General features: G+C 29.8%; 4 protein-coding genes and 1 pseudogene across 31 annotated transcripts in view; 2 read left to right on the top strand and 3 right to left on the bottom strand.

Annotated features, from left to right (window-relative positions):
• The window catches only part of LOC111296019 (uncharacterized), a 7,000-nt gene extending 6,881 nt beyond the window's left edge, over nucleotides 1-119 (bottom strand). For both annotated transcript variants that reach the window (XM_022890014.2, XM_022890013.2), the window contains exon 1: nucleotides 69-119. The gene's annotated coding sequence lies outside the window, so the exon portion shown is untranslated. The remainder of the gene's footprint in view (nucleotides 1-68) is intronic.
• A 2,840-nt stretch (nucleotides 120-2,959) lies between these two features.
• Nucleotides 2,960-6,678, bottom strand: LOC111297265 (uncharacterized). Of its 13 annotated transcripts, none has more exons than XR_016326087.1 (6): nucleotides 6,366-6,676; nucleotides 5,968-6,214; nucleotides 4,722-4,777; nucleotides 4,364-4,554; nucleotides 3,661-3,813; nucleotides 2,960-3,452 (listed from the first exon to the last, which is right to left on the bottom strand). XR_016326087.1 is itself a non-coding variant. In XM_089741177.1 (5 exons), exons 2-5 carry the CDS (start codon nucleotides 6,004-6,006, stop codon nucleotides 3,725-3,727), a joined length of 375 nt encoding a protein of 124 aa, XP_089597303.1. In that variant the 5' UTR covers nucleotides 6,007-6,177; nucleotides 6,366-6,677; the 3' UTR covers nucleotides 3,580-3,724. The 13 variants fall into 13 exon arrangements, 4 of the variants coding, with proteins under 4 accessions (XP_089597303.1, XP_089597304.1, XP_089597302.1 ...); XR_016326088.1 differs by lacking the exon at nucleotides 2,960-3,452 and adding an exon at nucleotides 4,013-4,298 and having other exon boundaries at nucleotides 3,580-3,813; XR_016326092.1 differs by lacking the exon at nucleotides 2,960-3,452 and having other exon boundaries at nucleotides 3,580-3,813; nucleotides 4,013-4,554; nucleotides 4,727-4,793; nucleotides 6,366-6,678.
• An 8,689-nt stretch (nucleotides 6,679-15,367) lies between these two features.
• On the top strand, nucleotides 15,368-32,669 carry NRPA2 (nuclear RNA polymerase A2). Of its 4 annotated transcripts, XM_022892666.2 has the most exons (27): nucleotides 15,368-15,659; nucleotides 16,116-16,198; nucleotides 16,289-16,408; nucleotides 17,727-17,803; nucleotides 18,235-18,298; nucleotides 18,612-18,682; nucleotides 18,828-18,905; nucleotides 19,000-19,045; nucleotides 21,124-21,304; nucleotides 21,385-21,437; nucleotides 21,560-21,633; nucleotides 21,764-21,881; nucleotides 22,614-22,701; nucleotides 23,245-23,360; nucleotides 24,882-25,009; nucleotides 25,115-25,194; nucleotides 25,924-26,165; nucleotides 26,238-26,402; nucleotides 26,530-26,694; nucleotides 26,779-26,853; nucleotides 27,649-27,752; nucleotides 27,831-27,906; nucleotides 28,310-28,438; nucleotides 28,553-28,693; nucleotides 29,968-30,180; nucleotides 30,599-30,853; nucleotides 31,909-32,669. In XM_022892666.2, exons 1-27 carry the CDS (start codon nucleotides 15,473-15,475, stop codon nucleotides 32,320-32,322), a joined length of 3,543 nt encoding a protein of 1,180 aa, XP_022748401.1. In that variant the 5' UTR covers nucleotides 15,368-15,472; the 3' UTR covers nucleotides 32,323-32,669. The 4 variants fall into 4 exon arrangements, with proteins under 4 accessions (XP_022748401.1, XP_089597300.1, XP_022748402.1 ...); XM_089741174.1 differs by lacking the exon at nucleotides 18,235-18,298; XM_022892667.2 differs by lacking the exons at nucleotides 15,368-15,659; nucleotides 16,116-16,198; nucleotides 16,289-16,408 and adding an exon at nucleotides 16,839-16,880.
• A 4,760-nt stretch (nucleotides 32,670-37,429) lies between these two features.
• On the bottom strand, nucleotides 37,430-45,123 carry LOC111295936 (putative disease resistance RPP13-like protein 1). Of its 11 annotated transcripts, XM_089741173.1 has the most exons (10): nucleotides 44,591-44,729; nucleotides 40,595-44,507; nucleotides 40,081-40,388; nucleotides 39,924-39,990; nucleotides 39,364-39,532; nucleotides 38,808-39,269; nucleotides 38,555-38,718; nucleotides 38,173-38,348; nucleotides 37,958-38,081; nucleotides 37,430-37,864 (listed from the first exon to the last, which is right to left on the bottom strand). In XM_089741173.1, the coding sequence occupies exons 1-2, from the start codon at nucleotides 44,600-44,602 to the stop codon at nucleotides 40,704-40,706; spliced, it is 3,816 nt and encodes a 1,271-aa protein (XP_089597299.1). In that variant the 5' UTR covers nucleotides 44,603-44,729; the 3' UTR covers nucleotides 37,430-37,864; nucleotides 37,958-38,081; nucleotides 38,173-38,348; nucleotides 38,555-38,718; nucleotides 38,808-39,269; nucleotides 39,364-39,532; nucleotides 39,924-39,990; nucleotides 40,081-40,388; nucleotides 40,595-40,703. The 11 variants fall into 11 exon arrangements, with proteins under 11 accessions (XP_089597299.1, XP_022745523.2, XP_089597291.1 ...); XM_022889788.2 differs by having other exon boundaries at nucleotides 40,595-45,123; XM_089741165.1 differs by having other exon boundaries at nucleotides 38,822-39,269; nucleotides 40,595-45,123.
• A 24,039-nt stretch (nucleotides 45,124-69,162) lies between these two features.
• LOC149515876 (DNA-directed RNA polymerase V subunit 7 pseudogene) lies at nucleotides 69,163-70,818 on the top strand (annotated as a pseudogene). The gene is made up of 2 exons (XR_016326288.1): nucleotides 69,163-70,002; nucleotides 70,105-70,818. The product of XR_016326288.1 is annotated as a DNA-directed RNA polymerase V subunit 7 pseudogene (transcript).
• The last annotated feature ends 1,271 nt before the right edge of the window (nucleotides 70,819-72,089 follow it).

The following is a 72,089-nucleotide window of genomic DNA, read 5'->3' as shown; positions in this document are numbered from 1 at the left end:
GATTTCAAATAAAATTCAAACTGAAAAAGAAAAAAAGAGAAAGAAAAGTGTAGAGAAGAGAATGAGACCTGGTGTGATGCTAGAGACAGCAAGAGAGAAGGACAAAAGAAGTTATGTATAATAAGAAGAAGAGAAGTCGTTTTCCCTTTCTTTTTCCCTTTTTTTTTTTTCTAATATTTGTGCTTTTATTTATTTGATTAATAAAACAATATGATTTTTGGAACAATTCTTTTACATCCCAATAATTTTACAGTTTTGCAATAAGACTTTTTTTTAACTGAGAACAATTAAGTGAATTAACATTAATGTTTGAATTTAAATCATAATAGAATTATCAAGTCACTGGTGATTCAATTAATAATGTCAGCAATTGAACAACATATTTAATTTTTATTAAAATATATTTATATATACATATAATAAATATATGCAATTTTTTTAGAGCATAATATATAAATATATGACCAGACCAAAAATATATATGCAATTTAGATTAGAAATATATATATATTTATATATATATATATATTTACCCAAATCTATATTTGAATGGTCTGTTGGTATTGGATCCTAATTTTAAAAAATAAAATTAAAATTAACATAATTTCAAATGTTAAAATTTTGAGATATACGTAAACTTAAATCTATTAAATTTCAATTGTTTGCACAAAATAAGTTCGACTAAATAACTGAATTTCACTTAATCAGAGTTAATAAATATCAATTAGTATTTCTTAAAAATAATATATTTTTTATGTTTTTTTGGTTTAATATTAATATAATTAACTAATTAATGAGTTATTTTTAAAAAAATAAATACCAACTTATTTAAGGACATTTATTAGTCTAAAATATAGATAATAACAAATTAAAATCTCAAAATATTTAAGTCCATAGAAGATTATATGCTGTTATTTTTTTTTTTTTTAAATGTAAGACCATAAGGACTTAAATGTAATTTGATCATTTGTGGGATAAAATAACAAAGAAGGGAAAAACTAAAGGGTCAAGTGTCTGACAGACGCAAAGAATTGAGGTAACGTGGGTCCCACGTAACCAAGTTAAACAAAATAATATCACGTTTTAAGTAAATCTACATGTCGTTTAAGGTTGAAAGGGACACGTGTTGAATTTGGGGTGGCTGGTGGAGGCCAGTGACTTAGTGGTGGACACTGCGTGGTTTAGATATTCTTTGGAAAAAAATCAGATTTGGAGGAATCTTGGCCGTTTATTTCGTTGATTTTCATCAATCATTGTTTTCATGTTTTTTAGGAGTTTTTTTGTTTGTATTTGCTAACCTAATAAAGATATTTTGAGCACAATAATTTTGTGAAGCTGCTATAGAAATTAGATTTAATATAGAGTTTAGTTTAATTAATGAATTATGTAGCTTTTTGCACGTTACTACGGTTTAATAATAATAATTAAAAACATTAAAATATATTTCTACATATTTGTTTCATTAATCAGTAAAATATTAAATTTTTTAAACATGAATGTGAAATCTATCATAAATAACCAAAAAAAAAACAAAACAAAAAAGAATTGAAACGAATTGAGAAATTTACAGCATAAATCAATAAATTTATTATCAGATTCTTTTAATATCTTCCAAACTTGTAAATTAGATCTTTTAATTGATGAATTTTACAAAAAAGACATTATAAATTAGTGAATATATTAATCAATAAAACATAAAAGTTTGAATAAAATGATAAAAAAAAAAAAAACACTTACAATTCGACAAATTCTTTTTAGAGAAACAAAATCTAAATGAAAATTGAAAAATAAAAAATGGGTAATTTTTTTCTCAAGGTTTGCTCATAAAAGCTTTTGAAAAATTAATAACATTAACTAGATTTACAAGAAAATTAATAGATAAGGAAGAGAAAGAGTTTCATCATTTTTTTAATTTAATGAATTAAACTTTTCACTTCCTACCTATGAATGGAGTAATTGTGATAATAGGATGAAAAAATCGATAATTGTTGAAATGAAATATTTGTTGATTTAAACATTCTTTTATTCTTAAATTGTTATCTTTTTCATAAAAAATTTTAAATAAGAAACATAGTAATGTAATAAAGTAATAAATGACAAAAAATAATGTAATAAATTATATATATCTTTAATACTAAAAATTCTTCGCAAACGAAAAAATTATTATATAAATCTCCTTTAACTATAGCATATTCAATTAAGATATTACAGTTATTAATTTGATTTAAAAAAAAAAAAAAAACCAAGTATAAGAGACGTTGTAAATTAAAAGAGTAAAGATTTAATTTCTCCTATTTGTCTAATTTGAGGTTTTGTGTTGTTATTATTATTATTATTTAAATGTATTCTAACGATGAATTTAAATTGCTTATAAAATGATGTAAGTTTGGTCAGCTCTCTACTCTGAAATAAGATAAAAAAAATTTTCATAAATTTATTGTTCAACAATAATTGATGGCCTTCACTTCATCGCGCAAATCATCAAATGTCAAAAAATTGATTAAAGAACTATAAAAAATTAATTGATTAATATTAATAATATATATATATATGAACAACAATAATCAAAACTAAGGAATAGTTAGGTACGTTTTTAATTTCTTTGTTTTATATTTTTTTTGAATATTTTATTTTATTTTATTTTGTTTTATTTGAAAAACAAAAAACTTGTTAGGTTAAATAATATTATTGTATGATTTCAAAAGCTGAAAACATTAAACATGTTTAGCAACTATAATAAATTGAAATATGATATTTTTTATAAATAATAATTATATTTTAGTTTATATAATTTTATAAATAACTAGTAACCATATCGCGCTTCCGGTTGGGCAATATAAACAAGAAATAGGTTTTGTAAATTAAAGTATGCAGTCGTCACTAACTTGATTGAAGCTTTTTTTTTTTTTTTTATAAATTGAACATGTTAAATATATACTAAAAAAATTGTCAACTACAAAACATGGGAACCGATCTTAAATATATTAAAATATTATGCTATATCATAATAAATAATATAATAATCAAATATAAAAATGACTTAAAATTTGATCAGTTGCATGTCGTAATAAATCATATTTAAGATCAGTTGCGTTCTGCAAGTATAAATTATTAAATAAATAGCGTAGCAACTAATCTTAAATATATTAAAATATAATACGTGGAAAACTTTTTCTTTTTGTTAAATTTTAGTCATCTTAAGATCTGCCCTCTTTTCTCTTATGCTTAGTGCATCACTCCCAAGTGTCTGATGGGCTTTTAACGCGGCCTTTTTCCATTTCTGTTTGACTGAAGCGTCGTGATACCAGCCTCCAACAATTGTAACTTTTTAGAAAGCTTGCACAAACATACTCCAATTATTTCTTTCGTTAGCCTTTAAGATGACATTTAATGCAGCCTTTCAAAATTCAACACTTCATCTATCGCAAGCCACGTCATCATATTTTTTCAAGCTGTAAAACGAAACATGCTGTTGCAAGTTGCATGACTTGGTAATCATATATACTATAAAGAAGTCCGCATTTCCTTCCGAAAGTAAAATAAAATTATATAATATTCATTTAAATATTGAATAATTAATTAAAGAAAAATAATTATTTTCAATGACAATGAGATATCAATGTTAGTATATTTAGGAGAGAAGAATCAATGAAGACAGACCTTTTTATAAGGCCATCTTCTTCTGGTGCCACCGGTTTTCAGCCATATGTTATGCATTAAAATTTCAAAAAATTCCAATATTATAGTTGCCTCCTTTCGAGGAAGATGAAAATAATTTGATAACTCGTTGAATGTCATTTCCTTTGCTCTCCTCTGCATTATTGCACCCCCAATAAGAAAAAAATAACAAAGTTAGTGGCTAGAATAGAAACATTAAGAGTAGCAACCAGGTTCAATGAAATGCAATCGTTTTTAAGTTCAATTAATCTTTGCCCAGAGCTCTAATTGAAATAGGAAACCCAATGGCAAAATTCTAGCTTCGTTTAATAAGGCTAATGACAGTAGCTACAACCTGCTCTAGCAGGCAGCAAGGAGACTTTTCTTTGTTATTGCCGTTTGCAGATTTAAGAAAAGGCAATTGATACAATCTGTGCTGCTAGGGATAGAGGAAGCTTCTCTTAGTTATTAGTGTTGTTTACAATTTCCTCCATTTGAATGTCCCTTGCAAAAATTTAGACAAATTCCATCATACCGTTACTATGTGATAAAGCAGCGATATGAAAAAAGGGAAAATCAACCCTGCTTTTTCTTTTGCTCAAGTCATTGTATTTAGCAAATGATTTGGCTCAAAATTAAGTCTGCAATGAGAAAACAGGGTGTCAAAAACTACTCCAAACTTCACATGTTCATTGTTAGAAAATACCTGGATCTGGTGCCAATGTTTTCTCCATGTAGTCACCTTCAGACAGATTTGGATCCCCATCAAGCCCTACCCATAGGGCTTCATAGAAAGTTGAGCATAGATCCTTAATCACCATATATCCCTCTTGTTTCCTCTTGATGCAATATTGAGTCAGAAACTGCTTCACCCCCTCATCGTATTTTTTGTAGAAACTATTGAAAGAAAATCAATGTGAGTTTTGTAACATTGTAACTTATCAATTAACAATTTGATAAGGATTGGGTCTTTTATCCCTTGAACTTGCACAATAAACAAATTAAAGTTGCAATGAAAGCTTCTTTTGTCATAAATAAGTGTAAATAAAGGAGAAGCACTATACCTTACTTTGAAATGAGTGACGGTCACTGAAGTCAAACTGATGAACATATCTTGGTCCTATCTGCAGAGCAAACTGATAAGGTTTTGCTCAAAAGTGAACACAATAGTCAAACCAAAGTCCAACTCCATTTTCTCATAAAGTAGAAGCAACAATGGAGTTTCATGATAAGATGGAGCAGTATCAAAGAAAGTTTAAACCAGGCATTATCCATGGTATAAAAATGAACTAAAAAAAAAAAAAAGGGAAACAGCATTGACAGTGGTTTGACGCATTCCTAGACACTGGACTCAATCAGCAAAAAGGGTAGAATGCAAGCCTAAATCCTCGCAGTAAATTAAAACAGCTTTGGGAAATGTAACAACTAAGGGCTATTCTTTAGTCTAGTCTAGGAATGAAATGAAGCATCTAAACAAACAATTGATCCTCTGTTATGCAAATTAACACAATACAATCTGATACTTTGAATTTAGTTATTCAATCAAATGAATTTAATCATTCAATCAAATCTGACATTTGCATTAAGAATTCAAAACAATCATTGTTTTGATTTAATTCAAGCTCTTAATGACCTAAATTTCCAATCACTTTAAATATACATGGACAAATATCATATTGCCACATCTATGTATTATGTCTCCTAGGCCCAAAGATCATTCAGTTCGAACCATATTACCCCATAATATCCATTTCTAAGAGTTAAAATAGTTTCCATCACAAGCAAGTTTCTACTGTTTTTGTTCTATAGTACTACTAGTTTTGCTGATTCTAAATTTGAAACATGCAATCATGCATAGTTTTTCCTTTCGATCCTACAATACAGTCATCACATAAGTTTCCATAAGGTTAGTTCAACTAGACATAGTCTATGCTGACTGCCATATCATAAACTAAACACACAAAGCAAGAGACAACACAAAAGCTAAAAAAACCTAAGAAGACTTTTGTACTGTGTCCAAATTCCAACTTTTCCTCCAGTACGTGCACAAGAGGGAAAGAAGAATTTAACTCCTATATTTTTTGGATAATTGAAATAAATCTATCCCAATCAATCAACACTACAAATAAATATGATGAAACATATATGGCAGTTAACATAATCAAACACCAAAATCTTCCTATCAAAAGCAGCTTTCAAGCCACTTCACTCAACAACTCCACAATTTAAACTATCATCAGATCATACAATTAAGTAGCCTCAAAAGTGCGGTACGACAAAGAAAATAAGGGAAAAAAGAAAATGACATACGTATCCTAGCAATCTGGGGATCTTCCGATTGAATCTCATTGGCCGCCTGAAGGATGTCGTCGATGTTAGTCGCGCAACCAAACGAGGGTGGAAGTGGGACTGCACCTACGATTCTGACTTTGACCAGCAATTCTAAGCTGCACTCTGCCCGAGGTAGCTCGCACCAGCCTCTCCCAGTTTCTATAAACCCTAGACATAGAATTTCAAGATCTTCCAAACCAATAGAGAAATTCAAATTATAAAAACCCTGGGTTTTTACAAAGAAGAGTAGAGAATTAAGAAAGAAAACCGGAAAAGGAGAAGAAAGAAACGAAGAGCCAACTATCAAACACTTCCACAAGAAATTAAAAGAGGTTTAAAGGGACAGAAGAGAAACAGGGAGAAATTGAAATTCGAACCTTTAGAGGCAGCATGAAGGAGAGGCAAATGATTTATCCAGACATATTCTCGCTACCTTCATCTCTTTCTCTTTCTCCTTCCCTTTTCTCTCTTTTCAATTTTTTTCAGATTGTATGGTTCAGAAGCTTTGGATTGTAAAGTGTTTCTTCTTTTCTCCCTAAAGTCTTGAAGCTTCTTCTCTCACAGAGTCTCCATAATCTTCCTTTTTTTTTTTTTACCTAAATACCTTAAATTTTTCTAAGACATAGCTTAGCTGTCCACCAAATTCCAGGATGAAAGAATTTGGAACAACTTTTATATATTTTATATGTTATATTATAATATATACACACATTCGATAACATTTTTTATATAAATGTTTGTGTAAATAATTTATTTTGAATGACACGTAAAATAATTTTTTTAAAAAAAAAGATAATTTTTTTAATTATAAATTAAATAATTTTAAATTTTTTTAAATAGTAAAATTATTTAAATTATGATTGAAAATTAAATCAATTTATATATAAGTTTTTTAAAATTAAAAATCTAAAATATAGATTTTATCTTCATAATAAATAATTTTAATTGTTTATTAAATAATATTATTTAAAAATTATTTAATTATCAAAATCTTTCAACATGTTTAAAAATTACCTATTATTTTTAATCTTAATAATTTTTAAACATGTTAAAAAATTTTGATAATTAAATAAAAATATTATTTTTAATCTTACCTCTGTAAGTCTGTGACAATGTGATTTTGAGAACAGGGTGTTTTAGAGTTTATAAGATTTTTTATATTGGATTTGGAGCAAAGCCTACTTACAAAGCTAGCTTGATGCTAGAATTACAGCATACAACCAAAAAGAAAAGAGATTACTTAAGTAGTTGGTTGCAAATTTTACTGAAAAGGTAGGCAGACATGGCTTACTATATGCTCTAGTGTTAAAAGGAACGATAGATGTGGTTCCACTAGCATTCCCCTCTTCCTTTGATTGAAAGCTTAGATTTTTCAAGCATTACAACTTTTTTTGGGTTTGGTGTACGGGTTTCGAGCCAAAGTGCGAACTTTTATTTTTCAATCCTATATAAATTTTTTTTCAATTCATTTTCTTTTACTTTTCTCTCTAAAAATCCCACTTTCTCTCTAAAAAATTCTCTTAAAAAAACCATAACCGTCGGCTATCCAAATTACCTAGTTTCCGGCAATAGTCACCATCATTGTTGTCATTCTTCCTTGTTGACTACCGCTTGTCGGTGCAAAAAATAATACAAATTCACTCATCGAACCCTTTTGCCCTCCTCTACACCATCGTCAACTTAGTTTTTCGAAAAAAATCTCTTGTTTGTCTTAGATCTAAGAATAAAACATGTGCCTAACCACCCTTATTTCTACCATTTTTTGCCATCCAAATTGCCTGAATTTCTTCCGTGTTAATCCTCTCTTCATGGCCTTCTTTTCCTTTACTTTCCTGGAAAGCTCACTAGTTTCATGAGCTACCATATGCCAACCCCACTTGTCGGCAGTCGTTTCTTTGTTTTTCTATTTCCTTCTTGTCATATAGTTCTAAAACAAAAAACTTCCCAATTAATAAAAATTTTTGTTATATTACTTTTATTAAATTTACTCTTTTTTATGGCTTCTATAATAAAAAATAAGAATGGAGAGACTTATTTAGATGCAATAATAATATAAGAGTTTTATTAATTTTTTTTTAAATTTAGAAATTAAGGTAGTGTATGATTTTAGAAGAGCATTTTCCATTTTTAATTTTTTGAAATATAAAAAATAAAAGTAAAAAAATGTTTGATAATTAAAATGAAAATACGTTTTTAAAAAATAAAAGAAACTCAAATATAAAAACAAAATAAAAGATGTTTTCAATTATGAAAACAAAGAATACTTATTACTTTTTTGTTTATATTTTATAAGTTAATAAATTGACCCCATTTTTTAATAGTTTTAGAAGTTATTAATTAATAAATATCTATCATACATATATTTTTATCTCTCGTTACCTAAAATTGTGACATGTGGACTATCACATATGTAACTTTCATTTGCCACATAAGATTATTAAGTTGTCATATATTTATTTTAAATTATCAAGTCATTCATCATTAATTATTCCTATTTTATGTCTTCCATATCTTAGAGTTTAGAGCTAAGAATGCTTCATCTTTCATTCTTGATCCATTGTATCCTCAATACCTATATTTCTCTTTCATTTATTTCAAACAAATTATTTTACTTTCTTATTCAATATATAATGAATTTTTTTTATAACTCGAAAGAAAATGAGTTTACACTATTCAAATTCTCCATGTAAGTAATCGATTATCTCTCTTACTCATTATTATTTATTTATTGCTTTCAATTTTCATTTAAAAAAAATTCATTCATCTAACTTTTTATTAAAATATGAATTTTTTTTACTTAATTTTTTAAAAACTCCGTTCTTTATATTGAAAAGTTTAGTGTGTACATTTATCTATAAAAATGATAACTTAAATGGATATTGATTACCAAATTTCTAGGTTATAACTTTTTATTTTTTTCTTCTCATAAATTCTTTTATGTTTCTTACATTTGTTTTTTTTTTAATTTCTCCCTTTTTATTGAAATTTGGAAACAAAACAATCTTTCCCTGATTCGAAGAATCTACTTGAAAAAAAAATCCATTGTCTTATAAGAAATCATCAAATTTAGATGTTGTTTAATAATTATCTTATCGCTTATTTTCATTTAAACTATTTGCAATCTCTCTTACAATACAAGTATTTTTTTTTCTCAATTAAAAAAATTTTATTTTTATTATATTATTATCATTGCATTATAGTTTTGATCTAATAGTAAAGATTTTAATGATAAAACATGAAATAAATCAAAACAATTATTTAGTAACTTTATATTTTTTTAATTTTTTAATATGAAATGAGTAAGAAAATTTATTTGAAATTGTGGGTTAATTCATAATTTAACTAAGATTCATTTACCTTTTAATTTCTACCTATTATGACTTTTTCACTTTTAAAATCTATAAGCTATTTTAAATGTGTCAAAGAATGTTCATATTTATTTTACTTTTTAAAATATATATTTTACTGTTGTAGTATATATTAAATAATAAAATAATAAACTGCAACAATGCACGGTTTGTTATCTTGTATATTATATATTTATAATTAGATGCCATTAATAATAATTATTTTCACAATTGCTTTTATCTTTTTATCTTTTTTATTTTTAGAAAAACATTTTTTTTCATCCACAAAAATACATTTTCTACAAAACAAAAAATAGAAAACAAAAACTATTTTCCAAAAAATAAAATAATCATTTTCTCAAACCTGATAGAGTTCAAATAAGTAGAATCTAAAGTGTACCTTAGTTAGATAATATAGTTATTGTTAAAAAATAATATCTTATAAATTTTGAATTCGAATATTATAATTTGAAATAATTTTTCTATCCATAAACTGTGACATTTTTCACCAAAAAATTCGACTCTTAATAAAATTACTTAAATATCCACTTACCTTTTTATCTTTCATGTTCTATTTCAAAAATTAATTTTCAGAAACTTTTAAAGGTTTTTGAAAATTGATGTTCTAAGGTTTTTAAAAAGTTTTCGGATATTCATTTTCAAAAACCTTTAAGAATTTTTAAAAATCTATACTTGAAAGTTTCGAATTACACTCAAACAATTTAACATGAATTCTTATAAAACTAAATACGAAATCAAACAAAAAAATAGAAAGAATAAATGTTTTACTTTTGATTTTATGCTTTTTTAACTTTAAATAGGTAAATTTTTCTTTGAATTTGGTTTGATTGAAGTTTAAAATCCTCGACGTTTTTAGTTGGGAAAAGAAAAGATATGATGTATGAAGAGATAAGATGTATGGATTTTTGGTGAATTTGTGTTTTGAGTTTGGGGTGTGTTGAGTAAAATATTGGATATTATTAGTAGTAGGGTATGAAGAAAAGAAAATTGGGATGCAAATAGCACCACTATATATATATATATATTTATATGTCTCTATTATTAAAATTTCTCATAAAAGAAAATTGATTATATAGGTTTCCTTTAAATATAAGCTAATTAATTAAAATATCACATTTATTGATGTGATTTTCATAAAAACCAAGTATAAAAGATTTTGTAGACTAAAAAGCAAGTGGTTATAGAAAATATTTTTTATCTTCATTTTTTTTTAAAACGATTTTCATTTTCTATTATTTGAAATTAAAAACACACATTTGGTATATAAATATGAAAAGTTATTTTAAAAAATGACAATTATGAAAATGTGTTTAGAACCTAGAAATTCCTAAAGAACTCAAGTAGAAAATCATTCATAATAAAATAATGTGAGGTTTAATGTTATTATTGTTGTTATTATTTATTTCTCAAAATTTATTTTGATAATAATTTTAAATCGATCATAGAAAGGCATAAATTTTCTCATCTCTCCACTTTAAAATAAGATAAGAAATAAAATAATTATCAACTTTTTTGATATATTATTATTATTTAACATTAGTTGATGGCATAAGAGATAAAATAATTTTCGACTTTTTTTTAAGACACTATTATTATTCAATATTAGTGATGGCCTTCATTTCATTGCAAAAGTCATCAAATGTTAAAAAAATTGACTAATAAATTATAAAAAACAAATTAATTAATATTTTTATATGAACGAAATATGATATTACAAATAAACATACATTCATACAAAATTTATAAAAAAAAATTTCTTGATATGGTTTATTGTTTTATATCATTTTATTAAAAAATTAGAATTGAATATGATCAAGCAAATAGCACAAAAGACCTACTTTGAATGTTATAAAATTTTGTTTTTTACATTACACTATTGACAAAAACTTACATATAAAACAATATAACCAAATAACTTGTAGAAACATTTGAACCTACGTATTTGTATGATATAATTTTTAAAAAATCTAACCCAAATCTTCTTTCTAAAAAATAAAAGCAACAATTATCAAAACTAAACAATTGACATATTATTAGAGTTGATGCTTAGATGTTATGAGTTTAAAAGAGTTTATACATGTAATATCTTTTTCAGCTAACTAAATAATAAGATAGGAGGTTTAAAAGTAAATTAGAAACTTAAAAAATAATTATCAAAACTAATGAAACAAAAACTCTGCTTTGCACTTTTTTTTTCTCTCAATACTCGATTTTTATGATGGATTTAAATAAATTTTTAAAAAATTTGATATTATTTATGTAATAACAACACATTGTTAATTATACCTAATTTTTTAAAAATTTTATTAATTTATTGTAATTGTACTTTAATTATCTTTATTTTATTTTCTATTTCTATTTTTATTAATAAATTTTCACTTTATGTATGTTATGATCATTTCTTTTTTGTATTTTTTAAAAAACATAAATTGATTGAAAACTTAATAGTTTTTATTAAATGGTTTTTAATTATAAGTTATTTAAAAAAAAGAAGAAGAAGAGAAAAAAAAAGGCTAAGAGGACAAAAAGGCTCACAACCCACAAAAGAAAAAGCTAAAACATTACAAATCCAAAAATATCCAAGGAAGAGGATAAAAAATAACAAATATATCCTCAATAATTTTAAAAATTTCATCCAAATTCGTTAAGCCTTAGATTCTATATACATATAGAAGATTACTAATCAATTAAGACAATATAGATAAAAAAATATAATTATGATCTTATTTGTAAAAAAATTCAAATAGTAATAAAGTAATAATAATACATGAAAAAAATAATATATATATATGTATATGTAAGTCTCTAATACAAAAACAATCTTCAGAGAATAAATAAGTATTATATAGTTTTCACTTCATTATAACATAATTAATTAAGATATCACAATTATTAGTGTGGTTTTCATAAAAAGAAAGCATAAGAGACATCCTAGAGTAAAAGAGTAGAGATTTATTTTCTTTCACTTCCCTAATTTGAGGTCTTGTGTTTATTATTATTTATCAAAAAATTTTATTTATTTATTTATTTATAATTATTTTGACGATGATTTTAATCATTTATAGAATAATATAAATTTACTCTTCTCTTCAATAGGAAACAAGATTAGAAATGTAATAATTATTAATTTTTTTGGTACACTATTATTATTTTAAATTAGTTGATGGTCCCGTTTCATTGTGGGAGTCATCAAATGTCAAAAATGAACTAATAAGTTATATAAAATTACTTGATTAATATAAAAAATATTTTTATTTATGAATAAAATATGATATTTGTAAATATATTTATACAAAATTTATAAAAAAATTGATACAAATTGATTGTTTTATATCATTTTGTTTAAAAAATTAGAAATGAATATTGTTTTATGTTAGTCACTAGATTAATATCTTAATTATCAAGTTAACACTTGTTAATCGTCGTATTAACAATCATTTTAATTGATTTAATACTTGATTAATATCAAATAAATCAATTAACTGTATCATATAACTTTAATGTAAAAAATAAAATCGAACCATATGTAACTCATTCCGAGCTCTAAAAATAAAACACTCAACTTCAAATCTACATCTCAATACTCAAAATTTTTTTTATAGATTTAAATAAAATTTTTAAAATTTAATAATGTTTATGTAATAATAGCATATTACTAATTATACTTCTTTTTATTTTTTATTTTTCCTAATTTAAGTTAATTATACTAATTATATTTCTTTTATTTTCTATTTTATTAAATGTTTTTTATTCATAATTTTCTCTTTATTCTCACTATCATTGCTTTTTTTCAAAATTTAACAAATATAAATATATTGAAAAAACGAACATTGAATGTGATAATTTTTCTTAAATAGTCGTTTGTTAAAAGTCATTTTAAAAAAATAGGCAGCGAAAATAAACTGAAAACCCAATCCATCGAGGCTCAAAGCCCGCAAAAGAAAAAAAAAAAATTTCATAAATTCAAAAATGTCTAAGAAAAAAAAGATAAAATAACAAATATATCTTCAATATTTCTAAAATTCCATCCAAATCCCTTGAACCTTTGATTCAATATGCTATAAAGATATTATATGCTTGTTGATTCGAATGATAAATAGTTCAATTTTTTTTTAAATAAAATTTTGATTTTGAATTTTATGAATTGAAAAAATAAGTTTGTGAGAGTTTATCTTTCTTATGAGAGTTTATCTTTTTTATAGAATTCGATTCGACTCAATTATAAATTAATCGATATTCAAAATGATTATTGGATACCGAAAGATCTCGGACAAAAAAAAAGTTATAAAGATTTCAAATCAATTAAAACATATAAATAAAAAAATATTTACCATAAATTATCATTGTAGTGACAAGTTGTTATGCTATTAATACCGTAACTATCATAAATGTTTCTAGGGTTTTAATAGTTAACAACTTAGTCCAAATCTCTTCTATTATTTTCTTGCAATCTTTCAAAAAATTTATAACCCAATAAAAACTTTATAGAAACCAACTAGTTATGAATAATGCATTATTTAGAGTAAAGCCAAATGATAATTAGTGGGGTCACTTGATCTTATTAAAATTTAATTTCTTATAATATATGATTAATATAGTGTAATTAGTAAATTGATCTCATTAAAAATAAAATTTAAGAGAAATTGACTCCACTAAAATAAATTGAGAAACAACATAACATTAAGCTCACGAAAAATAAAATTTAAGCACAAATTAACTTCACTAAAAAAAAATTAGGAATCAATAATAAATAGTTTACTTTTATTTCCATTTGTAGTCCCAACCTATTCCAATTAAACCCGCTATCCATTCTAAAGTTTAAGCCATTTTTTAATATTTTTGCTCTCCACATAATTTTTTTCTTCTTCACATCATTCATTAAAAATAAATTAAAACATACAAAAGGCCTTCCCAATATTTTAAAAAATATAATTAAATATTTATACTATTATTTTATTTAAATAAATCTTTCAGTTTTTACTTTTCATTATCTAAACTCGTTTACACTTAAATTAGTTGAAATATTTTAGGATATTTGCTGAGAAAAATGCACACATGATAATAAATATTAAAAAAGAAAAATTGGAAAAAGATAATCTAACAAAAATTTTTATTAATTGACATTGTGTAAAAATAATTATTAAAAATAAAATAAATATATAAAATTACTAAAAATGAAATGTCTATATTTACATAAAAATTAGTAAAAAGGATTAATTATTTGATACCGTTATCGAATATAATTAGTAAAAAAAATAATATGTAAAATATTTACTTATTAATAAAAGGAAATATCTATATAAAATTAATAAAAAAATAAATTTTTTTATTTATATAAAAAATTAATAAAAAAGATTAATTATTTGATATCATGATAGAAAATAATTAGTAAAAAATAAAATATCTATATATAAAATCAATAAAAAATAAAAATATTTATATTATATATGAAAATTTAAAAAGTGGTTTTAATTTTAATTTTATTAATTTCCATATAAATATAGATATTTTTTTATTAATTTTACATGTAGAAATTTTTTATTAATTAAGATAAAATGTCTATACGTAAAATTTAAAAAATTAAAATTACTTTTATAACCTCCAATGTATAATTTGAAAGGTAATTATGCATATTGTTTGATTAAATGTACATATATTTTAATTATATGTACATATGATAATCACTTTTTAATTTTGAACTAAAGAATTATAGTCCTAGTTGAATTAGAAAGATCTAAATTCATAGTAGTATCATAGAACATAAAATTTTTGAGCTTAGGTATCATATGAGTAGGTATCTTATATATTATTATTTTTAATAATTTTTTTGAAATTTTCTCTGTTTTTAAAGCTTAATTAATAAAAAATTAAGAGCCAAGAGGCTTCTTTAGTTACAATAATAATATAAGAGTCTAATTAAAATTTTTTAATATTTTATAAAAAAAAAACAAACAATGTGCAGCCCAGCCCATTCAGGCCTATATTTTCAAATCTAAACCCTTTACCTCCCCGAAAACACACAGTTATGTGCGTCACTGTGTTTATTTTTTAAACCCTAAACCCTTTGCCGTCCGCAAACTTTTCTCCTTACTCAGATCAACCAGATACTATAAGCGATGGAAGGGCAGAGTAAAAGGAGACCGGGGCAGCTTCCAAGCGCGAAAGAGCTAGAAGAATTAAAGGAGCTATTCAGACATCATATCGAGTCTTTCGATTACATGATCGATGGAGGCTTAGAAATTATGCTTAAACGCGTCAAGCCTGTGCAAATCATTGATTCTTTCTCCAACAAAACCCTTAGAAATATCCTTTTCTTTTGGAATTTATTTTATTCGAATTTCCTTTTAAAAATATAATTTTTAGTTTTCGTTTTGGTTGCTGTTTCTGTCATTTGCTTTTTGCTACCTATATTTTCGATTATTGAAGTAAAAAAATTATTTTTTTGTGAATTATGGACTTAAATTGTAATTATAACTTTATTTTTTTGAGAAATTAGCCAAAATTTTGTGGCTAAAGAATAATTTGCTGTTTGATTGTTGCTTTTGCTAATTTTATTTTTCCAGGAAGGGCAAAAAAGTGTGATTGATGAATTAAAAACTAAAAATTTATTTATTTTTTAATGAATGGAAGGCATGGTTTTACAGTTATGTTGGAATTAGTGTTACAAGAGTGTGATAACCAAACAGAACTTTAATTTTTTTTTTTTTTGAATGTAATTGTATAACGTGGTTGATGTTTGTTCTTGACTTTGTATCTTACTCTGGCTGGACCATCCTGAGGTATATCCACCACAAAAGGAACGGTCTTCAAAGACGTCAGTAGGAGCTTTGCATCCATTTGAAGTAAAATTTTAGATCATAATTTTCAGTCTTTGGTTTATTGTATGGTTCTCACTTTATTCATTAATTGATTGGAATTTTCTTTTTAAACAGTGCAGACAAGCAAAAATTTCTTATACAGGGAGCTTGCATATAGATGTTTGCTTTCAGTGGGATGGTGGAGTTGTTATAAGGGAAAAGGTTAATTTTGGAGAATTTCCTATAATGTTAAGGGTTAGTTTTCTTCGATCTTTGTTTCCGTCTTTTACTAAATTTTATGTTTTGCGAAGACTGTTTGATGATTGTGTTCAAATAAGGGAGTTGTAATAAACATGTTTTAACTAGATTATGAGAAATTTAATTTTAGATTATAGGAATATTGTTTTACAAATGGTTGTTATGCTTGTTTATTTTCTTTAATTTCAGAACTGAGGGTATTTAGTTTGCTGGATATGGATCATTGTTTGAATCCATAGCCTTATTTTGATAATATTTAAGTGATTAATTGCAAAAGGTGGTGTTGTTACTTTGTTTTCATCTTTATTTAGTATTTAATTTGTTTAATTTCTTTAGTTTCCCAAGAATTCTAAAGCATATTCTATATGTTGTGATATCTTATAAGGTGACGGAGTTCTATTAATAAGTTTTTGGAAGTTTTATCAAAGTCCTAAGGCTGGAGTTTATAGCTATTTGCCAGAGTTTGTAGGTATATATCTACTAAAGCTCAAAAAATGCACTTGTTCTATACATGACATACCATGTAGGACATGGCTATCTAAAACCCTGGCTGCATTACTGGTTCCTCTTTGTGTTGGCTTGAAACTTTTAGTTCAAGTTGCTGTTAATATTGTCAGCTTCTTCACGTTTCTTAAATACATCAAATTGTTACTTTTGTATTCTTGCTCTAACCTGTGCCATGTTAACTTCGTTATACCTTTTTATGTCCTGATTGTATTTTTATCTTACTAATTGTTTTCAGTAAATCTTTCAAAACCAAAAGTTTTTAATATACTTATATCAAACTTTTCTATTGTTTGCCATGTTGCAAATGGGTCTTGCTTTGGTTGTGTTGTAGGACATATTTATTCTGGTGATGAATATGCTAATTACTTGTTATGCATAATTTTTAAGTAGATGTCCTATGCTTTGAGGGGCAAGGTGAGAAGAGAAAAGGAAAAACAAAAATAAAAAAGGACCCAGTGGTTGATTCATTTTTGTTTGCACCCTCTTCTGTCCTTAATTAAGGGGTAGTAGGAGGGAGGCTATGTTTCCAAAATCATTATTATAAATTAGGAGCATGACTGTCATGACCCCTGCAGGAGGAATACAAATCCTTTTGTATTGGCAGTTTGCAGAATTAACGAATATCTTCACATTTAATTTCCAACATATTTCGTCTTCATGGGTTGCCTGTGCACAAAGAGATGTGCAAAGTACTTTGTGTAGTATTTTTTGATCCAAATTTGCCCTTTCCTTGGATTTATCTATGCTATAATTTTTCTTTTGCTTTACTTTGGTAGTCATGGGCTGAGTGTATTTTATTTTTATGCAGTCAAAACGTTGTTATTTGCGCGATGCTGATGCCAAAAAACTGGTTGCTTGCAAAGAAGAGTCATCTGAAATGGGTGGGTGAGTAATTCATTGACCTTTCAACCATTGTGTTTGACATCCATAGAAGTTTAAACATTACCAGCATGCCCATTTTTTAGGTGTGTTTGAAAGTTTATTATTGTAGATCATAAGTTTCAGATTGCTTGCCTTTCATCTTGCTTTTTGCTGTTTTATAAGTCTACAAGTGCTCTACACATCTTGTGTTATCATGATCATTTGAGCCCAGCCCATATTTCTTGTATTTAGGAGCGTAGACACCCTATACTATAAATAAACAATTGATTGTTTGTTTCTGGTGTGGAACCTATATGAATCTCATATGGAAATCAATTATATGAATGATTCAAACACATGAATCATGCATAGTGCACTATTTTCTTTCCATTTTTGTCTAATTGTGATTTTTCCCCTTAAAATTAATAGCCATTTAAAAATTTCATGCTATGCAGTTACTTCATTCTGAATGGGCTTGAGAGAGTTGTCCGACTATTGATATTGCCGAAAAGGAATTATGTGAGTGAGCCCTCTGTTTGTATATTATTCTGTTAACTAACAGGGAAAACATTCTCATTTTGGTTGATGAGTTAAGCTAGATTTACAATTTAATCTCTTGCAAGTTTTAGTGTTCTACTCTATTTGCTAACAAATTATTTACTTTCTTCAGTGACCTTTTGTGTTTCAGGTCAATGAAATTAATATCATTCAAGCATCTAGAATAGAATACTAAATCTATTGACACATCACCATTTCTTAGTTGCTCTTCTTTTCCTTTATCTTTTCCTTGATTACAAAATTTTGCATTCCTGAGGCAGTATTTTATTTTCAGCCGATGAGCTTGGTACGGAATTCATTTCGTGATCGTCGGGAAGGTTATACGGATAAAGCAGTTGTGATAAGGTTCTTTATATTTTATGGATATAATTACCTTCTTTTTGTTCAAGTTTATATTTCATCATCTCATTGGACCACTTAAGATCTTATTAGATCTTTCTTACTCTACTGCTCTAATTGTTTTTGGATACTCATATAATTGTCATTATAGGTGTGTGAGAGAAGATCTATCTTCAGTGACAGTTAAGTTATATTATCTTCATAATGGGAGTGCAAGACTTGGATTCTGGTAAGAAACTCCGAGCTGGAAGTAGAACAATGATGCTTTTGGTTTTTGATTCTGAAATAAGCTATATACATTTCGTTTTAATTCACTCTTGCAGGATACAGGGGAGGGAATACATGCTTCCTGTAGGCATTGTACTAAAGGTTTTGTCACTAGTTCTTTTATATATAATCTCCTCAAGCCTTTCTTATGTAATAATGTGAAAGACCGTTTTTTGTCTTTTCGCTAGTGCATATGCTATAAAATTTTGGGAAAATGTATAGAATCATGTTCAAAACCAGTTGGAATCATGTTTGTCCTATAAAGTTTGATGTTTCTGATCAGGACTTTTTGTGTGGGAGCACATACATCATGTCAGTTAGGATATATCAAATTTCTGTTAGTGGTCTAATATGTTTCAGAGTATTTGAGTAGTATATGGATTTCATAAGGAATTTTAGAAGTTGTAAGCATTACATCATGCTGTTGGTGGAGAAGTGAGGCACAAAACACTGATCTCTGTTAATTGATATTTAAACTTCTTGCATGCTTTTGGCATTTCCATCATTTAGGGCATTTTGTAAGAATTATTCTCTTCAATTTTGGGAACATCTCCTCTTTTATGTTGATTGCCTGATTTGGGAGATTGTGGATAATGGTTTCTCTAGTGTTATAATGCATCCAATAAGATGATATGACATTCTAGTTTATAACATGTTATGGTGTTCTTGATGTTCAAAAATAAACACGGTTATTGAAAGGTAGCTTATGTATCTATCAGTATAGAGTTTTGTTTTACTTTATTTTTGTTAAATTTTAGGCTTTGTTTGGTAACCAGAAAATGGCTTCTAGAAGCAATTTTTTTGTTTTTTCTGATGTTTGGATGTTGAAAAAGATTTAGTCAACCAAAAATGAACTCTTGGTCAATGGAAAACACCTAAATATGAGGAAAATTTCTTCCCTCTTTTGAGGTCGGAAGACAATGACCTAAACTCATCCACAACAGATAGCTAACAACTCAACAACCTACAAACCCTCATAAACTGAGGCAGACCCACAACCCAACTCTGTTGACCACCTCTGAAGCAACCGATGACCATTCCAGCACTGATTTCCTTCTCCCACTCCACAATCTCCCTCTCTCCTCCACACTCTTTTCTTCCTTTCCTTGAAACACAAGACAACCACCAAAACTCCTTCCACTTCCAATCTCCTCCGACTGTAAGTTTCCCTTTGTAGCCACCAAGAAAGTTCACAAGCCCTCATAAAAGCCTACTCCTCCTCCACATCTTTTTCTCCCCTCCAATAGCTTTCTTTCCTCGACAATCCCCTTTTTAAGCCTCAATCTCCAAGCTGATCTGTTGAAAGCCAGCCTCCTTCATCCAAGGCGACCTACAAAACGCCACCAAAAAACACATGCCAACCTTGGCAAAACTCCTCCAACTGAGTCCAACAGCAAAATAAAATTATCCTTTTGTTCTCAAAATTGCTATTTGGTTCTTTTACTGTGTTTATTTTTATGAGTTTTTATGAATTTGAAATGGGTTTTCATATAATTTGAAGAATTTTGCTTGATTTGGGTTAAGATCATGATGAAATGTTGGGGATGATGGAGCCCTAGTTTGGAACAATGAAGTATTGGTTCTAAATACCCCAATTTGTACTTATTAGAATTTCTCTTCCCCAATGATAGTTGATTGGAGTTATTTCAAATAGTGTATGTACTTGTTCTTGCTTTGTCATTTGAAGCGATGTTCCACTAATCATCTGTTATCTTTTTCTCCTGTACTAGTTTGAGCCTCATCTTTCACTCAATTCAGTTAATCGCTGCTTTTCTGAAGTGCTTTTGTTTGGTTGAAAACTTATGATTTTAGAGTGGTTGTCTTTTCTTCATAATATTTTTGTTGCAGGTAAATTTTTTTTTATATTGCATCAGAATGATGTTTGTTATTGTCCCAATCTTTTCAACTCCTCCCTGTTTCAGTATATGCTTCTGCATGAGGTGCAAGCCTCAAAATATGATTTCTATGTGTAGCATACTCCTTAGTGTCCCACCTTCTTATATCTCTGTGCTTCTCTATCCAGGTTATTCAATTGTTTACTAGTGCAACTTAAAATTAAATTTCAATTGACTCACTCCTTCATCACATTTCCAGCAGCAAGTTGATGCTAGCTCCTTTTAGTTTTTTAAGCTCATGAAATTCACATCCTTTTCTTGTCTAATTCTGGTTGTTCTTACTAGGCTCTGATTGACACTAGTGATCACGAAATTTATACAAAATTGACATGCTGCTATAATGAGAAAAATGGGGAAGTAAAGGGGGCTGTTGGCACTCAACTTGTTGGTGAAAGGACCAAGATTATTCTTGATGAAGTCCGGCACTTGGCGCTTTTTACTCAGGAGCAGTGTCTACAGCATATTGGTGCTTACTATTATACTTGTTTTGTTATTATTTTATTTTATATGTTAAGCATCTATATTAATTCCGTGTTGTCAATGTAGGGGAACACTTCCAACCTGTTATGGAGGGAATGGAAAGTGAGAATTATTCTTCTGTAAGTTGTATGTTGTAAAGATAAAAGAAGCTAGTTTGTTCCCATAGGCTCTTTTAGAGTGAATTCTGAGACATTTGATGCACTATTTAATGTTTTATTTATTTTGAATGTTATATATGTAGGTTGCTGATGCTGTGCTGAGGAATTATATATTTGTTCATTTGAGTGACAACAATGATAAGTTTAATCTAATCATGTAAGTTACAGGGGTTCTCTTTATCCCTACTTTAAGCTTCATATTTTAGAATAATCTTTAAACATTCAGTTGTTTCATAAACAATAATCCTTTATTGCTTTCGGATTTCTGTTTAACTTCTTCTCTTTAGCTTTATGGTGCAGAAACTTTTCTCACTTATAGATCAAACTTCTGCACCCGATAACTCAGATTCCTTGCAAAATCAGGAAGTATTACTTCCTGGTCATCTCATTACCATTTACCTTAAGGTAGAAACACTCTTAACTATTTGAAGAAATTTTGTATTTTTTTATTTTCTTGTTTCGTGTTTTAATTTTTAAAGAATCTATGGAAGATTTGTACTAGCAGGGTACTAAATTCTTACTAAAAATATGATGAGATGCATCAACTGGCTGACCTTTCGTGGTTAATTTGTAGTTAATTGCATGCAATTTGCATGTGGATCATATTATTTGTTTATTTTAATTATTTTTATTGAAATAATACTATTTACAAGTTATTTTAATACGATAAAAATTCTATTAATGATTAACTAACTGTTATTTTCAATTAAAGTTAGTTATTTAATGACAAGATTTATGACTTTTCTAATGTTGTTTTTAGTGTAACAGGATAAGGACTGTTAATTAAATACAATTATTTAAAATAAATAATAAAATGACATAATTGGAACTTCAATCAAAAGCAAAAGGGTGATATAATCTTCACTCAAAATTTCACACCCCTTAAACCATATTTATATGTAGTATACATTATTTTTGCAGTTGACCTCTTAGCGGTTATTTGATTATCAGAATTCAGAAGTCTTATTTATTTTTGTTTTCTATCAAACCAGGATTTTTTTTTTTTTTATCGTTGACCTCTTATTTTGGCCACTAATGCATGGTACAAGTAGTGGTATCTGAACCATGTTAATTTAGCCCCATTGATGTAATTTCACATAAAGATTGAATGTTAACCAGTTGTTTATTTGGTTTCAGGAGAAACTTGAAGATTGGTTGCGCAAAGGAAAAAAGCTTATTGAAGATATGATTAACAACAAAGACAAAAATTTTGATTTCTGCAGCTGTATGTTATGTTCTTGCCTTTTCTATCTTTTTTTGGTAGTTGCCTTCTCTTTCTGTGCCATCATGCTGTGTTTTATAGAGTTTCTAATATTTCACTTCTTTTGAATCTTGTTGGTGGCTGAAAGTTTTACTAGTTCATTAGTTGCACTTATTGGTTTTGAACGACGATATACTTGTAATTCTACTACTGCAGTTAGTGTAAGTGCAGTGGTCTTTTCATGGAATGTTCAATTTGGTAAAAGCTGGATGAACCTGATTTAAGCTAACCTGAATTGACTTGACAAGTCAACAATCCAAACAATCCAATATGTTCTGAACTTGAAAAAGCCCAACATTTGCCTGATCTGACCTACCTTACTTAACATCTGTACCTAACACAGCCGTGAAACTATTTAACAAATTTCTAAGCATACAAATTTAGTCTTCATCTTGTTCGAACTTGCTGCTTAAGATTTATGATGTCAGATTCGGAATTTGCAAAGATTGTGCCACTTTTTTCTGCTTGTGGACTGATATTGCTTTTGTTGGTTGTGGGCTGATGCAGTAAAAGATGTCAAGAAGGTGATGGACAAAAATTCTGCAAAGCAGATCAGTGCAGCAATTGAGAATTTGTTGAAAACTGGAAGATTGATAACACAGACAGGTTTAGATTTACAGCAGGTTAGCTCTTTCATATGTTTTTATTGCCAACTTTAAACAAAAAATGTGTGCATCTGTTAACTTAAACTATGATATTGAATGCTGTTTTAGTTTGTATATTCTTTCCTTCCTCCCATTTGTTAAACTCATTCTACAACTGCTTGAGCTCCCATCCAAGCCCAAGCACAATTACCCCTGATAACCATAATGACCTTTATTGTTCATTTCATTTAATGGTCTTGCTTTGGTGGGATGATAACTGGGTAGTGACTTTCTTTGCCCATGACCATGTTTGCAAATTTGACCGGCTATATTAGGTTAAACTTTTCTTCTTTTTGGTGGTTGTACAAAGATGATTAATAATGCTCCTTGCTGTTAGTAAATTCACCTAATTTTCACTTCAACTCAATTACTATGTATAGCAACAGAAGGATTCCAGTGAATGAAAGTGCAATACCAGTCAGAGAGCTCTATTTAATGATGACTTTATATCTGTGAATGTATCTGAACTAGAGAACAATAGAAGGCAGTTAATACATCTAATAAAAATTCTGTGGTTTTAAAATAATAAATCCAATTGATTCATCAATGGAAGGTGGAGGTAATGATAATTGAGGGCAAAGTAAGGGACTTATTCAAGGTGATTTGTATGTGTGAGATAAAAGCATACAGCAGCACATGTAAGATGTGACTTGATGTAGATGGGAGCATTTCAACTGCAATTCTTTTTACTACAATGCTACAATTGTCCAATAACAATAAAAAATGATGTGAGGGTCCACCGCTTATAAGAGTGGACTCCATACAATATTTTGACCCTACATAACTCAAAAATCTGATCGGTTAATTTTAGTACAATTATTGTAGGTGATATCCTCCCGTTGTAATTACCCATGTAAAAAAAAGTGAAAGGAACTTCAAAGAAGACATGGTTGAAACTATAAAAGGGACCTTGCTTTATAAAAGGGACCTTGCTTTTACTGATCTTCTCAAGGCGTGATTCTAGGGTGCACAATGACATAATATGACCATTTAGTTTAACTTGCATGGTTGGAAAGGATGCTTTTTATTCTTGTTGAAAATAATCCCCAATTTACTGCAGTTAGATCTATAACAATTATTTTTTGGATAACTTGAAGTTAAAGGAAAAAGAATCTGTTTTGCCACAAGATGCTTGTGTCTGAGGAGGTTGAAAGGTGTGCTGCTGAGTCTGCTATAAAAGTCAAAACCAATTAGCACATTTAGGTTGATTTAGAAGCATAATTTGAGAATATTCATGCACATTTTAAATCATCAATCTCCTAAACTAATAATTGAAGTAACTGCCTTTTTGAGGTGATTTCTAACTATTAAAATTTGCTTCTTCACATATCTGAGGGTTCTCTTCTGTGAAATTTTTATTTATTGTGTATATCTCCTATGCATCTTATGTTGAAAGCTTTCTTTGTTTTGCCTTTATTATACAGCATAACATGTTTAATGTTATAGGGTGCACTTGTAAATGTTGGAAAAAATCATTTGAGTTTTCTTTTGTTTCATTAGAGGGCTGGTTTCACGGTTCAGGCAGAGAGGCTTAACTATCTACGTTTTATTTCGTTTTTTCGGTCTGTTCATCGTGGGGCTTCATTTGCTGGACTTCGTACGACCAGTGTTCGCAAGTTGCTACCTGAGTATGTATCTGCTTGCCAATATAGTCTGAAATTTCTTCTTATTTACTTTAAACTACTATATTCATGTGGCTTTTTTTTGGTAATATCCCCTCTTCTGATATATAGATCTTGGGGTTTTCTTTGCCCGGTGCACACTCCCGATGGGGAGCCTTGTGGATTGCTGAACCACATGACCTGTACTTGCCGTAAGTTCAACTTTTATTCGCTTTGTTTTGCCACAAAAAGGTGTGAATCTGTGAATAGTTTTTGCATCTAATGTCTAAATTTTTTGGTTGAAGTAATTTTTTCTTCAAGCAACCATAGAGGAGCCTCAATGTTGAAGGCAAGGATGTCAATAGATGTTTTAGCATGTTCTTGACATTGTTGGCCCCTACCTTGTGATTGTTGTTGCTTATTTCTTCCTGAAGCATTGTCATTGCTTACGAAAGAAGGCAAATTTATTTGTTATAACTGTCTGAAACTGCTATAACCGGTTTTAATGTTGAAAATATAGGTATCAAACGGCAGTTTTTTCCATGGTTGTGTCATAATTACACAATTGCCCTTTTATAGCCCATTCCTATTTATATTCCAAATGCATAACCTGCTGATTATCTTTTCTTTTAATAAAATAAAACTTAGAAATGATTTGATTCATAAAATATCATTAAAAATGTACTAAAAGCAATCAAAACAGGGGGCTTGAAATTACAATTAATTTTAATAGATGAATCTAGCTTCCAATTAAAACAAATACTGAAAAAATTTTGGTTGTTTTGGGCTTCAAATTTCATGCTGAATCTTTTTTTCCTTTGTTTTTTAGCCTTAAAGGAAAAGGAACAAATTACATGTACAAACTCATCAATGTTTGATTTCTCATCCACAAATTGCTACAAGTGTTATTCTTATGGATTGACATGTAATTTCTGTGTCAGGAATTACATCGTACTACAACTCACAAGGAAATATCAGAGATTTTTTTAAAATAAGAATGTCTATTCTTGATGTTCTAGTTGGGGTTGGAATGACAACCTCATGGCCCAAAGTTGATCATGCTGGGCCTCCTCAAGTTCTTCCCGTTCTTTTAGATGGTTGTGTTATTGGCTCTTTACCTTCTGGTGAAGCTGACAAAGTTGTTGCTCATTTGCGGAGATTGAAAGTGTCAGCTGCTTCAGTGGTCTGTTTTGATGCTCATTGTGTGATTCCTTTTTTATTAAATTTATTTTAAAATTTATGTTGTGTATTTCAGATTCCTGATGACTTGGAAGTGGGATATGTTCCTTTGAGCTTGGGAGGCACATATCCTGGTTTGTTCCTGTTCACTACACCATCTAGATTTATTCGGCCGGTCAGAAACATTTCTATCCCTTCTGTGGATGGGAAGGATATTGAACTTATTGGGCCATTTGAACAGGTGAATACAGATTTGTTTTCTGTTTTCTAGATCAATAACATTTTATGTTTAAATTTCAGACTGTAATCATGTGAACCAGTTCAAAATTCCAATTTAGCAGACGAGAGCTAATTCTTCTGTTTTGTAGGTTTTCATGGAAATAAAATGTCCAGATGGTGGGAATGGAGGAAGAAGTAATAGTTTTCCTGCAACTCATGAAGAACTTACTCCAACTGCAATGCTTAGTGTGGTTGCTAATCTTACACCTTGGTCAGATCATAATCAAAGTCCACGTAACATGTACCAGTGCCAGGTTTTTACCATGTTCCTAAAAAGGCACTGTATTCTATTTGTAATGTTCAATATTTTTACTCTTTATTTGTTTTTGGGTTCATAGATGGCAAAACAAACAATGGCATTTTCTTTACAAGCAATTCAGTCACGTGCAGATCAAAAGCTGTATCATCTTCAGGTCTTTTTCCTTTGATATTCTTTGTTCCTTTTTCAGGGAAGCAAACATGGTTCTTAATTTTTGTACTAATTTCTAGTTTTTTCCTTTGGTGTTTATGCTTTATTTGAAATCCTTTTGTTAGTCATTTCTCTATATGGGGCTGTTCCTGCTCGTGATGCTGAGTTATTGGCACAAGTCATGCTAGGGTAATTTCCCTATGTGAGATGTTTTGGGTTAAATTAGGAGAAAATTAGGGTTTTAGGGGGGTATATTTTGGTGGCAAGGTGGTTGGGGTTGAAAGATAATTATGGGCACTGGCATTTGACCATAAAAGTGGCTGGGATGAATTGGTAATATACTAATTTGTTCACTACTGGTCAATACAATAATTTCTTTCAATTATTTAATATACATTATACACAAAGTCCCTTTAGTGCCAGTAGTACAGAAAGCAGTTATCCACTGGTTGCCATTTGGAAGGTGTTGCACTTATATGTTAATTGATTGATTAGATTTTTCTTTTAGCGAGATACAACTGTTGTTTCAGTTTTGCTATATCAAGTAGTTACGTAGTGTATTCGATCAATCTTAATTAAGGAAAAATTTGTCATTTAATTACATTAACCTTATATTTTTTCCTTTTTAACTATTTATCTTCCTTACCACCCTTTCTTAATTTGTTTGTGGAAGATACTTATTTTAATCTTCTTTGTCTGCTTTTACTGGGGCCTGGGAGCTCTATCAACTATACTATGTTAATGGCAACTGTGACCTTGTTATTGCTTTTCATACACAAATTTTCTGGGCTATTTTCAGACTCCTCAAACTCCAATCGTGCGCACAAAAACATATACGAAGTACTGCATGGATAATTATCCTTCGGGAACTAATGCAATAGTAGCGGTTCTGGCATATACAGGGTATGCTTTTTAGATAAGTATGTGAAGTAACATTGTCAAGTTGAAGTACCCTAAAGCTAACTATTTCGTATTATGTAGATATGATATGGAGGATGCCATGATTTTGAATAAGTCATCCGTGGAACGTGGGATGTGTCATGGACAAATATATCAGGTTTGCTCTTATTCTCCTGCATGGCTTTTTGTTTCTTGTCTTCATAGTTTTGGAGTATTCCAACTTATGGAACCAATTCTCAAGGAGATTTTCTCAATTATTTTGACTATTTAAGAATTAGTAGTTTGAATCTTTGAATAGGTGAAGTTGTGAAACTGTCTTCAGAACTATTTCTGTTGTACTTGGCTTCCCTTGTTCTGGGATTCCCATACACCCCTTAAATGTTAAAGAACCCTTACCTGTCAAATGATCAATTTACAAGTTCTCTCTTTTCTTGTATAATGTTCTCTGATTTGTTTCTCTCTATCTGTCTCATATTGTTTCACGCTAATGCTGACACATACATTTTCTTGTTATGTGGCTTTTACTGTTGCTTATCCTAATATTTTGATCAATTTTGTAGACGGAAACTATTGACTTGTGTGACAGTAAGAGCAAGTCAGATCGAGGTCAAAGAATTTTTAAAAGAGAACATTCAGATAAGTCAATATCTTCTTTTGTTGATTCAGATGGACTTCCATATGTTGGTCAGGTTAGATTCTATTTTGTATTTTGTCTCTTTTATTCGTCAATTAAAACAATGATCAAAACTCAAACTCTTTCGTGCTATTATTTTGTGGTCCACCTTGTTGGTGACAATTTTCAGGTGATACATCCAAATGCACCTTACTGTAGTACCATTAATCAGGTGACAAATTCAAAGAAAATCTTCAACCGTAAGGGTTCAGAAACAGCAATTGTTGACTATGTCACAGTTGATACAAAAAACAAGAAGCATCTTCAGAAGGTAAGCAGTACAGCATATTTCATACTCGTTCATTATCAGAGAAAAGCTTAGGGATTGTTTGGCCTTGCTGGGGCTTCTGTCACAAGTGTTGTTTGAGTAGAGTTCTAAATGTATTGTAAAGAGAAGCTAATTTAATGTTTGACAAACTTAAATAAAATAAATGACAAAAATAGAACAATGAACTTTATTAGACTGAATCATAAGTTTTTAGATAAAAGAAATAAATAAAATAAGGATTATTATTTCATAAACCATCCATGGAGTTTTTAAACTCTATAAGTAGGGGCTAAAAGATTTGACATTATCCTTTTTTATTATATTCATTTAGTGTTTTTCTAAATATACCTTCATAGAATATGTGTTTATCTTTTAACCCCATTGGAGTTTGAAAACTCTACCGGTGGCATATTAGATAATTTTCCATAAAATAAAGAAACATTTTATTAATTATAATTAAAAATATATGTAATCCGAAGAAAAATTGGACCAAATAATAAATATGAATGTAAAATAATATAATTCTTCCTATAATTTTCTAAATTATTGAATGATAATACGAGAATATAAAAAATTTCATACAATATTTGTTATTACATGTTTAGCACTTTTTTATCGGATCCTGAATTTGTAGCTCTGTTTAAAAGCTCAAATAGATAAGCTAAAAATTTTAAAACTATGAGAGCCAGACATTGTCTGCTTTTGCAGTAGAAAAGTTCTTCCATAAGCTAGGCTAAACACACACTTGCAATCCTACATATATTGAATAGATTATAGTAACGAACTTTCTGCATTTGTAATTTCTAGATAAAATGCTACCAGTGTTGCTCAGCTTTTCCGCCTTTCAGTGTTAAAATAGACATAGCATTAGTGTTATCTTCTGCTTTATCAAGAGATCAGTTGCATTATTTTCTAGGAAATATTGAATTGATAGCCAAGAGATCATTAGCATTACTTTCGGCATTATCATATTTTCTCTTATGTGTCAAACAGTTAACATCTTACAGGACTAAATAGTTTAGAATAAGTAGAAAGCAATAGTTGTATAATAACACCTTTACTTTATTTACTTAATGCTTTTGTTCTATAGTTTTGTTTTGCTAAAATAAGCTCTCGTTTTAATGATTTTAACTTTTATCATATTTTGTTGTACAAGAGGTCATCTGGAAACATTATTTTCTTCTGAAATCTATTAGTCATTGATTACTTAAACATCATCATGCTCTTATGCTCTTGGCTAATACTTACTGTCTTTTATACACATCTGTTTTGACCAGGTTAATATTCGTTTTCGACATCCAAGAAACCCTGTCATTGGTGATAAATTTAGCAGCAGACATGGCCAGAAAGGTGTTTGCTCTCAGTTGTGGGCAGATATTGATATGCCGTTCTCTGGAGTTACAGGAATGCGCCCTGATCTTATAATCAATCCTCATGCATTTCCTTCAAGAATGACAATTGCAATGCTTTTGGAATCTGTTGCTGCTAAGGTACTAACAATTAGTCGCGGAGATGAGTTTGTGATTAATGCATGCATGTGACATTGAAACTCGAAAATTGGTGAACAATGAAATTTTTGATTAATGAGTAATCTTCAATGGAACCTTAAAATGCAGTAAGAAGGAATTATTTTTTAAGGTTCAAACTTCAATTGGTTCATTAGTTTGAGCATTTTGTCTAAGAATTGTAGGTGATTTTGTTTTAGTTGGTTAAACTAAAATTCTTCCTTTTTCTTTTACAATTTTTATTCTTTATGACAACTATCATAATTGAGTCCAAATTATCTGGAGTTCATAAGAGTGAAGTATTATGTTTTCAAATTATACTGCAAGGATTTTGAGAAGCTCAATAGTTCAAGAATCAAGACCAATATTGTTGCCATTGATTTTTAAATATTTTGTATCACAGGGAGGAAGCTTACATGGGAAATTTGTGGATGCAACACCATTTTCTGATGCAGTCAAGGGAGCTAATGGAAAGACTGAGACGGAGTCTGATTCTCTTGTTGATGAACTTGGTTCCATGTTAAGGGATCGTGGGTTTAATTACCATGGAGTAGAGGTATTATACAGTGGGGTTTATGGAACAGAACTAACATGTGAGATATTTATTGGCCCTGTTTATTATCAGCGACTTAGACACATGGTTTCAGACAAATATCAGGTTAGAAATTATTTTGATTTTTTTCACTTTTTAAAAACATTATGTGAAATCTCTACGTTACCGATCATAGTGTTGGCATTATTTTATCAAGCAAGGGGATAATAGTTCTATGGCCTATCAATGATCCTTGATTTAATTTTTTTATTGTTCTTTAATTTATATAAATTACATGACTGATCCCGTCTCTCTCTTTCTTTGAGGACAATCAATTAAGTCCTCAAATACCTATTTTCACCAATTGAGCTCATATTATACGAAAATTGTTTAATCGCCAACACCCATTTACATCCAATCGAGAGGTCAATTGGGGTGAAAATAGATATTTAAGTGTTCAATTAGTAAAAAATAGATGTTTAATGACTTAATTGGATGAAAATAAATATTTGAGGGTCCAATTGATTGCAATAAAATGATAGGTTTTTTTTTTCTTATATATATTTTTGTAAATTGTCTGAAGTTTACATGGGTTCCCCATGTCTATCTGATAATGGCCTAAATAAATGGTAACATGTCTCAGACGGACCAGTGTCTGTTATGATTTGCATGTGAATCCTATTGAAATTTACCCGTTTTTTCTCCTTATATATAAGGTCTTCCGTTAGGAGCACTCTGCATTTTTGTGATCTTTGCTAGGATTGTGCTTTTTTTTTTTTATAATGGAAAACCTTTCTCACATGCCGTATGCTTTTTTTTTTTTTAATTTTTATTTTTGAAGATTCTCTTTATGTGTGCATAGGCATAATGTCCCATATATTTATGAACTTGTAATTATAAAATCTCGCTCATTGCATGTGCGAGGTTTATTTTTTTGCCCCTATGAAATAACTTTCATGTATTGTCAAAATCCATTTGCTGCAAGCAGTTAGTGTGGAATTTGCTTCTTTATATTGCTGTTTGTGCAACTAATTGTTGGATTTCATGGTGTTGTAATTGTTCTTTGGAATCAGTTATTTCCCTTTGTACTCATTGTATTTCATGGTGTGTGTGCAATTAATTGTTGGATTTCATGGCTGCAAGCGGTTAGTGTGGAATTTTCTTCTTTATATTGCATGCAGGTTCGTGCCACCGGACAAGTTGATCAAATTACTCGACAGCCGATCAAAGGAAGAAAGCGTGGTGGAGGTGTACGTTTCGGAGAGATGGAACGAGATGCTATGCTTGCTCATGGGGCTGCATATTTGTTGCATGATAGGCTCCATACATGTTCTGATTATCACATTGCTGATGTCTGCTCTCTGTGTGGAAGCATCCTTACCACAGCAATTGTCCAGCCGCCAAAGCGTGTAGTTAGAGAGATCGGTGGATTGCCTCCTGCAAAGGCTCCAAAGAAGGTTACATGCCATGCTTGCCAGACAAGCAAAGGGATGGAGACTGTTGCAATGCCATATGTTTTTAGATATTTGGCAGCCGAGTTGGCAGCTATGAACATAAAAATGACTATACAGCTCAGTAGTGGAGCTGGAGCTTGATGGCTAAATCCTGTTTATCAGGGAATTGAGAATGTTTCTTTGGCTGTTTGATCCTTCGAGGGAAGTTGGACAAAGAGACGAACATGGTCGCCGATTAAGGAACCCCGAGTTTAAGGGTCGGATGCCGATTGATATCTATTGTTAGATCTTACTCCTTTCTCGCAAAACTGGGCTTGAAATATAATTGAGTTTTATATATTTTGAGATGATCCTTATATAAATCTTATTTATTCATAAAGAAGAGATTAATGGAGTTAATATGTATGTTGTACTTGAGTTTGTTATAAATTTTGTCAGAATTAATTATTAACCAATTCTATGATTCATATTCAAGCATTTTTTTTTCTCTTTGTTCTCTTTGTCTCGCATTCTAGTATTTTTTTCATTAATGATTTTATGGCTGGTGGGTATTTGTTGGTGCATCAAAATTCATATACCATTTAGATCAGAAACAAAAGATTGGCAAAGATTAAGAAATGATTTTTTTTTTTTTTTTTAATTTAGTGGCAAGGGGATGTTGGAATTTGTTTCTTATGTCTTTTTTGAGTCGGTTTAAGGAAGTTTATGTATATCAAATTTAATAAATTTATGAAAAGTTATTTTTTTATATCGTAAAGGATACAAACCCAAAGTAACGCAAATGAGTTTATCCAAAAAAGAAACAAAAAGTCCCCCTTAAGCCCTTGGTAGGTAAGCACAAGGGACCTTACAAAATTGGATTTAATGACAATGCAAAGGTAAATATGGAAGCCTTGAAATGAGGGTGCAGCTGCATGCATTCTATAGGCTGAAACAAAATTTGTTCAAGACAGATGAAAAGACCAAACCAGATCCACTCAATTTTTCTTCAAGAATTTTACCAAAACGTTCAATTGCAGATGAGTTGAAATAATTGATGTGCTCACATACTTCAGCTTTCCTAAAATGGTATTTGTTTTCAGGTGTAATACTCTTCTAGTCTTGTTCACCTCCAAATCCTTCAAATTGCTAAAGCTACAAAACTTGGCTATTTCTTCAATCACTCCCTCTTTCTCTCTTTTATCCATTGAAAAAGAAAAGCCTAGGAATTCTGCTATCCCCTTTATATACAATATCGGGTCTTTCTTGTCACCAACTGATTGATTTGTCGATTAAATATTAATTTTAGTGACAAGAATTGAAACTGTGACAACCTCAAATATCGGATCTTTCTTCAGGTTTTCGTACCTGACAAACAATTCTTTATGTAAAAGTATAAATTTAGTTTTGTTCGTGTGAGAAATTGGAAGCATAAATTTATTGTCATTAAACATCTTTACTTTATGTAGAATAACCAAAAAATATTTGTTTCTTTCCGGATGTTTATAAAAGTAATGAAAGGGAATGTTGACAAGCCTTCCTATACGAGCCAGCAGCAATACAAGGACTTATTGTACAACATGAACCAGGGCAACAAACAATAAACGCCAATGTCAAGACAAAATGAAGGCAAACAGTGTTTAAACATTGCTGACGAAGAAGTAGAACAATCATGAGCTGCACAGGTACTCTGCATAGGACGTCATTCCACAATTATTGAGTAAGAGGCTCAATGACATTGGTAAGTTGAGGTTGATGATGCCCAAGACATTAGCTCTGATGGCAGTGCAAAGACAAACAGTAATTTCAAGATCAACCAAACCTTGAATCAGGCTGCAGCAGGATTGGGTTGGTACATTACCAAGCTCAACATCAACCAGACCCAACAAATTGGCACACATACCTCGGTTCAGGGGATTACATCGGCCCAAGCCTAGGCCCTAATGGTTATTTCCACCAGGGAACGTGGCTTTAGGACGGATAACAATGGGGTTCCTGGACTAATTTGTTGTAGAAGAGCCCTTTGAGGTCTAAGAGCTTACTAAAGCAAAGAAGAAAAGGTTGAGGGAGAGAAATAGAGCAGGTGATGCTTTAATCTTTGAAGCCACTTTTCAAATGAAATTATTTCATATGACTGATGGATTATTTGTTTAGAGAGAAATATTGGTTAGTGATGATGAAGGTGATGAATTGAGCAAAGGGTTTTTATAGAAGAAATTGACGAACTTTTAAAATATTTAATACTAGAAAATGAGAGCCATGCCAATCACTTTTATTTGGAGAATTATTGGATCCTAGAATATATTATTTGATTTAGAATATTTATCCATTAGACAAATAAAAAATCTCCCACGTCTTTGATATCCAAATCCAATGGCCAATTTACTCAATTTAATCGAATACCATGAGCACAACGTTGTTAAAAGTATAAATCTACATTGCACATATGCTATCAAGCCAATTTAAGGTTTTTGCCATACATATATGTCTAATTATCCTTGGCTAGACTTACAATTCGAGGTTAACGTTTTTTACATGTCAAATAAATTAAAATATGAAAATTATTTTATAAAATTCATATCAATACGTTAAATACGAAATATATTTTGCAATTTTTTTTAAATTTATATATGATTTTTATTAAAATTTTAAATTATCATTTTTATATTTTTTTCTTATCATGTCATTGTATCGTATTTAAAATTATTAGGATTATCATTAACCTTCTTTTCATTTATCTTCACACCTGAAAGTAAGATGATGCAATCTATAAATCGAGTGTCGTTAAATGCACCTTAGTCCTTTCTTATCACACCTTAGCTTTTTTTTTTTTAATTTTTTATAATTAAAATTACTTAATTATCCTTTCTTTTTCACACAAGTTTGCAAAAATAGAATTATGAAAAATCATAAACCTTTATGGAAATGGATTTCCAAAAGTAATATAACTTTTTAAATATGAATTTCAGAAAGTTCTTCAAGGCTTTTAGACATTCATTTTTTGAAATATTTAAGATTTTTCGAAAATCTATTTCTAGAAGTTTTGAATTGCACCAAAACATTTCAACATAAAATTTTACGAAACTAAACACAAAATCAAATGAAAAAGAAGAAAGAACAAACATTGAGAAAAAATTATTTACATAAAGATATTAACATTTGTATCATTTGTTGGAAATAAATGTTTGCATCATAATTATATTTTGTAAATATTGAGAAAAAGAGAAAAGGAAATTTTGAATAATCAAAGTTAAAGGAAAAAAGGAAAAATTGAGAAAAATAGAAATGAATGAACAACAATTCTTAATAAATGTGTCAAGATTTTTTTTTATAATAATACCAAATTTTATTCAAATCTCTTGGTAGTAATATTCGAGTCTTCGGTATATTTTATGATGATATGAGAATTTTTATTCTAACTCCTCAGTGGTAATATCAGAGTTCCACATGTTTTAGTGATAATATATGGATTTTTATTAAAACTTCTTTCGGTAGTGATATTTGATTGTTCAAGATTGAATTTTATTAAAATTATTTAGTAGTGATATCCGAGTTTTTATTAAAATTCACTTGATGGTGATATCTGATCTTTTATCAAAATTCACTTGGTGATGATATCCAAGTATTCAAGATTGAATTTTATCAAAACTCTATTGGTGGTGATATCCGAGCTTTTATCAAAATTTACTTGGTGGTGATGTCTTAGCTTTTATCAAATTCACTCGGTGGTGACATCTGAATATTCAAGTTCTTTGTTATCAAAATTCTTTCGGTGGTGATATTCAAAGACATTTATGTTTTCTCAGTGGTGATATATGGATATTCAAGATTGAATTTATTAAAATTTTTTTGGTGGTGATATCTGAGCTTTAACTGAGAATCCTTTAATAGTGATATTTAAAGACATTTACATTTTCTTGGTAATGATATATGAAAATTCTTCGATGGTGATATCTGAAGACAATGGTGTTTTTTCAGTGGTGATATCAAGGAATCCTTCGATAATCATATCCAAAGTTTTTATTTAAGTTTACTTTCAAAAGTAGAGTTTTTTTTTTTTTTTTAAAGTATTGTAGCCTCTGGTTAGAGAAGTATTTTTAAAGTATCATAACCTCTGATTAGATGATTGTTTAAAGTTTTATAGCCTGTGGTAAGAGAAGTTCTTAAAATTTTAAAGTTTTATAACATTTGTTTAGAGGAGTTTTTAAAATTTAAGAGTTTTTGATAAATGATTCTTTTAAAATTAAGTATGATTTGTAAGACTAATGAGCATAATTTATAAGACCTTTGAGAATTGTTTAATTTCAAGTGCCATAACCTTTGGTTAGAGGAGTTTTTTAAAGTACTAAATGTTTAAAGCATGAAAATCAACATGTTAATTTCATATCAGCACTATTATCAATTTTAATAGCAACAACAATAGTATATAACAATGTATGATTAATCAGATATAGGCAAGATTTAAGTACTTAGTGAAATTTTTTATTATTTTGAAATAAAGATTTAATAAATTATATATCAAATTACAAATTTTAAGTATATGTTTGTGTACTTTATTTGTCAGTGAAATATCATTAAACTTTGCTATTCAGTTAAGGTACGGTCTTCACTCGGCTAGTAGAAACAGTTTAGGTAGCCGCCCGGAACGAGTTTCGGAGACTGGTCATGGTCACCAACGTGACATCTCTCGGTGGGTTTGACACATGTTACACGGTCCCCGGCATGAACTGGACACTGCCACAAGACAACCTGCTAATCCACGGCACAGCAGGCAGCATCACATATTTTACCATGGCATCAACACCAGAGAATGTGAATTCAGGGATGAATGTGATAGCCAATATGCAGCCGTTGGGTGGCCCGTGAGCACTGTACCTAAACCACTTTGGTTGCATTCTAGTAGTAACTCTTGTGAAAAAATAAAGTACTAATTTTTATGTGTCTTTAATAGTACCATTTAAGGTTTAGATCTTTTGGTTTATATTTCAACCTTTCTTTTGGTTCATGTGATAAACCATATTTTTGTCTTTAACGAAACCCTTAGTATTGCAACATATGGGGCGTGGTATAAACTGTTGCTAGGAAAAGATTGAAAGAAATTTTAGCACACACTAATAAAAAAATAAAAAAATAAAAAAAAACAAATGGTTGGGCAGATTTCTTGACTTGTTGAGTATTCTGTGGGATTTTTCAACCACAACTCCAATTTCTTCTCCTTTGGACAAATTAAATTGATCATTTGATAAGTAATTAATCATTAGATATCAACTTGATAAAATGAATGATCATCAGCTCATAAAAGCAGAACACCAAATTTTACGTGGAAAACCCTTTGGCAAGGGAAAAAACCACGGGACCAAGTCCACTCAACCGTCCACTACTCAAAATAATGGGATTACAACATGAGTCTTCTCTAGTTTAACCACATGATATTACAAGTTATCATAAAAAAAGACAAATTTCTTATAAAATGCGCTAACAAGAGCAATCTTTTTTTTCCTTGTCTGGTTTGTGGGGACAAATCAAGTAGTTACAAACACCTTAACCTTGTGGTTGTTTATTGAAGAATGGTGTCCCTTTCTCATTCTTTTTTTCCTTATGCATCCATTTATAAACACCTAAACCCTTAGAAGAGGAGATGCAGCTCAGACAACTTCCCACTACTGAATCTTGAGAGCATTAGAATGTGGGAGTTTCATTCATCCTGTCATAAAAGGCAAAAGCATTCTGTTAACTGTGTGGGAGCAAGTAACAAAAACTGAACACAGTAAATTCTCTAAAACTCTTTGATACTTACATGGCATAACGAGGTAGGCAATGACAGAGACAAAAGAATAATTCGTAGAACATCTTATGGAACAGCTACTGTCAAACTGCTTTTGGTCCACTAACCAATCAATGATGGCAGAAACGAATACCTCCTGAACAGCCAAAATAGTTAGTGATACGAAATGAGAACTGATTGTGCATATAAACAACAGAAATAAACCAGAAAATTCTAAATGTTCTCACCTGCAGTAGTTTGAAGGACATGCAAAGTCAAGTGAAAGCAATCACCATTTTACAAAGAAGAAAAGGGATGGATTTCAAGCCTGCTCATGCTCTAATCCCAAGAAGCTTATGTCTTAATGTCCACTAGGATCGAGGCTTGGTTTAATTCTTGAAATAAGCTTCACTGAATCTCGTTGCTTGTGAAGAAATTGTAAAGAAAAAGTAAACTTGGAGATTGGTGAGAAGAAGTTATGTAAATAAAATTCACCATACATTTGATAATTCAAATTCCACAATGTTCTATAAATAAGTGAACTGTTTTTTTTTTTTTTTTTTAAATAAGTGAACTGTTGAAAGTGAAAAAAAAAAAAAGGTCATAATGATGGATAAGATCAAGACATACTGCAGTAAACAGGAGGATGTCAGGAGCTATGGTAGCTAAGAGCTTTCATGCTTCTTTTTGTAGATAACGGATGAATCTATCATCAATATTCTGTATTCACACAAGGCGCCAAGGCCATCTGATTCTTGACCAATTGATAGCAGGGGACAGTCAACAACATTTAGCTACAAATTGAAGAAAGAAACCAGACCTTTCAAAAAGAGATAAAGAAAAGGTGGATAGCATTATTCCTATTTATTGTAGAAAAGATTACATCCAAACATTCACCATCACTCTTTGAAAGTCATCTATGGAAGGTGGTTGAGCGGAATCATTGATCAAACGGCTCATAAATGGTGCAGAATTCCACTCCTAGGAGCAAGGTTGAATTTTAGAACTGATTCAATACCATAATAATAATAAGGCTCCAAGGATTTAGTTCCTCTTCTATCATGTTTGCACCATCTGACCAGCAATTAAGCAACATTTAACCATATTTATCTACAAATCGAAGAGGCTAGTCGTTTTGAAAAGAGATGCAAAGATTAAGGTTTGAGAACTTAATTTTTTCAACAGATAGATTCTGAAAGCTTTTGGACAGAAATCCCTCTTCTAACAACAATACTATGTATCTCCTCTCGTAGAAACAAGAGAAGGCCACATCCAAACATCCATCAACACACTGTCATACTGCTTTTGGTCACATCCAATCAATGATGGCAAAAACAAGTATCACCTGAAGAGCCAAAATACATGGTGATACGAAATGAGCACTCATTATGCACACGCACAACAGAGATAGAAACCAGAACATTTCTAATTGTTCTTACCAGCAGCAGTTTGAAGGACATGGAGTGTCAAGTGAAAGCAATGACCATTTTACAAAGAAAAGAAGAGATGGATTTTAAGCCTGCTCATGCTCTAAAGCCAAGAAGCTTATGTCTATATGTCCACTCGGATTGGTGCTTGGTTTAATTCTTGTATTGAGCTTCACTGCATCTGATTGCTTGCAAAGAAAATGTAAAATTAGAGATCGGTAAGAAAAAGAACTGATGTAAGTAAAAGCTGCAATGTTCTTTAGCTTAAATTGCCATGCATCTGATAATCTCCATTAGTATTGTAAAAAAATCTATTCAAATCCACAATCTGAAAATTAGATATAGAAGTCAATTATAAAAAATAAGCAGCATTGGCTACCAAAGAGAATGATTAATACTGAAATACAACTAGCTTTGTAAAAACAAACTATGTTTATTTCATTTTCACCTCAATTAGTATACATTAGACTTTAAAATCAGGCAAGTACCATAGTAGTAAAAGGCCAAAGGTCCATCAATCTTTATATCTCCTTAAATTCAAAGGCAAAAGAAAATAATTAAAACTGAAATACCTGACTTATTACGCACAATAGCATGCAATCAATGGCCAGCTCCTTAACAGAGAAATTCTGCAATTGCCTGTTTTAGTACAAGAATACATGATATTTATTATGGTGATCTCCATTTTAATTAAAATAGTTACGAAACAAGATGTCAGTATCTAGTTACCTGGCTTCCAATTGAAAATTCATGCTTCTTTTTTGTAGATAACGGATGAATCTATCATGAATATTCACACAAGGCATCCAAGCGATCTGATTCTCTATCAATTGATAGCAGGGGACAGTCATCAACATTTAGCTACAAATTGAAGAAACTAGACCTTTCAAAGAAGAAAAGGTGGACAGCATTATTCCTATTTCTTGTAGAAAAGATTACGTCCAAACATTCAACATCACTATTTGAAAGTCATCAATTGAAGGTGGCTGAGCGGAGTCACTGCTCGAAGGGCTCATAAATGGTGCAGAATTCCACTCCTGGGAGAGAGGTTGAATTTTAGAACTGATTCAATACCCTAATAATAATAATAATAAAGCACCTAGGGTCTCTTGATTCAGTTCCTCTTCTATCATGTTTGCACTATCTGACCAGCAATTAAGCAACATTCAACCATATTTATCTACAAATGGAAGAGGCTAGTCGTTCTGAAATGAGAAGCAAAGATTAAGGTTTGAGAACTTACATTTTTTCAACAGAGATTCTGAAAGCTTTTGGACAGAAATCCCTCTTCTAACAACAATGCTATGCATCTCCTCTTGTAGAAACAAGACAGGGCCACATAGATGAATTCATCAAATGTAAGCAAATGGTATATGAGCAGTGTGGGACCAATATTTTCCTTTGTCCCTTTTGCACCTTTTCTTCAACACTGGACAACCTCTAATATATAGTTCCAAAAGCGAGGGAAGCACTTCCTTTTTAGGAAGGGATTCGAGCTTTGGGCAATTGGTTATCCACAAAAATCGAAGAGAGGAAAGATACTGAAAGCCTCTGGAAGATAGCTTCCTTAGGTTTTGGAAGTCTGAGATAGAAACATGATTGAGAGAAGGGGGCAGCTTGATCTCCTCTTGTGGAAATGACATCGCATCTATACAATTACTACCATTAATGTCCAGTCTTGTAAGAGAGGTGAGTCTATGCAATCCCCACTCCATTACTGCCTTAACAATATTTGGTCCAGAGATGTCAAGCATTATTAGGTTGGTAGGCAAACCCCTTTCCGGAAATGTTACCGCATCACAATTACCACCAGAAATTTGGAGTTGTTTAAGAGAGGTGAGTCTATGCAATCCCCACTCCATTGCTGCCTTACTAATATTGGGTTCATGGATGTAAAGGCTTCTTAGGTTGGTAGGCAAACCCCATTCTGGGATGGATGTCACACTTGGACAACTCTCTACGGTCAAGTATTGAAGAGAGTTGAGGTTGGGCAAAGCCTCAAATTTTTGACACCCATAGAGATACAGAGATTTAAGCTTGTCCATTCCTTGGGGTAAATACTGAATATTTTCACAAAACCTGATTTCAATAGATTCAAGACAAGTATTATCCCCAATTTCCTGTGCTACAAATTCCAGTTCTGGACAGTTCCTGATCTTCAACGTTTTAAGCCCCACGGGTAACTTACTGCTTGATGATAATGATTTGAGGGCTTTACATCCACTAATTTTAAGAAATCCAAGGAGAGAATTGCTGCTGAAATTGATATTCTCCCCATCTTCCAATAAGCACTGCAAATTCTCACATTCACTTATCACCAAACTTTTAAGAGTTGAGGGCAAGTTATCCGCCAAAAGTGAAACCAATTTTGGGCACTTTACAATCTCTAACTCTCTAAGACATGCGAGGTTTTTTGATAACTTCTGGAAGCCTTCACAATATTTTATTCTCAAATGTTCAATGTTGCAGGGTATGTCTAATTGCGGAAGCTCTCTTTCCTCCTCCGTTGCGGCTATAGAAGTAACCTGCGGACAATATTCAAGCTCTAAATTACGAAGAGATGTCAAAGGCACCAACCAACCCCACTCTGTTTGCCACAAAGAAACCAATTCTTCACAACCTTTAACATACAGATCTTCTACTTTCATCCACTCCAATGTCGACGTCCTTTCCCTTGTTATACATTCTAACTTTGAAATGTTGGAAAAGGAGATTTTTTTTACTGACCAAAGATCCATGCAACTCCCAAGCACTACTTTTTCACACCCATCAATTTTTAATTTATATAGCATTGGAAGATTTGAAATTGAAACTAGCAATTGTTGGCAATTACGAATCTTAAGTTTTTCCAAAGATGGAAGGTACTCCGGCAATGGCCCTATCAATTTGGGACAATCCACAATAAGGAGATCCCGAAGGCAACGAAATTTTCTTCCTTGCTCATCAACTTCACATGCCTTCCACTCTTTCCATTCTGGCATATCCTCAAAATGTAATGTCTCTAACGATGGAAACACATTTGGCCAATTCTCTCCATAGAATTCATTGCCAACACAAGTTACGCTACTCATTCCCTTGATATAAAGACCCTTTAAATGTGGTAGTTTTCCAACTGCAGGTAATAATGTGCAATTTGGACAATTTACAAACTTTAATAATTGCAAATTTTTAAATGAAGGATCTTCTATCCAAATTGGGAACGCTATTCCAGCATAATACCTGATGGCTAGTGCTTTAAGCACTTCATGAGGTCGGAGCAAGTTCAACACCTCAGCCTCGACTTCTTTCTGTCTTAAATTTTCATTGAAGTCTTCACACCACTCCAGCTCTAAATCATCGAGGTCAACCTTACTTGATAGCTTAGCTTCCCCTGCATACCGAGCTTCATTCACATTCTGCAACTCTGAAATAGAAAGCTGACCTATGAGATTTGATAAATTCTGCATCTCTCTTATATTCAGTGCATCGCCTTGGCCCACAACAAAATTAGACAATGTCCGAAGATTTGTTAATTTACCAATTCCACTTGGCATTTCCTTTATTCTCCAAGCACCAGCAATATCTAGATGACATAGGTTGGCTAACATTCCTATTTTTGAGGGCAACTTCTCAATTATCTGACAAGACCTTAATAAAAGAGTCTCTAAATTATAAAGGGTGCATATTGAATCGGGGAGATCTTTTATGTCAGTATAAGAGAAATCTAGATAGCGCAACTGTCTCAAATTTCCAATAGACTCTGGTATTTCAGTGATGTGGTACCATTTTAGAGAGAGCACCCTCAAGCATTTCAATCTCGGCAGTAAATCATTGAGAACATTATTGCTTAAGTAGTACGGATTCCACATCAGCATCTCAAAGGGTAAGAACGTCCGTAGTGACTTTGCTTCAAAAAAGGACTCAAACATTTTGATATTGTCATACCTGCCCATGATATAAGAGGAGTGGCGAGTGTGACCGGGGTACTTCATTTCCTCGTGTCTCTCTCTTTTAAAATATTTTTCTCCTCCAACGAATTGAGCTAGATCATTAATCAGGTCATGCATTACAAACCGAGATTCATCCTTGCTAGATGCTTGAAAGAATGATCTTGATACCAGTTCTTCAAAGTACTTGCTGCCCAAATCTTCAATTTGCCGTTTAGTGTCTGCTCCATTGAGAAAACCTTCTGCCATCCATAATCGAACTATTTCTTCCTCACCAAATTCATAATCTTTAGGGATTAGAAAGCAATAAGCAAAACATTGCTTTAATCGTGAAGGAAGATAATAGTAACTCAACCATAGAGCTGGAATTATGTCACTTCTATGTTGAGGTAGATTCCATATATCACTCTCTAATATATTTTTCCATGCATCACGATTCACCCTTGTGCGCAATAGTCCTCCAATGGTTTTAGTTGCCAAAGGCAAACCATCACACTTCTTCAAGATCTCCAAGCCAATCTCTTTCAAGTCTGGATGCCCTGTAAAATCCTCTGTTTCTAATGTGTCATAAGCAAGCATTCTGAGAGAATCTTCTTCTGATAAGCATTGCAATGAGTAGCCTGCAGCAGTTGTCATAATTGATGAAACATTGGAACTACGTGTTGTCACAATTATTTTGCTTCCTGGTTCCCCTGCATCAAAAGGAGATCGAAGCGCCAACCAGTCGTTGTAGTTCTCGTTCCAAACATCATCCAAAACAAGCAAGAATTTCTTTCTCGATAGCTTCTCCTTTAATTTGACTTGAAGCAAATTCAAATCATCATTTAATTCGCATGGCTGAGAGGTGACTGACAGGAGAATTATCTTTGTTATCCTGATGATATCAAATTCATCAGAAACACAAACCCAAGCTCTAACATCAAAATGATGTTTTATGCTGTCATCATTGTAAACTAGTTGAGCAAGGGTTGTTTTTCCAATCCCCCCCATTCCAACGATGGGAATCACAGAATAGACTCCAGCATCACTGCCATCGTTCCTCAAAAGCAAATCAAGTATTGCCCTCTTGTCTTTGTCTCTGCCGAGTACATTAGCTTCATTCACCAGAGAAGTACTGGGCCGCCTTCTTGGGATTGTCATGGGCATTCCAACATCATTAGTGATCTCCCTTAGCTGCAAGTTACTCTTTCGTGTTGCTAAACCTTCCAATCTTCTAGTAATCTTTCTAATCTTGAACATCATCTTATAATTAAATTTTATAGAACTTGGATGTAAACCAGTGCAGCAAGTAAGCTTAAGTTTTGGTGCCTTACTTGAGCTTGCATGATGTTCTTTCATCAACTTACGCCCCAAAGCTTGTGTCGCAAACTCGTCCAAGATGTCATCCACGTCGTAAGCCAAGTTTTGGAGGTCAGCCAACCAAATCTTCACAGCCTGGCTCTGCAGTTGCTTCCCCTCTGCATCAGCAAGCACTGCATGGATGTTCCTCAGCATAGTTTCCCAGTTCATAATCTCCTCGCAAGCCCGCTTCTCACTGACAAACTCGAACTCGGAAGAGGCAAAGTTGACAAACTTGGCAAACAACTCCTTAAAGAGCGCAGATAGAGCAGCCTCTCCAATGAAAGACATGATGAAATAAATAAATTTGAGGAAGGAATGAAAAGAAGAACGGAAGTCGATAGAAAATCAAAGAGCAGGAATTTGAAGTAGAGGAAAAAATTGCAGTCTGTCATGCAAAAGCTGAAGAGTTTAAGCAGAGATTGTGAAAGTCTTTCCCTTTTGGTAAAATAATATTTCCGTTGGAAACTATTTTGAGTATGTTCACATTGGATTCTCATTCAGAGATATATCTTTTTTTGGGTTTGGACGGCTTAAGTGGTTTAAAAGAAGACAAGACAAAGCACAAATGAATAGAATACAGCTGGGTCCACACGGTTTCTTCGGTATCCTACCACTGCTCGAGATTGCAAAATTGTAAAATCGAGGAGTTGAATGAGTTTAGCATTATTTCTACGTAGGGATATTTATATATATATATATATATATATTATTTTATATTTAACATAGATAAAATATAAAAATTAAATAAAGTGTATTGTAATCTCAAATTTCTTATTTGAGTTTTATTTTAATTTTTAATTTTTAAATTATTTCATGATAATCAGAAATATTTTAAAATAATGATAATATGATTCTTGATCAAATTTTATAAGAGAATTTATAATTTAAAATAATCAATGAAAAATTATATATTACTATCATATTAAAACATATTATTAAAAATAAATATAATTTTGAAAATAAAACAGAACTTCTTAATTTAAAATTTTTCACATAAAATAATGGTAAAAATAATAATTTATACTTTTCATAATAATTATAAAGATTTTAGTGTTTTAATAAATACATTTTAAGATAATAATAAAGAATAATAAAAATTTTATAATTATTAAACAAATTAAAATACTATTTTATTCCTAATTTTAAATTAAACTTTTAAAATTAAGACAAAAACAATACTTCAAGTTTCTTACTTAAAAAAATTCTTAAAAAAAGACAAATCACAAATGAATAGAGCTTCCAAACAATTTCTTGGATGGTGTCCTACCACTACTATTATTTTATAAATAAAATTCTAAGAAGGACGATTGAATTTGAGCTTAGCATTACTTCTACGTTGGGATAGCAAAATATTATAATCCTGAAAGATTCGTTACATCTCATATAGTTTAAAAACTCATCGTATATAATATTATATTATAATATATATAAATTTAATAAAATTTATTTATATAGATATTTAGGTGGATAATTTCTTTAAATGACACTAAGATAATAATAAATAATTATAATATATATTATCAAAATAATCAAATATAAAATTTTTTTAAACGAAATCATTAAATAATAATAAATATTCAGATATTAATTTAAAAATAGATAAAAGGATATATGATTATTTATATTATTTAATATTATTCAAATTTATTTAAAATATTCAAATTTGTTTAAATTGTTAAGAGCATGCATGAATTACTATTTAAAAAATTTAATTTAAGGACTTAAAAATATCCATCTTAATACATTTTTTAAATATCCAATTAAAAGCAAATAAAAATATTCATTTAAATAAATAAATAAGAAACATATTCAATTATTTATATTTTAAAATATTTTATGTATAATTGAAAACATAATAGATTTTTGCTATTTTATTTTATCTTAAACTCTTTTCTTTACTCTTCCATTTTAGATTTCTTCAAATTCTTCATTTGAAAATATTTTTTTATTCATATATTTTTTTCAAAACTCTATTTCCTCTCTTAAATTTCTCTGTTCTTATTTTTTCTTACAATGATTTATACTATCAATAAGAATAAATATAGATCTTTTTTTTTTTTTAAAAAGAAATAGTTTTTTTGTTTTCTTGAGGTATGTGATTTATTTTTAAAAAAGTTTTCATTTCTTGATTTTCATGTAATTTTTGGATAACATATATCAATTTTATTGCTGTTACTCAAAAGTCTATTCTATTATGGTGATAAAAATTTTAAATTGGAGTTTTCTTATCATTCCTTTTTTTTTTTTTAATGAATGAAATTTTCAGATCATTGGTACATGTATACATGGATAAGATAAATGTTTAAGTGATGATGAATCGTTAGAATCTGACTTCCATTTCCTAAATCACATTTTTGTATTCAATTTCAAAATATTTTATTTTTTTAATCGACTTTATTATTAAATTTTCAGTTACACTTTAACTTAATTATAAATTTTTCCTATAATTTCTTAGGATCTATAAATACTTATTAAATTTGGATTTTATGTAAACTTTTTTTTATATAGCAAATTTTCTTCTTTACCAATTAAGTAATCAAATTTATGAAATGAATTTAATTAAAATTTTTAATGTCTTAAATATTTACTAATATATTTTTCTAAATTAATATGGAGGTCAAAAAGTTATTTGAAAATTTTGTTGATAAATTATATTTTTTATTTTGGAATTTTATACTTTCAATTTATGAAATTAAAAATCAAATCAAAGATTTCAACAATAAATATATAAATTTAATTAAAAATAAAAATTAAAGAAAATACAAATATTTAGTGATAAAAACAAAATTTTGAATCTACAAAAATTTTATGTAGATTTTTAATAAATTAAATTAAATATTATTGTAAATATAAAAATCGTAAAGATCTAGTCTTATTATACCCTAAAAGCCGAAATATATGTGTGCTCGTGTAGTTTAAAAAATGATAAGCATATTATGCAGGCTGATTAAAGACAAAAAATTAAATTTCATTCAAAAAATTAAATTTCATTCAAGTTACAATTTTTTATAATTAATTGAACTCTGCTCTGAATTCACATCAAATCTCCTTTGAAATTACTTTCATTTGAATTGAATTTTATTGATTTGATTTATTAAATTTTAAAAATTATTTTTTTTGTGATATTTTAATATAAAATTTAATATATTTAAATAAATTTAAATATAAAATAATTATTTTCATTTTATAAAAATTTAAAAAATATATACAATTAATAAAAATATATAATTCAATTTAATTAAGATATTTTGACTTTTTCATTTATCAATTCAAAAATCGAACCAAATGAAATAATAATATTTGAACCGAATTGAATAAAAAAAATAAGTTAAATAGAACATTATAACTTCAGATTAATTTTTTATTATTTTTTTAAAATTTTTTCTCAATACTAATTCCATTGAAATATTCTTGTTGATAGTTAAGATTGCTATAAAGATTTCAAAAAATCTTTGGCAATTTAGATTAAATTATATTGGTTCTAAGGTCTTTAGTTAAAATTGCCAAAGTATCCATCTAAAGTGTATTAAAAATGACCTAAAAGACTCACTATTCACACATAGACGAGCGATATAGGTCCAAAAATATATATAAAAAAAATTGTTATTGTTAAGGTTATTATAAATTTCAAAAAACTTTTAGAATTTAAATTTGAACTACATTCCTTATAAGATTTATAGTGAAAATTAATACAGCTCTCGTATAAGATAATAGATTTGAGGAGATATTTTTATCTTTAGGGTTGGAAGGGTATTTTAGCTTATCTTAAAATTTAAAAAAAGTAAAAAATTTTAAAATATACAAAAAAAAACAATAATTGTATTCCAAAAATATCTTAAACGGATTAGAAATAACCTACGAGCTTGTTAAACGTTCTATCATGCGAGTTTCACCAAATTTAATTGATTTTTTAGATGTTAAGGAATATAAATTTATGATAATTCAATGGAATTGTAACCTTTGCTTATGTATGATTTTTTTTTAAAAAAATAGTCGTGTTTATTGACATGGATTCTCTTTGTCAGCTTAGAGTTGAGTCTACATGGTTTTGGAACATCATCATGTAATAATCAAATTAAAAGTTGCTCATTCAAAATCAAATAATAATAATAAAGAGCATTGACAATATTGATTGTTAATAATATTCAAGAAAAAACTAAACAATTTTAAAGTGTTAGAACTGTTATTTGTGCTACTTTATGAACCCAGCCAGAATACATTCTCACTTTAATGAGAAAAGATGATCGTACAAACTATATATCAATGTATAGCTCTCTATCCTTTTGTGAGTGGTGGAGAGGCAATATCAACACAGTCGTTGTGTTAACACAAACTGTATTCACACACGCATTCAGACACATATCCGTTGCTTTTTTTTTTTTTTTTAAATCTGACATCCCAGGAAATGCCAGTCACGATCGAGTGGACAATGTAAGATAATAATAAGAAAAAAAATTCTACAAAGTCGTTAATATTAATATGATTTATTGATAAAATATTAAATTTTTTATTTTAATGATTAAATTTAAATTTGATAAAAAATTTAACATACCCATTAGGAAAAAGACTACAACATATAGTTCATTAATGACAAGAAAATGCACATTAACCAATTGATTAATGTAGACACTCATTTGTGTTTGAGCTCATTAAGGTCTGAGCCTAGCTGCACTCATTGAGGTTCAGGCCCAATTGGGCCCATCAATGTTCTGGCTCAGTTACGTCTATTTGAATCCAGGCCTAAGTGGGTAGCTTGTTTGTCATTATCATTATTATTTTATTATTATTATTATTATTATTATTTTTTATTATTTTGTTCTTTTTTTCTTTGCTATTTTCCTTTTCTGTTTCAATCTACATGTGCATAATCGAGATCAAAATCCCTAGGTCAAACACAAGATCAAATCACTGAAGTTTTGGATCAGAAATCACACTGAACAGAATGCAATCTCAGGATTCAAGCCTGGGATTGATTTTGTCTGTTTCCTAAAAATATTACTAAGCCTACCTAAAAATTGGACAATTCTAACATTGGGGAACACACAAAAAACACAGAGAAAATTATTGGGAAATTTTGGGAAAAGTTTGGCAATAAGGATTTCTGGGATTCAAAAATTGAAATTTTGGATTTGATTCGGAGTTTTGGTGGGATTTTAGGTTTCTAGAGATGAATTTAAAGTTGTAAGAGGTTCATGGGTGGCTTAGAATGATTTAGGAATTTTTTTGGATTCTTTTCGAATTTTTTGGGTTTTTTTTGAGTTTTTTTAAGAACTTTGAATTTTTCAATGAAGGTGAAGTTTTCAATGAGATTCCAGCGAGATTTCCAGAATCCGACCTATTTTCCAGAAACCAGTGTGTTTTTCAGTTTTTGGGTGAATTTTCCAATGACATTCTTAGAAACTAGTAAGATTTCCAACTTTCGGTAAAATTTACTGGTGGGTTTTTTAGAGAGAAGTCAGAGATTTTTTAGGTTAGAGAGAGAGAGAGGCTCTGAGATTTGTGAGAAAAAATGCTGAAGGGTGCTTTATATACTGCCTCTACATGACATTGTTTTGATCGCTTAGGATCTGTATGAACTCGACTCAGGACCTAGTACCAACCCGACTCGATCGCAGGTTTTTCCTTTTATTTTTATTTTTTGATTTTTAATTTATTTTATTTTATTTTCACTCATTTTTTATTTTTTGGTTTATTTTTTTCTTTTCTTTTAAAAATAAAAAAGATACAAAAAAAGTTATAAATATTTCTGTCATTGGTATTTCTTTAAAAAAAAAGGGAGACTCTTTCAAAGAAAAAAAGAGATAAAAAAAACCTTTCAAAAAAAAAGAAAAAAATAAAAAATTATGTTTCCAAATAATAACCATTTTTATCCTCTAAACTATTGGAGGATTGCTTAGAAGTGAGCCCTACCAAACTATTGGGAGCCTTTGTTAATTTTTTTCAGGATAAAATAAATTAATAAATCCTTCGACGGACCCTCTTCAGAATGAGACACTAGTCTCCATGAATACTCTCGAGGTGAGAGAATTATCTTGAATTGCTACCAAACTATTGGGATAATTTTAGGATTAATTTTCAATACTAAAGTATTTGGTAAAATCATAAAATGACCAAGGCATGGATAATTTGAAATCAAACTGGTACCATAATTTGGATGGCCGTTGTAAGGGTGCTACAACCTTCCTCAGGCGTAACCGACTTTCGAACCTAACATCTGTTTTATAGATCAAATTCAATCAAATGGCTAATCACACCTAAACAAAAAAGATTGGTGGTAAATCTTTTCGTCCATGTCCAACGGTTGGTCTATGGATCTATATGTTATGATAGTTTGACGACTCTGCTAGGGACAGTTAGAGAGTCAAGCTAATAAAAGATTTCTTATTATCCAGGCCTTGTTTAACAAATTTGAAATTATCCTTTTCATTGCTTACATTTGCTTAAATATCTGCTTATTATACCTGTTATTCATTTGCATGTAAATGACATAAGCCCTCCTCTCGGGCTCTACCTTTAGGAAAGACTGAAGTACTTATGCTTTCGTGAGATTTCATATCTCTGCATGAGCTTGTAAAATACTCCCACTCAGATTGAACCATTTTCACTTAAAGCCTATGATGGGTGATGATTGGGATGCCTTACTAGTTTGTAATAGACCATAATGTAGGGAACAATTTGGAAACTTTCTAGAAATAGCCCAAACCATATATAGTTAACTTTAGAAGCCCAACCATAGATAAAGCCTTATTTTCCCACCTTTATAGATAATCTAAAATTTTAGGTCATGTTGTTATCTTAACCATTATGTGATGTTTTCCCTATGTTTCATTGAAGTGACTAACTGATTTCTTTGTTTTTTTTTATTTCTTTTTGTAGACATTCATGAACATGTTCATAGATTGCATAGTATTTTTACCTCAAAGCTATTTCAACAAAAACCTTCATAGATTCCACAGAACGTTAGGTTTGTGCCTCATTTATGCTGTTCAAATGTGACTTTCCTATAGAGGTGAGGATGGAATAAAAAAAAAAGGTAACTAAAAGAGAGAGATTGTTTGCCACATGGCCATGTCCCTACATTATTAGGAGAAGTTCGCATACTCCTTAAACATAATAATTTGAAATGCTTATTAGACATGTGGAATGGTATGACTCTTTCAAGGCAGGAGTTTTTCTATGAGAAGTTTAGACACATCGCATATCTAATGTCAGTGGAGGTTGACTACTCATTTATCAGGGTGATGATACAGTTTTAAGACCCTTACTGATGTTTCATCTTTAATGAGATTGATCTAGTACAATAATAAAAAAGTACTCAACTTTAGTGAGTATGCATCTACTGTATCTAGATAGAGTATACATGGAAAAATACAAATCAAAAAGTCACAAAAAGCTAGATTGGATACTAGGAGTGAGAAAAGAGGCCATAGATTCATACATTCAAGGAAAGGTGATCATAAGGGTATTCCATGGAAAGTTCTCCAGGATTTCATTATCAAGCATCCAGATGATGATCAGGGAATGAATGCATTTGTTCTAGCCATATATGGGTTGGTTATTTTCCCTAAGGTCTTAGGTCATATTAAGATGAAAGAGGTGGATTTGTTTGAGCAAATTGAAAGGAGTTATAATCTTTCACCAGCTATCTTAACGAAAATAATCAGGTTTTTAAATTTTTGTAGGTAGATGGACAAAACACATTTTATGGGTTGCATACCTTTATTATTTGTATGGATGAAGAGCTATTTTGAATGCAAGAAAAATGCTTTTACCAAACTTTATTTTCACACTAGGAGTTCGATTAGGGAATTCTGTCAGAGTATTTGGCCAGAGGTAAAAACTTAAAGGAAGTGGAAATATCTGTTACAAGGGCTCACAGCTAGTCAAGTAAAATGGTTAGCTTTATAGATGGATAGGGAACCTATGTTGTATCAATGTGGAGACAAGATATGGGTCCCACTTTTAGGCCTTTAGGGGTTGATAAGTTATGCACTATTGATGATAAAGAGATAGCATGGAGCTAAACAATTTACTCCTATGACCTGTAAGCTTGGCCAGTTTGACTACCCATATAGGGAGCCTAAAACTTTTCAAAAGATCGATGGCATTATTAAGGCTTGGAAGAAGCCTAAAAGAGTAAGCCTAAGGCCATTCATTGATCGAGTCACTCAGAGGTATCTGATTTGGAGAAATAAGAGAGGCCAAGAGATTATATTCATGCTTCAGGATCATCACATATTAGTGAGCCAAGAGTTAGACAATAAGCTTTCTGAGTTAGAGCATGAAAAGGAAAAAGACAAACTAAAGCAAAAAATTTTAAAGTTGCAGAGAGAAAAGGACCAATGGCAGAATAAAGTAGAAAAATTAAATATCCAAGTCTACATGATTTCCAAAAAGTACAGTAAGGCCCAAAAAGTTGTTAGAGAATAGGATGAAGCCCCTAAAAAGCTGAATGAGTTACAACAAGAGCATAAGAGGTTACACATATAGGTACAAGCCAAAGAGATAAACAACAAATAGTTAGTTTATGAAAATGGAGAGCTGAAAAAAGAGCATGACCAAATAAAAAATGCTTTCATAGAGGTTGAGTAGAAGAATCAATGGCTTTCAAACCACATTCTGACTCTGACATCAAAGTTGAGTGAACAAAAAAATCATATCAAGATCTTTACAGAAAGGAACAAAGAGTTATCCTATCAGGTGTGGTGCGATAAAAGAGAAGGGTTAAAAAAAAAAGATACATAGAGCACCTCACTGCTTAGATAGGTAAGGCTATGATCAAAGTAGGTGAGATGGCAGAAAAAGCTGAGGCATTAAAAGCTTTGATTACACCAGCAAGGGAGCATGGACAAAAGCTATTGAATTTTATTAAAAAAGTTAAAGATCAGTATGAGTAAGTTAGGCATTTTTATAAAGGAACAATATTAGATTTGATGTAAAATAGACTTCTATGGAATAAATGAAAGTTTTCTTTTGTTGGATTTTTTCTAAGGGGCAAATATATATATATATTTTTCACGTATTTACATCACATTCATTTATTATCATAACAACATTATTGAATCATCAATTATGGTACTAAGGTGCAAGAATAGCTACACATCAGTACAATACTCGAGCTTAAGCTAGAAAGATGGAATAAGACAATACAATCTATTTTGAAAGGATAAAAAAAGATTAAAAGGCACTAAAGGGAAAGCTGAGCTAAATTTTAGAGCCCCTGAAAAAGGTAAATAAGGGAAAATCAATGGAAAAAGATACTTCATAAGAAGCTACTAATTTGGTATGTCCTTTAGGCTTCAATCCACAACAAAATCAAATCGCACCACTCTTCCAATCTCAACAAGTAATTTTTCCAAAATACAACTACCTAAGAATGACTTAGTCATCAGGTTAGGAGAATATCCAAAGTTATGATAATCTTGTCTTTGCTGAAAAGGTAGTTGAGCCAATTCAAATCCCTACTATAGATGAAGTAAAAAAAAAAAAAAAGCCACAGACAGCTATACCCTTGAAAGGTTCTAAGACTGATCAAGCCTATTCTAAGAGCTATAGAGGAAATGGATTTTTATGGATCCATAGATACTATGGGACTTTGCTTAGTACCAGACATGATGATACCACCAAAATTTAAAGTATCAGAGTTTGAAAAGTATGATGGTATCAAGTGTCTTATCACGCATATCACCATATACTGTCACAAAATGGTGGCGTATGCTAGTAATGAGAAGTTGCTTATGTATATCTTTTAGGATAGTTTAACTAGGTTTACAACAAGATGGTATGTCTAGTTGGATGAGACTCGAATAAAGACATAAAAAGATTTGACTCGATCTTTCATTAATCAGTATCACTATATTATCGACATGGCTTCGAACCATCTTTCCCTACAAATAATAGAAAAGAAGGTATTCGAATCCTTCAAGCAATACGCTCAAAGGTGGTGGGATGTAGCTACTAAAGTACAACCTTCATTGATAGAGAAAAAATTTACTGTGCTATTTGTGAGCACTTTAAAGTCACCATATTATGAGAGAATGATCGAAAATGTGACTAAAAACTTTGTTGATATGGTGATTTTGAGAGAGATTATTGAAAATGCCATTAAAAATGGTACGCTTGAAGGAGGTGAGTTTTTCAAAAGAGCACTTAAGAAGAAAGAGAATGAGACTCAAGTTGTGAGTCTTGAGGGATAATAATTCACAAGTTACTCTCAATTAACCTACCCTACATATCATCACACGGTGAATTATACCTCTGCATCTCTTTACCAGTCAACTACTCACTATCTTATCCATCGTAACCAAGACCTTCTGCCCACTCAATCGATACTACAAATAATACCAGAGAAATTCAAACCAGAGAAAGAACCATTTTTAATCCCATACCCATAAACTACACAGAGTTATATAAAAAACTCTACAAGAACTATTTAATTGCTCCTATCCTAGCCAAATAGCCTGAACATCTTTATCCCAAATGGTATGACACTACTGTCTATTGCGACTACCATTATAGAGTAACAAGCCATTCTATTAAAAATTACTTTTTTTAAAAATAAAAAGTACAGCATCTGATTAAAGAAAGGCTAATAAGTTTCAATACCAGTGGGAGCTCAGCACCTAATGTTAGTGAAAATCTCTTACCCAATCATACAGTTAATGCCCTGGACAAAGATAAAAAGCATATAAAAAAGAGGGTAAAAGAGATTAAAATACCCTTAAACTAGCTCTATGATGCCTTACATGGAGCTGGGCTAATACAACTAACGATTTCATGCACTTATATGGAATGATGTATCCCTAATCAAATGTGTAAGTATCATAGTGGGGCTTCAGGATATTCGATTAAGAAATGTCAACAATTTCACCAAAAAATGTAAAAATTGATAAACTCTTATTAGATAAAGTTATATGAGGAATCAGGAGCTTCAGAAAACATTAGAGTGGCTGTGATAGATAAGTAGGTGCCAAAACATATCATTATACATTGTAAGGAGAAACAATAATAAACTGGAAGCAAGTTTGTTCCTAAACCAATGGCTTTCAGGGTTTCTCACCCATTTTCTTATAAAGATAATAAAATAGTACCCTGAAGATATGAATGTGAGGTGATGACTTAAGGGTAGTAAGGGCTGAAAGCTAAAACTGCTAATGTAATAGAAGTAAGGGACATAACTAGAAGTGAAAGATGTTATACTCCAGAGACTTTAAAAAAAGTAAAAAAAAAAAAAAAAGCAAATTGAACCAGAGATCCCAGAAAAGGATACTCTGAAGTTCATTCTTAAAAAAAAGGTTTGTGAGTTCTTAAAGCTAATTAAGCATAGTGAGCATTCTGTGATGGAGCAATTGAATAAGAAACCAATCAAAATTTCTCTATTATCATTGCTTCTAAACTCTAAACCACATTGCAATGCCTTGTTGAAAGTATTGAATCATATTTATGTGGCTCATAACGTATCTGTGAAGTATGTGAATCACTTGATAAGAAATCTAGTTATGCCACATCACATCTCTTTTAGCGATAATGAGATTCTGTTTGAAGGTAAAAGGTGCACTAAGGTGCTACACATCATTATCAAATGTAAAAGCCATATAGTAGCTAAAGTCCTCATTGATAGTGGATCTGCTATTAATGTTATGCTCGTGTCTATTCTAGCTAAGCTACCCTTTGATATGTCCCATATCTAAGACAATCAGATGGTGGTTTGAGTATTTGATGGGACTAGATGAAAAATCTTGAGAGACGTTGAGCTACCTATCCAAATTAGGCCATGTGTCTTCAATATAAAATTCTAAGTCATGGATATATCCTTATCATATAGCTACTTATTGGGAAAACTATAGATCCATAAGGCAGGTATTGTCCCTTTTTCATTACACCAAAAAATCAAATTCAATGTAAAAGGGCAATTGGTGATTATAGCCGGGGAAGAAGATTTGTTGGTAACCCAACCTATAAACACCCCATATATAAAAGTAGCAGAAAAATTATTGGAATGCTCTTATAGATCATTTAAACCTATTAATACAGTAGGCAAAAGGCTCAAATTCCGTTGGATTGTGATCAATCAGATGGTTAACAAAGGTTAGAGTATTAGGTTTGACCTGGGCAAGAATCTTCAAAAGGTAAGATAATTTTTGAAACTTGAAGACAACAATGGTAGAGTAAGATTAGGTTATGAGATGGAAAAAGTTCCAAACCTTAGCAGGAGGGCAAGGAATGAGTCAACGGTTGTTTCTCACTTAAATGAGACTTTCACTCTTGGAGGTTACATGCTTTCAAAAGCTGAAAAAGGCATAAAAGAGGAACCGAAGTGGGATGAAGCTTTTGCTAAGCTATCCATTCATATAGTGGATGATGAAAATCAATACGAGAAAGCCTAGGTTTACCTATGAATTACAGAAGTTGAAGATTATCCAAATGCCTGTTGTTTTTGATATTCTTTTAATGTAATCATACCTCTTAATTGCTTATGTCCAAAAGCATTAGGATGAACTCTTATATTTGGGTCTGTTATGTTTCATTATTTCAATAAAAGTAAGAGCATGCATTTTGTTTGTTTCTTCCATTCTATTCATCACCCCATCAAAATTTCTTGCCAATATTTCCTATTCTATTAATTTTCAGGTCCCTAAATGAATGTGAAGTTTATCATGACAATGATCTAGGGTTTAACTTTGAAAATTCAATTAATAACTTTGGAAAAGGTAAATAAGGGAAAATCAATGGAAAAAGATACTTCATAAGAAGCTACTAAATTGGGCTTTAGGCCCAATTTGATCTAACTAGGCCTGAAACCCAATCTCATTCTTTAAGCCCAAAACATATTTATATTATATATATTTTTTACTTTAATATTTATTAATTAAACAAAAAATACAATTAATAAAAAAATAAAATATAAAAAATAAGAAAAAACAAAAAATAGAGGATTGGTGTACAGCATCGCTATCCAATCCCATCAGACCAATCACCTAATCCCATCAGACCAGCCATACTTGTGACCTAACTAGACCAGCCACCCTTTCACTAAAGCCCTATAGCCACCTTACAAACACCTATAGCCACCCATATAGTCCCTAGACCACCCATTATCCCGAACATATACCTGACCTTATAAAGAACCCAGCTTCCTCCCCTTCCAAGCTTTGGGACACACCTCCATTACCAAAAACACAAAAACTTCCATGCCTCAAAAGCTTAAAACCATTCCCAGAAACCCAAACATTTCTTCATCTCCACCTATCAAAAAATAAAAAAACCTAAAACAAATCCATAAAAACAAAAAAATAAAAAAAAACACAGTCGTCCTCGTAGGGAGGAGCCTCAATGCAGAAGCCACCTACACAAAAAAGAGGATCATCAGTTAGTCTTAAAAAAAAAAGAACATAAAAAACTTTAAACCTCGATATACATCGATCAGGGCTATTTCATGCGAAAAGGATAATGAATCTAAGCTCGGAGGTCAAAAAGAGCTTTTCGATAAATTTTAAAATTTTTCAATCACCAATGATTACTGGCAACGACCCATAGGCGGTTAGCATAGTAGCAGTACATCGAACTCCAATGAAGCCAAAGAAAGCTTATGAACTAAAATTTTTTTTTTGAGAAGTGAAAAAATGAGTTTTTGGTGGCCAATCACACGCTAAAAAAAAATTTGTGGCAACTTCTTTTATTTTTCTTGATTTTTAAAATTCTTTACATCTGGCTATCCCAAAATCGTTATGATAATGTTTTGATTTTTTTGTATAAAATTTGGGTTTTTCTCGTGCTTTGATTATCTCTGAATTTGGTTTTTAAAATATTAAAATTGCAAGGTTTATAGAGGAAGGTCTTATGATAAATACATATATAAGTTAATTTCAGCTAGTTACCCTATAGAATCAGACTTTAAAGAAAAACCTATTTTCTGTTACTAGAATATGAAGATAGTTAGATGGACTTCATGGATAAATAGCAATTCTGCTAGAAGATTTTATGGATGCCCACATTATCCGATAAATTTATTGGTATTTCTTTGATATTTTTGCTAGTATTTCTTTAGTGTTTTTACTGGTATTTATTTCCTGATTTTTTTAGTGTGATTGTTGGCCAGTAAATTTACTAATTTTTTTGGTGTTTTTGTTGGAATTTATTTGCTGATATTTTTTTGGTGTGATTGTAGGGCATTGTTTGTGGATTTCATTTATGGTATGATTCTAAAATTTTTGAAAGAGTAAAAAAGATTATTCTGGAGCTAAAAAAAAAAGAGAAAAAGTTTTATATAGTCATGTTCAAAGTTTAAAATATGAAGTTTCAAAGTGGAAGAAAAATGTTGGTGAAGCTAATGTTATTGCAGAGAATATGCAGTTGAGGAGAGAAGTTAGTTTTTTTAGGTTGAAATTGAAAGAAAGCAATAAAATTACTGGTAGTGGACATGGTGGAGATGGCAACTAAAAAATAATTTGACTTATCTTATTCTTTTTTATGCTTGTGTTTTGTGTAATCTTTTTCAATGCCAAAAAAATTATGGAAACATAACTTATATGCTTGATAGTAGGTTAGGATTTTTATGAGGGTCTGTAAATATTTGTTAAAACTCTTATTATATCAATGACAATTGAATCAATATTATTAGCTATGAATTATATTGCTTTATGTTATTAGCTATGAAAATGTGGTTTAGTGCAATACATTTAACTTGCAATATGCAACTAGAAAGTAATCTGAAGCAATCTAATAATAAAGGTAATATTATAACAAAGCAATCTAATGAATGTCAACAAAAAATGTTCTTACACAACATTCAGTACAGAAAACATTTAGCCAATAAAAGGCTGAATAGAAAGTGTTCTTACAACATTAACAAGAAAAAAATAGTTAACATCAGTAGCTAACAGCAACAATCGATAGAATAGAATATCAACTTCTCAAATTTTTTATTTTCCTTTATTTCTTTTAGAAGCAAGAACTTGACTTTTTTTAGTGCCAATTACATCTTTAACAACATTTCTTTTGCCTTTGCTTGTCCCAACTGCTATCACTTTCTCACTTCTCAATCTAGGCTATTGATAGCATTTATCAAGTTATAATAGGTAATATTTAAGGAAATAAAATAATATATATATGTTTGGTAAAGAATCACTCACAGTTAAGATTTATCTCCTTGTTTTTAAGTTTGTATATAATCCATAATGTTGTAAGACTTTTGTCTTGCTTTTGGTAGCAACTTCAATAGTGTGCTTATCATTGTGACTTCTAATGCTGTTTACTAAAATTACTCTCTTCTTAGGGGTTGTTGTAGAAGAGTTTACTTTAATAAGAGACTTGTTTTTCCATCAATCATCCCATAAAGTCTCTTATCCTCATTTGAAAAACTTCTTTTAGTAGATCTTGTTGGCTTTTTAGACTTTAGTTTTGCATTTTTCATGGCAACAGAAGTAACAACATTAACTAGATTTGAAACTTTTGTTGAAACTAGAATGAAAAGTAGATCTAAAGTTGGAGTTAAAACTAGATGAAAACTAAATTTGAAACTGGATTTGTTGAAACTGAATTTAGGGTTTATATAGATACAATTGCAAATGTAGTTGCAATTGCAGTTATAGATGTAAAATCATTGATATTAGCTTAAGCAGATGCAGATGCACAACCATATCTGAGTGCAAAAACAAAAGCTGATACGAAAACACCATAAGCAATAGCTAAAGTAGTAGCATGGTTGTTTGGATCATGTGTAACTTCAATATGATCTATAATACTTGATGCACCTTGATCCATGTTCTGGTTTCTAAATCTAAGTACATAATAATCTTGCTATCATGGATAAAATAATAAAGTTGAATTAATGAGTTAAGGTACTTTAACAAGAGAGGATCCGTAATAGTACAATGTTTATAATAATAAATAAAAATAAAATAAAATAAAATTACCTTATTGCCTACCATAAGATAGCCTTTTTTGTTATGGTCTAGTTGATGATATAGTTTACATGTCATTATCACGCCTTTCTTAGATAGATTTATTGAATTGTTAGGCTTCTTTTTTCTTGGACTCATCATGATTTTTTTTTGCTGGTTTTTGGCTTATTTGACATCTTTCTAAACTTTGAGGGCAAAACATTATCTTTCGTCCTTGGTTTGGCCCAATCTTTTACCCCAGGTATAGGTCATAAAAAATTACTATAAGACTGTAGATATACTTTCTTATGATACTAATTAGACACAAAATCTTCAATATTTTCATCTAGATCTTTAATTGCCCATATGACATGTGCACATGGAATACCAAAAAGTTGATACATTCTACAACTATATGTTTTTTCATCAAGCTGGATAATGAACTTATTTACACCCACATCTATTTCATATCCACCATCTCTATTAAATGCAACTACATATTGTGATGCTATAATTGTATTTTTTTATCACTTTTATAATGTTAGGATCAATCACACCTCTTCATTTAAAGCATTTTTTCCAATTCTTACCATTAAAGACTTTTTTATTTCTTCAAATAAAGAATTATTTATTTTTTTCCTTGTATCTAGCAATGTCCCATTAAATGCTTCATATAAGTTGTTGTCAACCAACTTACATCTAGAATCTATGTTGAAAAAGGCTTTAACCATTGCTGCAATGAGGCTTATATTATGTTTACAATCGCAATCTCATTTTTTTCCTACAATTTCCTTATGTTTTCTTCAAATTGTCTAACCATTAAAGACTTAACAATTGTCTAAAAAGACCTTTTCATTTCTTCACCCCTATGTCCCCTCTTAGCCTAATTAACATATATGCGTAGCACAAAATCTATGTTCAGCATCAAGAAGTAATTTTGCAATTGCATTATCAAGTCCCCACACCATTTAGTTAGTTAAAGTATTTAGTACATAATTTAATTTGATTTTAACAATTCAATACATCTAAAAATAATTAATAATGAGTTAAAGTATTTAGTACATAATTTAATTTAAATCAACGTATAAATATTTGCCTTTTGTTATCTGTTATGGTTATCCATCCTATACCATATCCCAAAAACATCAGGTTTGATTTCAACAAATCAAGAAACCATTTCCATGAAGCTATGTATTTTACTTCCACCAATGTCCAAGCTATCAGAAACATTTAATTGTTTCCATCTCTACCAACAGCATATAGTAACTCACCTTTTATCAAACTTTTAAGTAACAACCAACCATTTAGTCCAAAAAAAAGTCTACAACCACTCTTTAAAACTTTTTTAAGTGCCCCAAAACATATGTAATACCTTTCAAATATAGGTAGAGTACTTGGCAATAGCCTATGAACTTGCATTTTTACTGTGCTGTCTTTATTAGTTTCTTTGATCACATCAGCATAATCTCATAAAAGTCCAAACTCATCCTTATAATTGATAATAACTTTATCAACCACATCTTTTTTAGCCTTTCTTATGATGCACTTCTGTATTTTGCATTATTAATAAAAAAAATCCTTCATAAATCTATTTTGTGTACAACTCAGCTAAAATAGCTTGACTCATCCTTGGGTTTTTAAAAATTTTATTGCATTCATGATTGTTATTGTAAGTTTTCACTTGAAATGACTACAACTTTTTGTTATATGCTGCGTAAATTATCCAAAGATATTATTTTGCAGCACACTTACCTCTAACAAAATTCTTATAGTTCTTGGCCCAAATGATACCCTTATTTGTCTTAATAGACAATAAGGACATAATATGTTTAAATTATTTTAAATTCTCAAACAATATACCTAACTCAATGTAAAGATTTTTTGTATTAGGATCATATATTAAAAACTTACTTCTCATCCTAGTAGCACCATCAATCATTTAATCCTCATCACTAATAGGCTCACTATACTCATCAGAATTATAGTACTCATTTTAATATTTGTCATTATCATCTTCATTAACTGATGAGGTTGAATCTAGTTCCATCTAAAGGTCATCCTTTTTACTGCTATTTCTATTAGCTATATCTTTAACTTCTACTTTAGCCACATCTTTATTTTCTACCCTTGTTGCCTTTTTTACCCCAACCACATCTTTATTTCCTACCCTTGCTGCTTCAACAACATCTTTAATTCTTACCCTTACTACCTCAGTTACATCTTTATTTTCTACCCTTACTACCTCAGTTACATCTTTATTTTCTACCCTTGCTTCCTCAGCCACCTCTTTAATTTTTATTTTTTCATTTTCTACTACCTTAGCTATATGTTGATTTTTTACCCTTTTATTTCTTACTGTATTAGCTACATGTTGATTTTCTACCATTTTATTCTATACTACCTCAATTACATCTTTCATTTTAAGTCCGATTAATAGTTCAGGAGCTAAAATAGCTTCATATATACCATGTACTATATACACATTAACTACACCTAGATCTACCATATATCTAATCATATCAAGCGTGCTTTTATCATCATTTACTATCATCAGGCTATCAGCTAGTGTTTTTCCAAGTTTTAAATACAATATCTCACTAATATTCATATACGTAACCTCATTACAAATGTCTAACAACTCAAAATAAGATATCTTATCAAGATCAACTGTCAATTCCTCTACTATCTTATTTATATATATATTAGATTACAATCATTACCAACAAAAGCCCCAACATAGTGAAATTGTAGAATACAATAATCAAAACCCATGCTGCAAAATCAAAAAAATTAAATTCTATCACAATAAACCCTAAATTTCAACAACAACAATTGATAAGTGCTATAAGAATCATTTTCAACAAAAATTTATGTTATAAGTATTATAAAAAACCCTAAATCCTTAACAATAAAATTACAGTTAATTTAAGTGTGTATGTCCTTTACATTGTTATCTAATTTCTATTATAATTTTTTACTTTGTTCTAAAATTTCTATTATAAGCTTTTACTTTGTTTTAACTAAGGATCTTTCTTTGAAATACAATTTTATTTTAAAATAGGTCTTTTTATGTGCACATTCTTGCTTAAAAGTTTAGCATGTTTTTCCTGTGTTATTTTATTCTTAGAATTAGAATTCACATGATTGACTTGATGTTGTTCTTTAGTAATGTTTTTGGTAAGATAATTTATAAAGTGGACTTGAGGTTGTGATCAACTTAAACTTGGTACTTTCATACATAACCTTATTTACAATCCTAACTGTAATGAATTATTAGTTTTTTTTTTAATTTTGTATGAAATAAATTTTATTTTTTATGCTGATTAATTGGCTTCACTTATGCTATAAATTAAAAAAATAGTGATGGGTGATCACTTGTGCTAACACTAGTAGAGCCCTAAGTGATGGACGAGAATTAAAAGGCTATATAAACAATTATGTCTAAACAAAATATGCCTAAATAGCAAAAACCTCTAACTATAAATTTGAGTAATTAAGAACAATAGTAGAAAATCCTAACTATAATTTCGAGCAATTAAGAACAACAACAAAAAATCCTAACTATAATTTTGACCAATTAAGGACAACAATAGAAAACCCTAACTATTATTTTGAGCAATTAAGAATAACAGTAAAAAATCTCAAATATAAATTTGAGCAATTAAGAACAACAGCAAAAAACCTTAATTATAAATTTGAGTAATTAAGAATAATAATAAAAAATCATAAATCAGAATATGCCTAAGAATAAAGAACTCAGAAACCCTAAACCAAAATATGACTAACTTTGCAGAACAACAAAAAACCTTCAATCACAAAATGGCTAACTATGAAAAATAACAGAACCCAAAATATGCAGACATATTATTCACCATATTATTCACCTTACAAAAATTTAACAAAAAAAAATAACGACCTTCTAAATTTTCGGAGCTCAAATGATTAAATCCTAAAAAAATCAATTCTTGAAGCGTAATTGATTGAACTAAATATTGATTAGCCTAAAATAGGGTTTAAAAAAATGCTTACCTCACAAAAATTAACTAATGAAATTGAATCGGTGATTGAAATAACTTGTTTGGGTGATTAGGGTTAAGGGTGATCTGCTTTAGGTTTGAAACTTTTTAGTTTTTTCTAATTTGGGTTAAACATAATTTTTTTTTGCTAAAAAACTTTTCATTTCTTTTTTTTAAAATTATAATAAAAAAAATTCAAATTATCATAAATTTGACTAATCAATTATTTCCTGTTCTTTTTATGTGTTATAATGATACTTAACATGCACATCTTTTTTATCATTGAAATAAATTTTACATTGTTATAAGTTGATAACGTTTGATCTTTATTTATACCCACCTAACCAAAGTACATTGTCAACTTCGCTATTTGTTAATAAAATATTAAATTTTAATAATTAAAATTTAATCTTTTAACCTCTTTAAATTGTAATAATAAAATTAAAACATAAAAGTTAGTAGTAATTAGTGTTGTTCATATCAAATCAATGTTTGGATCTATTTAAGATCCCCTTCTTTTATAGGCAATTAATGAATTTGTGACAACAAATTGACATGATATATAGCCAATTGTATGTTTTAAATTTCCTTTCATAGGTGGAGATAAGTGGAAGAATTGACGTTTACTCCATTTTCATTTGTTAAATTTTTGTCAAAAAAATTTTAAACAATTCATTAACTTTATGTAAGTAATTAAAAGATTTTTCAAGACAAAAGATCGATTAGGACATTAGATATGTGTTTGTGGATCATAAAATCAAAACTTTAATTGCCACATCATTAAATAGTTGTAAATCAGTAATTTATTTATTATATATATACATATATATATTATAGAGATTGAGAAAGATTAATTGGATACATTAAAGATAATATAGAATAACAACTTTCATAGCCTGAACAATGAACATAATGGCTTAACTTAATTTCGGGTTTTTCGGTATAAATTCTTTGTCTTATTGATGCCCACTAAAACATGTATTTGTTGCCCATTGCGGCCAAATTTTAATCTTAAATTTATTTTTTGAGATAAGTGAAATTAAACTCTTCGATTTTCAATTATCCTTATCTATCGTTCCTTAAGTTCTATTGATGGTATTTTTGGGTATTTTAGCTAGAAAGAAGTAGATGAGAATAAAGGAAATGACATCTATAACTTGTAACTAAAAAATACAATTAGGGGGCGTTGAAGTTATTGTTTCAGGACATGCTTTGATGCTTAAATCAATACCATGCCTGAGGTAGAGTTAAGGAAATAAGGAAGATGAAAGCAGTGAAGTGTGTGAGAGAAGTTTTCTAAAATTAAAGATAACCAACAAATGAAGATAACAAAAAAAAAAATTTAAACAAAACAGATAAAGAAAAAAATTAATCAACAAGATAAATAAGATACATATATATATATATATATATATACACACACACACACACACACATATATATATATATATATATATATATACTGGTAAATAAAAGTAAAAACATGAAATGAAGTGAAATAATAAATAATTCAAAGGAAAAAAGAAAGAAATTTTGAGTATTGGACTTAGAGCAAATATGAGCCCAACCAATATGGCCCTCAAACTATAGAGCATCTACATCTAATAGTCTTCCAAATATTTATGTTAATAGCATAGATACCATGATCATATAGATTTTGGCAATTGTTTGCTCGGTTAGTAGCTGTAGAAATTTTGGAAAAAATTTTAGTGACTTACTTTGCTTTTATGTTTTCTGTTGGTTACTTCTTCATGGCTAAATATAAGAGCTTTTTCTAATGCAAATGATGTTAATTTATGAATATTTACTTATGAAGAAATTATCAAATATACTGACAGTAGTGACAAATTAGAAATTTTATTTAGTGGTGCTTAGTTTAAATATATTAAATTATAAAAAAATAATCATAACAATGACAATAATAAAAAAAAAAACTAAAACTTCTACATCATGTCATAATTATTAAAAATTTTACAATTATCCAAGCAGTTTTATATTTTAAAAAAGTTACACAATAATTTTGTTACAAATACAATTGAATATATATTTTTTTCAATGTAGATAATTAAACTATTATTCAACTAGAGATGTTCATAGGTTGAGTCGGTTCAAGCTGAACTTATATTTAATATTAATAGCTTATATACTTGCTCAGGCCCAACTAGACTAAAAATTTCAAGCTTCAAAATTTTCTTAAGCTTAACCCAAATTAAAAAAATAAATCCCAATCCTACTCATTAAATTTAATTTATATAATAAAAAATAAAAAATATGATTCAATTAAGTTTAATGAAATTATATTTTATTCACATATATATAAATTATATATGTAAAAATAAAAAAAAATTTATCTAAAAGTAACAATTAAGTTTAATAAAATATATATAAATTTATTTTTAGGCTTATTTAAATTTTTTAATTTAAGTTTTAATTTTTTGTCTAAATCTTCATAAAACTTGGCCGGACCCTTAAATAGGTCTATATTCAACCATTGATCTTTTATTTGATTATGCATTTGAATTTTCAAAATGTTCATCACTAAAAATGCTAATTCTACTTTGACAATGAAAATGAGTAGAATTAGTAATAATCTCAGCAACAAATAAATTGGAGCAATAGGAATCTTTTTAGCTTAACTATTAATAAAACACATGATTGCATTTTTTTAGCTTAACTATGATTAGGACACATGATTTTATTTCATTTTATTTTAGAGGGGAATTAAGCTTCATTTGGTATTACAAGATTCCTCTATTAACTGACAATAAAATTTTTAGTTTTTATAAGCGAGATTAACAAAGTGACTAATTCCTACCACTTAAAGTATTTAAAAAAATAAAATACATACCACTTAAAGTATTTAAAAAAATAAATAATTAAAAAATAAAATACATATAAATTATTTAACTTCACTTAAAAAATTAAAAAACTTCAATCATAATTTATCAAATAATATCTCATTTGTTTCGCCCTTTTTATCTTTTCTTATACTTATATTTTGAAACATGTGCAGTCGCATTCTCTTATTTATATACACACGAAGGTGTCCTAGGTTGAAATGATTTACATTTGAAACTTTACTTTGTTCACATAAACTAAAATGCTGCTTGTTTAAATTATTTTATAAACCAATTCTTACGTGGTCAACCATCATTCTAGCTGTTTTGATTTGAGTACATATTGATAATGTTTCTCCTTTGTAACTATATGGTCGATATAGTTTCTTTCTCATTATCATCACTTCATCTTAAAAGAATTCCTGTGTTACTATTGATAGGAAAAAAAAAATGTTGTTAATGGTGCTTGATACTACAATTTTTTTACATTAAAAACATTTTTAATTGTCTTTTTTTTATATTTTTATATTATTTTTTCTATTTTTACTTGGGAAATTAAAACATTTAAAATATTCAAAATATTTTTTTCCTTTCTAACATAAAGAGAAAAACCGAAAATAGTTTTTTTTTTTTTTTAAATGGCAAGGTGTTAGCCTAAAAGCCAATAGCCCAAAACATTTTTAATTATCTAATTCTTTTGTATTTTATTATTTTTATAATAATTTTAAAATTTTTACTTGAGAAATTAAACCATTAAAAATTTTATTTAAAAACATTCTATTCTAACAAAGATAAAAAAACCGAAAATAGCATTTTTTTTTTAAGAGGGCAAAATATTAGCCCAAAAGCAAAAGCCCAAAACGTTGTTTTATTGAAAAAAAATAAAGCCTAAAACGTTTTAAAGCAATCTCGACCGTCGATCTGAGTCTTTAGACTTAAAACCGTTTATTTGTTCATGAAAAATTCATTCCTTTCGTCCTCAGTCTCACTTAGCTCTCAAAATCTCAATTCAGGTAAGGGACCCATTTTTCCTTTTACTCTAAATTTACCGTTTGTCTATGATTCTGATGCTCTACATTGTAGTTTTCATGATTTCATTTGCTTGAAAAGATGGTACTGATTTTTACATTTACAAAGCTTTGATTCATAATTTATTTTGCTTGTCGGGGTCTTTCTGGCATGTTTGGTTATCATTTTTGGCTGGCATTTTGATTATTAATTATGGGTTTTCTTCATTGTTTTTGACCATATGCTTTGATAAAATTTCTGAGAAGTTAAGATTATACTCTTGACTTGAATCTTTTGCCCGAGTAATTATTTTGGTTAGAAAATTTTATGACATGATTAGTGCGTGAAACTTTTGTTCTAGTAATTTTGGTTGGTTTAAAATAGTATTCATTTGTAGTTTTAAAAGATATGATTTTCATTGGGTTTCTGTTTGACTGGCTTCTATTGCCTGTTTGATTGAACAGATCAAAGAAAAGTTTTTGAAGGTGCTTTTCATTTTCGTTTATTATTTTTTATATGGTCATTTGATTATGACCTATTGAGTTTTCTTGATTTTTCTTGAATTTTTTATGATAAAATTATGGGAATTAATATTTTGTTAACATGGAGTTTAGATTTTGTTTTCTGTCTTGAATTAAATTGTTTTTTTTACTAAGATTGATTATTTTGGTGAGACCGCTATATTCCGAATTTAATCATGAGTTCTTTCCGGTAGTATGTTTGGTTGTGAATTTTCAGGTTGAGAATTGACGTCAGTTGAGTTTAAGGGCAACCTGGCGTGTAAAGCTCCTTTTGTGCGTGGGGTCCAGGGAAGAGTTGGACTCATTGGGTCTAATGAATTTTCATGCATGCATTATTTTATTATTATTATTATTGGTGTTGTTGTTATTGTTTAATGGGGTATGTAATGAACTAATGATAGTTTAGATGCTAGCTGGGGTTTGTTAGTTCTTCTTCGTTAATCATACTAAATATGTTCGGGAATGCTTTGCTTCAAAAAAGATTCCCATTGTTTGTGAAGGAAATAGCATAGCTTTGGGTTTTCATTGTCGATGCCCATATGAAAATTTAGTTTAGATATGAGTTGTGGGTCATTCGAGATTTAATCACTAGTTCTGTCCGGTAGTATGTGTGGATGTGAATTATCAGGCTGAGAATTGCTTTTGGTTGAGTTTATGCATTATTATTGTTGCTGTTGTTTAATTGGGCATGTAATGAACTAATGATAGTTTAGATACTAGCTGGGGTCTGTTTTTTGTTTATACGGGGGTTTATTAATCATACAAAGTATGTTCGGAATGCTTTGTTTTAAAAAAGATTCCCATTGTTCGTGAAGGGAATGGCATGACCATGGGTTTTTTGATTGTCAATATCTGTAAAATTTTAGTTCAGATATGAGTTGTAGCTCATTCAGTGTACTAAATCTGCTCGCCATGTTTTTGTCTAAGAAAATTTCAATTGGTTGTGAAGGAAATGCCATAATCTTACTTTGATACCATCTGTTTATTATTGCTTTATGTTTGATTCTGGGTTTGGTGCTATTTGTATAGTGGAATTGGGCATTACTGATCATGTGAAATGGGCATTATAGGTTTATATTCATTACAATCTGGTAAATTTTCAATTAGCAAAACACTAAACTGTAGGTGAACCTTTTTTTGACTATTTCTTCTTACTCTTAAGGACATTGGTTTCATTGTGAATTACTTTTCTTTTTGTTTTATAAATTTCCTGTTGATTACAGGTGCATAATGTTTCTCAAGGTGCAGTTGCCATGGAATGTCATAATTCCTGCTGACAGCTTGGATGACAAAGGCTTGATGCTTCAAAAGGCTATAGTGGTCCGCCTTTTGGATGAATTTGTTTGCAATAAGGCCACCAAGGATCTTGGATATTTCATGGCTGTAACAACTTTGGAGAGCATTGGAGAGGGCAGAGTTAGACAGAACACGGGATGTGCTTTCCCTGTTGTCTTCAGCGGAATTTCCTTCAAAATGTTCAGAGGAGAGATCTTGCAAGGGGTTGTACACAAGGTACTAAAACATGGAGTTTTCTTGAAGTGTGGACCAGTCCAAAACATCTATCTGTCTCATGTAAAAATGCCTAACTATCAGTATGTGCCCGGGGAGAATGCTATCTTCATGAACGACTAGCACTCAAAGATTGAGAAGGATGTTGTCATTCAATTTATTGTGATCGGAACAAAGTGGATGGAGGCAGAGAGCGAATTCCAGCAATTGGTGAGTTTGGAAGGTGACTCCTTAGGACCAATTTCCTGAATATAACTTTTGTTCACCTCTGTATGTATTCGGATGCGCTTGCTATTGCTTTCTTAGGAAGCAGTTGACGGTAAAGAGTGTTGCATGTTGAATTATTCTAGTAGTTATTGTAAGTACGGTTGTTGAAGTCTAGAGCTACTGTTTGATGTTAATGTGGTATAGCTTTTGAAAACTTCCAACTACATTGTAATTACTTGATAATTTTAAATCTGATACAGTAATACAATATGAAAATAATACGAAAGAAGATAAAATAGCGATACGATTTAAAATTTTAACAAAAATTATATATAAATTTGATAAAAATATAAAAAATGTATATTATGTTTTGCATGTCCATAAAAATTTGAAAATAATTTTGTGTTTTATACGTGTTTCATACGGCATAAATACAATACAAATACAGGAATGGCTAAGAACAAAAACCATGTAACTTCACAATTTTAACACGTCGGATTTCTCCTAATGCATGCAATTCGCTTTCAAAAGCTTCTTCCAAAGTAGCTAGACCTAGTAATGCTGGGTGGCTGTCAAATTAATTTATTTTAATATTATATATAGCAGTAGTCCGATTGCTATAAACTACTATATATATATATATATATATATATATTTTATTTTGCCAGCCTCACCGCCACAGTTTTGCTCCCTCAGATATAAGCATCGAGCAAGCAAGCAAAGACAGCTTAAGCAATTGGCCTCAGTTTTAGCGAGAAAAGTTGCTACGAGTGTTCCGTCGAAAGAGGAAAATTCCCTTACTAAAAGTTTTAGCGAGGTAAATGATTTTTGTGTAAAAATACTTTAGCGATGGAAATTTTATCGCTAAAGTCTTTTCACACAAAAATCATTTACATCGTTCAAATTTTTAACGAAAATCATGAAAAATTTTGTTGCTAATATTATGTTATCCATCATAAAATTTTTCATCACTAAATATTTTAGCAAAGTAAATGATTTTGTGTGAAAATAATTTAGCGACGGAATTTTTTCTATGGAACACTTGTAGCGACTTCAAGTTTTTCAACAAAATATTTCGTGGCTAAAGTATTTTCAATGTAAAATTCATTTCTGTTGCTAAAGTATTTCAACGCAAAAATCATTTCTTGCTAAAATTTTTTGTTTTATAGTTTGATTTTAGTATATATTATATTTAAATTTAAATTTATTTAATTAAAGTGACATTGTAAGGTTTTTTCATACCAAAAGGTTAAAAATAATTATGAAAAAAAAAAACAAATATAGCAAAAGTTTAATAAGTGTGTTACATGTTAAAAAAATAACACGTTTTGGACCATCTAAATAGATTGATGGACAAAAAAAAAATGAGATGGCCACAGAAAATAACCCTAATGTAAAAAGTTTAGAACTATCCCAAACCTCCTTAATAAAGGTATATGAAACTTGGAACATTGATCATAAAATTCAATGGAAACTAAAAGATCACAGGAAA

This window comes from Durio zibethinus, chromosome 12 (genome assembly GCF_047325235.1).
Source record: "Durio zibethinus cultivar Kanyao isolate XHJ-2024 chromosome 12, ASM4732523v1, whole genome shotgun sequence".
Lineage (NCBI taxonomy): Eukaryota > Viridiplantae > Streptophyta > Magnoliopsida > Malvales > Malvaceae > Durio > Durio zibethinus.
The sequence above is the reverse complement of the archived record's forward strand: the minus strand, read 5'-3'. Positions and strand labels throughout refer to the sequence as shown.

Excerpts from the sequence above, each read along its gene's own strand:
- LOC111295936 (XM_022889788.2), bottom strand. The coding sequence starts at position 44,906 with ATGTCTTTCATTGGAGAGGCTGCTCTATCTGCGCTCTTTAAGGAGTTG.
- NRPA2 (XM_022892666.2), top strand. The coding sequence starts at position 15,473 with ATGGAAGGGCAGAGTAAAAGGAGACCGGGGCAGCTTCCAAGCGCGAAA. Across the intron at positions 16,409-17,726 it reads AATTTCCTATAATGTTAAGG|TCAAAACGTTGTTATTTGCG; the intron begins GTTAGTTTTCTT and ends ATTTTTATGCAG. Across the intron at positions 21,438-21,559 it reads AAAGTGAGAATTATTCTTCT|GTTGCTGATGCTGTGCTGAG; the intron begins GTAAGTTGTATG and ends TTATATATGTAG.
- LOC111297265 (XM_089741177.1), bottom strand. The coding sequence starts at position 6,006 with ATGAGATTCAATCGGAAGATCCCCAGATTGCTAGGATAC. Across the intron at positions 4,778-5,967 it reads TCCCCAGATTGCTAGGATAC|GACCAAGATATGTTCATCAG; the intron begins GTATGTCATTTT and ends CTCTGCAGATAG. Across the intron at positions 3,814-4,363 it reads AACATTGGCACCAGATCCAG|AGGAGAGCAAAGGAAATGAC; the intron begins GTATTTTCTAAC and ends GCAATAATGCAG.